Source organism: Danio aesculapii, chromosome 1 (assembly GCF_903798145.1).
Source record: "Danio aesculapii chromosome 1, fDanAes4.1, whole genome shotgun sequence".
In the NCBI taxonomy this organism is placed as follows: Eukaryota; Metazoa; Chordata; class Actinopteri; order Cypriniformes; family Danionidae; genus Danio; species Danio aesculapii.
This window is the reverse complement of record NC_079435.1, coordinates 52286074-52358162: the sequence shown is the minus strand read 5'-3', so window position 1 is coordinate 52358162 and position 72089 is coordinate 52286074. Positions and strand designations below refer to the sequence as shown.

At 35.4% G+C, this 72089-nt stretch overlaps 4 protein-coding genes across 4 annotated transcripts in view; 1 reads left to right on the top strand and 3 right to left on the bottom strand.

The window, feature by feature from the left end:
- Nucleotides 1-2180, bottom strand: part of grin2ab (glutamate receptor, ionotropic, N-methyl D-aspartate 2A, b) — a 157812-nt gene extending 155632 nt beyond the window's left edge. Inside the window, exons 1-2 of the mRNA XM_056462656.1 lie at nucleotides 1551-2180; nucleotides 805-992 (exon numbers count right to left, since the gene is read on the bottom strand). The gene's annotated coding sequence lies outside the window, so the exon portion shown is untranslated. The remainder of the gene's footprint in view (nucleotides 1-804; nucleotides 993-1550) is intronic.
- Nucleotides 2181-46968: 44788 nt separating this feature from the next.
- Nucleotides 46969-51534, bottom strand: socs1b (suppressor of cytokine signaling 1b). Its single transcript, XM_056452700.1, has 2 exons — nucleotides 51158-51534; nucleotides 46969-48874 (listed from the first exon to the last, which is right to left on the bottom strand). The coding sequence occupies exon 2, from the start codon at nucleotides 48825-48827 to the stop codon at nucleotides 48246-48248; it is 582 nt and encodes a 193-aa protein (XP_056308675.1). The 5' UTR covers nucleotides 48828-48874; nucleotides 51158-51534; the 3' UTR covers nucleotides 46969-48245.
- Nucleotides 51535-55855: 4321 nt separating this feature from the next.
- On the bottom strand, nucleotides 55856-60766 carry LOC130232667 (ATP synthase membrane subunit K, mitochondrial-like). Its single transcript, XM_056462646.1, has 3 exons — nucleotides 60515-60766; nucleotides 57281-57373; nucleotides 55856-57141 (listed from the first exon to the last, which is right to left on the bottom strand). Exons 1-3 carry the CDS (start codon nucleotides 60581-60583, stop codon nucleotides 57040-57042), a joined length of 264 nt encoding a protein of 87 aa, XP_056318621.1. The 5' UTR covers nucleotides 60584-60766; the 3' UTR covers nucleotides 55856-57039.
- A 4442-nt stretch (nucleotides 60767-65208) lies between these two features.
- Nucleotides 65209-67938, top strand: tlr2 (toll-like receptor 2). Its single transcript, XM_056452641.1, has one exon. The coding sequence runs from the start codon at nucleotides 65209-65211 to the stop codon at nucleotides 67573-67575; it is 2367 nt and encodes a 788-aa protein (XP_056308616.1). The 3' UTR covers nucleotides 67576-67938.
- The last annotated feature ends 4151 nt before the right edge of the window (nucleotides 67939-72089 follow it).

Sequence of the window (72089 nt, the reverse complement as noted above, 5' to 3'; positions counted from 1 at the left end):
AAGAATACCCTTTTTGTCGCATGTAGGTACCCATGTGCCGTGGGTAAAAAGTGTGTTTCAATCCGGCTACCAATGCAAGTATATTTTAAACCTGTGGGAAGCACTGTTTCTGTGCTCACAAACTTGTGTAAATTATGACTCTTGCTTAAAGGGAGAGCTCCCCCAAACAATGGATATTTACTCACACTCATTTCCACACATTTATGAGTTTCCTTTTTCTGTTTAGCAAAAAAGAGGACATTTTTAAAAATGTAATATAGCTGTAACCACTGACTTACATAGCAGTAAAAACACATGCTTTGGAAGTAGATGGTTACAGGTTTCCAACATCTTTCAAAAGAAGAAAGAAACTAAAACAGGTCTGTGGCAAGTGAAGGATGAGCAAATGATGACAACATTTTCAGTTTGGGCTGAACTAACCGTTTAAGCCGTCAATAGATTTGTCCAATGAAACAACTGTAAGAATACACTGCTGCATATCTGGGTGTTCGGTAAGGTCATCTCATCCAGACGTGCATAAGTGTCTCTATACATCTATGTGTGGGTAGGGAGGGGGCGGTTTTGAAATATTTTAGCTTCTAAAATTGAATCTTCCATAGCAGGAAGGACTATTTCAGGCCTGGTCCTGTAAGCAAGAGGAAAACATCAAAAATGTGCTTGGACAACGTGACTGCACCCAAATCTGCAAGTCCCTCATTCCCTGTTAAATCTGAAACCGCGAAACAACGGCGCCCCCTGTCGGATCTCCACCGTCATCCCCTTCACACCTATTAGCAGACGTTCAATATTTAAAACATCTCTTACCTTGCGTGTCACGAGGTGTCAGTGAAGAAGACTCGTCGGGGTTGAAATGTGCCATCTGTGAAACTGACCGATGTCTTCTGAATGTTATCCACCAAGATTTCCTCACAGAGAAGGAGCGTTTCCCGGCGCATTTTTCCCCCTCAGACCTTCGGCGAACCACCTTGACAGGAGCTTAAGTGTTCAGTGTTCTGTAAGAAAGTCAACGAAAATCCTTATAGCAGGTTGAGAAAAATGACAGAACTCATTATTTAGTAGATTTCTATAACTTCTCGCTGGTGTTCAGTGAGAAAAGCCACAGCAAAAGGCTTCGCGAGTGGGTTTGCAGTGCAAACTGATCTGCGTGGAAGCGCAACGGTTCCCCCGCACACAACCAAGTAACCTCTGAGACTGACACATAATGGTGTTTTAAAGAAGACACACGAGTGAGCTTCGAGAGTACTGTCAGTGATGGAAAGGTGTGTGAGAGAACCAGTGTGTTTAAATAGCGGCCGGTGTGGTGTATTCCCCTCACGCGCGCGCGGGTTTGTCTCTATGTAGGGCGCTCGCTCGCGCAGCAGGTGTTGCGCATCAAGGCGGCTGAAATTATTTCTCCCGTCACAAAAATAAGCCGACGATTTCGTCAACGAGAAGCTTCAACGACTCCCATTTGACTATGAGTGAACAAACCCTTACAATTGGCAAGGAAAATAATGTGAATAATACGTTCTTTGATGTTTTATTTAAAGTAAAAGAAGAGAACAACTCACCTAATACCCTCGCAATACATTTCCAAAATACAAGTCAAGAATTCCACCGTGTCCTCACTCTTCGTCGTATAACCTTGCTGTTTCTTTATAAACAAATCCGTCAAGTTCAGCGCTCTCAACGGCGTAATTCCACCAGTGCCCTTGTGTTTATTGTGTCCATTCCACACAGATTCACCAGAAAAAGGAAAAGGAAAATGCGTTCAGTCAATCAGTCGACACACACAGATTCTTCACCTCAATATTTCTGTTATTTATTTCTGAGTCTCGAGCGCTCTCCGCAGTGGAGCTTGTGGAACAGGTCCGCGTGCCTCCTCTAAGGGGGGATTCCGTCAATATCGCATCCTTTTGGAGAAAACAACAGCAGCACGCCGTATTCAGTCGTTTAAACGGCGATAACGGACATAGGATCTATTTTGGATGGAGATTCCTCTGCGACAGCATCGACTGAACTCGAGACATCATGGTAAACTGTCGAGCGCGTGTACGCTCCTTAACATCTCAGCGCGGAATTGAGACTGTACTTGCCAATGCCTCCCACGCGCTCCGCGCCAAATTCAACTCAATTCTCTTACCTTGCCGCTCCTAATAAAACATAAACATACATTTCAGAGTAGTAGATATGCTGATTGTCTGCCTGTCAAAGCAAACAGTGTAGTCTCGTCGCTTATCTATTTGAGGGGGAGAAAGTGGTTGTGAGGCGCGTTCATATTTCCACCCAACTTTACAGACCATTGCTCTCAGACGCACACTCCATGAGTCGAGTAGATATTAGATTGAGTCTCTCTCTCTTTCTCTCTCACTCTCTCTCCTTCTCTCTCCATCACACACATGAATACAGTCAAATGATAATGAGCGCCATTAACAGTCCCTGCGCACACGGGCGCGTCAAAACTGTGGAAAAATCTCAATCACACGACGCCTCAGTAAACAAGTCATTTTCCCCTTCGATGTTGCAAAACCATGTCCCATCCACTGCCACCTCCACGTGTTAAACAGAGCAAAACAGTTCAACGAAACGATCTTGTCTGTCTCAATGAAAACGGTGATTTTGGGCTTGCTCCGTTTGCGCCAAAATTGGAGGTTCGTTATGAGTCAGACTCTCCCAGCTGTGTAATTTCCCTGCAGGAAATCCACGGGAGCCGTTTTGATCCACAACTCGTGCAATTAAATCAAATGATTTTATGCTTTAAGATCATTCACTCGGTCAAAGGAAAACTGCCTGACAAGTGCACTCAGTCTTTAAACTTCAGATTATGACAGCGAGGCTAAGTAGATACACAGAAAGCACGTGCACCCTCACATATATGTGGATTTTAAATGCAAACATTTGTGTCCCTTTTAAAAAAGTATGTTTTCTGCTCATGTCTAAATCTGTGGCATCTCCACAGAAAGTTTTACTAGAATTGATCGAATTCAACACGTTCATCAGCCCTTCATTTCTTTATTTTGACTGATTCTTTATTCTGCATTTACTATAGACCATTTTGAGGGATGTAAACACAAACAAAGGTCCCAACGTGTTTACTGTTTTACATTTCTATAGCCTCTGAGAATCCAAAAAGAGTCACATATTGATACATAATGTTATGATGCTGTTTTAACATTAAGTTATGATTGAATTGCAGTTATGAAATAGTTAGATAACAAGTAGGAAATGTTCATGGGCCAATGACATGACCACATTGAAATGGTCTATAAGAGTACACCCGATTCGAATGTTATCACTCGATTGAATGTGTGTTATCAGTGGTTATCAGCTGATAAATATGGGCTAGTAGTGGCCTTCTAGTAGGCTCAGAAGGCTGTAATCATCCATTTACATGGTTAATCAGCTACACTAACAGAGAAAACTCCAGATCCAGATCTGTTTTTACATTACTGTAAAGGTTGGGTTAAGGGTTGGGGTAGATGTTAATAAAATACAATTAATAGGAAATTTAATTAATAATATAAACAATTCTCGTGGTTAATTAAATATACTAGTAGAGAAGACTCCAGATCTGTTTTTACATTACTGTGAAGGTTGGGTTTAGGGTTGGGGTAAGGGTAGACGTTAATAAAATACAATTATTGGGAAATTTAATTAATAATATAAATAATTCTCCTTATTAATCAAACATACTAATCGAAAAGTCTCCAGCCCCAGATCTGTTTTTACATTACTGTGATGGCTGGGTTTAGGGTTGGTGTAGGTGTAGACGTTAATAAAATACAACTAATGGGAAATTTAATACATAATATAAATAATTCTTGTTAACTTCCGACCGTATAATGCATGTGATCTATGGCTGATTAACCATGTGGATGGATGATTGCAGCCTTCTGAGCCTAGTGTGCACAGAAGGCCCCTACTGGCCCATATCTATCAGCTGATAATCCCTGATAACGCCCATTCAATCGAGTGATAACATTCGAATCAGAGAACTCAGCTATGTTTGTTAGCACATTTCAGCCACGTTGATGTTTGTTTTAAAGATCAATTTCCAAAAATAGAGCATGAAAGTACAACCAAAAAAAACTCAGTTTCCACCTAGGCATGAATCGCCTTGGGAAGGTGAGTCAAGACTGCCACTGGTGCCTTCTGAAAAAAAAAAAACAAGCATAACATCGCTATATTAGAATTATGATGCATTCATACTCTAAAAGAGATGGCCGAATGTCACAATCTTTGAAAGAATTTCTTCCACAGCCATTCACAACACAGAATAACCAGCTTCCTATTTTATGGTTACCAGGAAACTGCTGTATGTTTGATGTAACACTACAAAACCATTTAACGTACATATAATTTAACCACTGAATAAACACACATGCATCCATACACAAGCTGCCTTAGGAACAATCTCCATCTTACTGTTTCTCCTCATGGGCATTGCGATATGGTCAAAGTTTATATACTAATATTAGTATTTCGCAATGATCCATTTTGACAAGCTATATCCCACACATGCATGCAAACCTTTTAAAAGTAATTCTAATGTAACTTATAAAAAAGCATTCATATATCACGATGCATTGCTGTATATTTTTTTACCCCCACCATTTTTAGCAGCTCTTCAACTGTCCAATCATGTTGCAGAATGGGCTGGAAAGGGACGCTTTACAGTCCACTGAACAAATTCCAAGATGATAAACTTTACCATTTGTAACAGCAGGTCCATTGTGATTATCCATGTCTGTGGATCTAAGTTTGGAAACCTATGCCCATTATCTGCTTGCTTGAGCAAATAATGCAAATTCATGGCTCAAAGGGAACTCTGATTTGCTTTGGCAAGTAAGATTTTTCTTTTTTTCCCCACATCAAATAAGATCTCCTATACAAAACACATCAGAACAATTCAAATTATTAATAACCTTTATAGTAGCACAGCCTAAAATCTGCAACAAAAACAACACTAACAATACCAAGGTCATTTGTTCTAATTAAATCTAGTACATCCCGAAGGCAATGTCAATTAGGGCTGCACTATATTGGAAAAGTCTAACATTGAGATATTTTATTTATTTATATAAATAAAACTTGACCAGATTACTTCATATCTTTATTTGAAAAGAATTTATAATGTTAGATCAATTTCGATGATTCTGGAGTGGATTTTTCCTCCATAAAATCTAATAAACAATTTATTAAATTTTTGGGGTCCCCTGACACATTTAGTTGTTTTCTCTGCTATTTGCAGTGCATTTCTGTATTTGCATGTGTTGTATTTTCATGCACGTGTTTAGTCAGAAATTGATGAATTAATGTTTACTATTTGCATCTCCACAAAATCTAATAAACAATCTACAAACTTTTTGGGGTCCCCCAGCACATTTTCGATGTGCTATTTGCAGTGCATTTCTGTATTTGCATGTGTTGTGAGTATTTTCATGCATAACAATCTATAAATACAATCAAGAACAAGATGCAATTAAAATAAAGCGTTTTATCATGTCCCTAGTCTAACAGTACAGTAACTGAATGCTAAAAATAAAACTTATTCTATAAAAAGTTTTTATACCTGAATGTTTTTGAAATCATTATACAATTACAGGCATCAAAACACATACAAAGAATAAATTATAATACAAACTCAGCATTGCATATCCTGCAATGTGACTATTGCGAACGATCACATTGTGATATCAATGCTGCAACTAAATATTATGCAGCCCTTTGAATAAAAGTGTTTAATAAACACCTAACATTATTAGTTTTATAAAATCTATTTATGCTGGCTAAACAGTCTATTCATTAATTCATTGTCTAATTAGAAAACACAGGTTATGCGGTATTGGAAGCTCCAGAGTATCTGATGCAATTATTTAAAAAATCTTTTATATTGTGTGTGGATCGTTTAAAGACACAAGCACGTATCTGTGTGTATCAAATCAGCCCTAATGCGGAGTTAAACTGGGTCAAATTAGTAGTTGTTTACTTATTAAATTCAAGCCCAGAACTGACTTGAAAGGAGTCACAGGTAATTATCCAGAAAGCGTATAATGAAACAATTTTACCACTGAGAAGATCATAAATTTAGACACATTTTCTTTTAAGTAGATGGCTGTGCATAAACGACATGCTTTGGCAACAGAATCTCCCATTTTATTGAAATGTGAAGGCATTAAATGTAGGGCTGCACATTATATATCATTTCATCATCGATATCGCAATGTGATCATTCGCAATAGTCACATAGCAGGATCTGCAATGTTGAGTTTGTATTATAATTTATCATTTGCATGCCTTTTTAATGTCTGTAATTGTATAATGACTTTAAAAGCATTCGGGTATAAGACATTGTACCATTTGTGACCTTAACTATGATTAATTTTATCATTCAATTAGTGTACTTGAATACTGTTAGACTCGGGACATGATTCATTCATTCACTCATTTTCTTTTCAGCTTAGTCCCTTTATTAATCTGGGGTCGACACAGCAGAATGAACCACCAATTTATCCAGCATACCCTTCCAGCTGCATCCCATCACTGGGAAACATCCATACACACTCATTCACACACATACACTACAGACAATTTAGCTTACCAAATTCACCTATAGCGCATGTCTTTGGACTGTGGGGGAAACCGGAGCACCTGGAGGAAACCGATCACAGAGAGAACATGCAAACTCCACACAGAAATGCCAACTCACCTAGCCGAGGCTCGAACCAGCGACCTTCTTACTGTGAGGCTATCGTACTACCCACTGCGGCACCGTGACACCCTCGGGACATGATAAAACACTTTATTTCAATTGCATCTTGTTCTTTATTTTATTTATAGATTATTATGCATGAAAACACTCACAACATATGCAAATACAGAAATGCACTGCAAATAGCACAGACCACAATAAACACGTGTTGGGGGACCCCAAAAGTCTGTAGATTGTTTATTAGATTTTATGGAGATGCACATAGTAAACATTAATTTATCAATTTCTGACTAAACACGTGCATGAAAATACAACACATGCAAATACAGAAATGCACAGCAAATAGCACAGACAACAACGAAAATGTGTCGGGAGACCCCAAAAATTTTATAGATTGTTTATTAGATTTTATAGAGGTGCACTCCTGCTGCAGAATCATCCCAATTGATCTAACATTACGAATTCTTTCCAAATAGAGATTTTAAGTCATCTGGTGAAAATGTTTTCATATCGCAATATATCACAAATGTTAATTTTAATTCTACCTCTAATTACAGGTGTAGTTCACCCAAAAATAAACATTTTTGTTAATATTAACAGAAGATATACTATTTTTTATCAAGTATTTTCTCTATGGATGTCAGTTCCAATATTTTTTTGCATTTGTTCAACAGAAAAACAGAATTTAAACTGTTTAGGGTGAGTAAATGATGATAGAAATTTCTTTTTTGGGTGAACTATCCCAAACAATTTTGATAAAGTTTATATTTCAAATACTGCCTTTCTTGTCTGATGCCTGTACTATTGATATGGGGCATATGAAGTCATATTTGTCTATTTAGAGACTGTTTTTATCTGTTTTCATAAGTTCTACACTTATTTTTATATTGCTTAGTAGGGCTGCACAATATATCGTTTCAGCATCGATATCGCAATGTATGCATCTATAATAGTCACATCGCAAGATCTGCAATGTTGAGTCTGAATAGGGTTTATGCACACAAACTTTTCAGCCAGGCAGCCCAAGGGCTTTCGGTGACTTGTCTTTCCATTACAAAATCGTCATGTTTAAGATCTGATTTCTTTAAAAATCAGCGATCTTCACTGCCTGTTAGGTATATGATATGAAGTGGGTCTCAGATCGGACAAGAAGCCCTGCATTAAATTCCATTTCCCCACGCAATGTCTTTAAATATGACAGTGTTTTTTACCCTAGTATTTTCTATGGAATTTCTGCGCTAGCCTGTTGCTACTGACAGCGATAGTGGTTACAATGGTCTTTCGTCTTGTTTTACGCTTGAACAACTAAATAAATGCTTAAGTCTATTTAACTGAATGTATTGTAATTACATTACAACATCAATGCTGAAAAAACAACCTTGTGAAATTGAAGAGTCACATTAAGCGTTCACCAGAAGTTTATCATCAGCTTTAAAACTCTAGTTGTGCATAGAGCCCATTATAGATGACCAGGAGCAACAGAACATATGCGATTTGTAGAGTCACTGCTAAGTGTAACCATAATAGAGTGAAAGTTGACCATTTTCATGTTTTCAAGCCCTGTGACTGAGCATTTCAAGAGAGTTTAGAACATTTGGGCACAAAATATTGTGATGTTTGGAGGTGTAACAAAGATTAATTTGCATGTAATTATTTATACAGTAAAAATATTTTTCGTATTTAGATTTTTTGTCGTTATTCTAGTGCAAATATCAACATTTCAAAGCAAAAACAAGATTTTTTTACTTAACCCATTGGAAAGAAAAGGAAAAAGAGGAAGAATTCCTAATTTTGACTTATTTCTGAAGGTGAAAACAAATTTTTTTGACTTGGACTAGAAACGAGACAAAGCAAAGTAAGAAAAAAAAACATTTTTTTGCATTGTGATTATTCAATTTCTGTACCTGAATACTGTCAGACTCCTGTCAGAAACTGTTACATTGTCACAATCACCAGCGATCCAGGCTTGTAGATTGCTAGGAATCATTCACTTTCACTCAGAACTACAAATATGCTACCAAAAGAACTACAAACCCTGTCATGCACCACACACTCACACCCGTTCCTGTTTCACCTTGATTACACACACACGGAGGATTGTTATGAATTGATTACTTCGACTTTAAAAGCAGCACAGACACACACACATCAGTTGCTGAGTCTTGTTTATATGCGAGCATTATGACACAGTTTTCCTTGTTTAGCCTAGCCGTGTTTTGACCCTTGCCTTGTGTTATCGTTTTTATTCATTGCTGCCTGTACTGACCATTTGCCTGTTCTTTGACCACGACTTTGGATTGCTCTGTGTGTACCCGTTTGCTCCTGTAATTGACCTTTGCCTGCCTGACCATTCTTGTAATGAACTGTACGTGGATCCTCAACTCCGTTGTCAGCATCCCTCACATAACACAAATAGAGCTATTCAAATTATCATGTGAAACTGTATTCATATCGTAATATTTATCACAGAAAAATTAAATATTTCAATATCCGATTCTTCCAATATCGTGCAGCCCCATTGCTCAGTTACTTTTCATCCACCCTGTAAAATAGAAATTTCACACCCCAAAACAAACATCTGCTTACTGTACATAGTTGCATTTTAATCCCAGCCCAGACCAAGTTAGTGCACAACAGAAAAAATCTGCTTAACTTCATGAATAAATGAAGGAGGAATTAAGAAATAAAGGAGTTAAGAAGAAATAGAAGAGAGGTTTGCATGAGTCTGTCATGAGCACAAAAAAGTGGGAAAATTCTGTCTCCATGGTAACCCAATTTTCAGTGTCACCACTTTTGTTACCAAACAGACCATGCTACATTACATAAAACACACACTCACACCCCCCTCACACACACAGACAAATGTGCGCGCACACTCGCAAACATACATTCGCTCAGTAGAACAGCAGTGTTTTACTCTAATAATGTTTGCATGGCAGATTTGATGAACAGCTTTGATGATCTATGGTATTTTTAGAACACTGTCATCGTCTAATTGGATCTTTTTTATTAAAAGAGTCACAACATGAATTTTTAAAATGTATTTTAATGCTAATTCAGGATCACTTTTAATGCTTTTTTTTGCAAACCAAATTAATAAATAAATCACTTAAAATATAAATGCAAATCTGCAAAAACACATATATCGGTGAAGTTTCCAGGTAAAAGGAACATTTGGAAATAGTCAAATCAACTATTATTTAAACTCTGATTAATAATAATACTTTTATTTTAAGCTATGAAATTTGTAGGATGTTTTAATGGTGCACAAGCCTCTTATACAGTATGTCAACACATCAAGGCAGTTTGATTTCTCATGTCATGACAACTTTAAAAGTACTCCTAGAACTTTTTTCTTTTTTAGCACCACTATTCTGCAAATATCTAGTGTGTTAGAGAGTCATTTAAAACTAAGACAGTGTTTACCCTATAATAATTATGCAATTATGCAAATGAGCATTCGCAATCAGCAGAAATTAATCTCAGTCTTAGTCCTAATTCTTGCCTCTACATCTATCTTTGTACACAACATACAAAAACAAATGCGTGTGCATGAGCTGGGATGCACATGCATGGCCTCACGTGTAACATGCATGGTTTCACATTTATTATACAGTGAAAATCACATACTGCACATAAGCTAAAGATAGAGCGATGCTTTGTTTATAATGCCTGTTTATAAAGCCTTTAAATTAAAATGTGGACCCATCTTCATCTAAATCATAGCAATGAGTGCAAGAAAGAGAACCCTTTTTCATATCTTCCTCAAACTAAATAATCTGTTCACTCGAGAAGGCAAAAAAAGTCTTTTTGGGATGTCCAATTTAGTAGTTAACATTTTTGTTTCTCACACTGTATCCAATTTTACACACTCAGTGCAGCCGGATATTGAATGCAATGTGGAAGTGATGATAAATAACGAATGCAGTATTATTACATTGCAACAAACAAATAAAGCACTAAAATACTAATTCCGTAAACCCATCTCATACTGTACATTATAGATTACAAAACAATTAGATTTTCAGAGCTTCTATGTTTAAAGAGTCCCTATTATGGGTTTTTGAAAATTACCTTCCATGCTATGTGTGTCACAGCACTAAGTGAATGAAAACATTCAGCTGAGGTTTAAATCTGAAAGTGCACCGTGTTTAAAACTATTCATTCTTTAACGAAATAGTCGACTCAGAGTCAAATAAATGAATCTTGTTGGGTTTGGATCTTTTGCTTGAATGTGTTGACGTCAATATGGTACATCACCAACTATGAAGTGCCTTTCGTGAACGCTCCTTTCCCTTCAGACACTAGAGGAGCGCAGCCGATGACGGGACTGATCATGACATGAAGATGACGATCACAGATGAGATTCGGCTACGGGGAATAAAGGGTTAAAGTTCCTTTTCACGATAATACCACTGTAAAGCCAACCCTTTTCTGTGTTTGTGGCTGTCATTTTTCAGATTTTTGATACACTAACCTACACTCCAACGTGGGATTCGTCAGCCGTTTGATATTAAAGGAAGGAGCAGCAGAGTCTATTATGTTTAGGACTTTGTTATTAACTGTTACAGTTCAAATGGACCAGTTTCTTCTTCCTCCAGATCATAACATGTAAGTGTAATTGTAATTGTTGCCTCATTTTGTGTAGTTTGCAAATTATGTTTAATTGTGTGTTGTAACTTGTAATTGCTCTGCGCGACTTGTAATAACTTATCTACGGTATTATAGATTGGTGCTTGTACTGGATCTCTCAGGTTAAACCTTCATGGGGCTTTTCAAATATTGTGTCCAAAACCACGTTGAAAATGTGACGCGTGCTTCTTCCTTTACCAATTTAAATGCGTGTCTGAACTCGCGATCCTCTGCCATTTGCCTTTGCTATGGCCAACATCAGCTGTTCCTCACATGCGGCCCAGTCAATTTTCAAAATAGTTTAACTTTAGCCACTGGATTAATTCTGAATGTGTCTCGTTGTTATTACTTGGGGTTAGGGTTAAGAGTAGAGTAATATGCTGGTGTTTAACTGCATTGCTTCATTGCATTCCTGCATTGGGCTCTCACATACTTTGTGTGTTACTTCATAACTATAGTAGGCATTTCTCTCCATCTTGCGCTGAACCCAGTCGACCAATCACAACAGACTGGGTCATTGGACCAATCAACACAGATTAGCTTCGCGCTAAAGAGGGGTTTGGGAACAAATGAGTCGCTGAACAAATCATATGGGAGTCGTAATTAAGATAATAAGTAATTAATGGGATATTTAGGTAAAAATAATTGCATATAATAAGACAATGAAAGTTTTTTGACCTTGTATGCATATCAGCCTGTTGTTGGAGACCCCCAAAACCAAAATATGACCTTTTATAATGCAAAATCAGGGCTCTTTAATATCCAGCTTATGGTCATTACACACATTTGAATTATGATTTTGCATTCAAAATCCCAAGCTTTGAGCTGATTAGCTAATTAGAGAGTTTTAAATTGTCCTAATACAAACATAATGTATAGAGTGTACAGCAAAGCCAGATGTCCTGTCATCTGGGGGTCAGTGACATATTTGAGCCCCTTGTCACGCTTCCAGATTTGTCTGAAATTTGTCCCATACATAAAACACCTACTTTATGTTAGGCCAACTGTTCTGGCAAAAAGTGCAACATCTGGTCAACATACTTACAGGATAATTTCCTTTTTGATGGTGGTAATTTCAGTCAGATGATCCAATTAATGAGATGAATGGGGAGAGAATTTGAGGGCTCTTCTGAATACTAATGAGCAAGGTGTACAATATTGCAAGAGCTCATAAAGAGCCAGCTGGACAATGTTATGCTCATATTTTTCACTCACCACATAAACAAGAAAGCGAGGGACAAAATCACCACTAACCGAAATGACCTCAAAAACCATGGCTCCTAATGATGTTTTTTCCACTCAACATTGCTTCCAGAACACCTGTTTACAGTGAGTAAACTGTAAAACTGAGTTTACAGAACAATATAACAAGCGATGAATTTTTAGAGTTCTTAGAATAATTAAAATACATATCAACATCATTCTTAACATTAACAAAAAATAAAAACGTTTTTGCTAATAAAATGCAGTAATAATGAATACAAGTATATGAATACATGTAAAGATTTCAAAGTCACCAAAAAAAGAAAATTAGAAAAGGTCAATAAAAGCACCAATCATGACTAATTAAACTAATCTTTAAGCATCCAAACATCTATGTTTTCAATAAATGGTGCTAGTCATATCTATTCCAGTGACAAAGCGAAGAAAAATGAGAAAATTGAGGATTGAATTAGCAGAAGTTAAAGATTAAATCAGTAACAAACAATGTATGTTTACCAGTAAAGTTACTTTGGAAAGTAATGCATTACAATATTGAGTTATTCTCCTAAAAGGTCACTAGTTGCGTTAGAACTTAGTTATTTTTTATGGTAAGTAATGTGTTTCATTCCTTTTGAGTTACTTCTTTTTTTAAAATAAATGAGCTCTGCAATTAACAACACTGTGTAACCTACACCTTTATTTACCTTAAAAAACACATAAAAAAATAATGATGTAGGATGTTATCTTCTGAGAATTTTCTGAACCCAGAGCTCTACATGCTGTATATACATATTAAAGAAATTTTAAATCAATGTGTTTGCTACTTTTGTCTTATTAGTTAAGCCCTGCTGAAAAAAACAGCATACACCAGCCTAGGCTGGTTAGCTGGTTTTAGCTGGTTGACCAGGCTGGTTTTAGAGGGGTTTTGGCCATTTCCAGGCTGGTTTCCAGCTATTTCCAGCCTGGAAAATGACCAGCTAAAACCAGCTTGTCCAGCCAAACCAGGCTGGGAGCCCAGCCAAAACCAGCTATGTCCAGCTTAAACCAGGCTGGTCAAGGTGGTTTTAGCTGATCATTTTCCGGCCTGACCAGCTAAGACCATGCTGGAAATGGCTGGAAACCAGCTTAGGCTGGTTTAAGCTGGACTTTTCAGCAGGGAGTACAAACCATTATCAAGTACAATTCGTTGTCTTCCATATGTGTAAAATAATGAACACATTTTCTCATCTCAATTTTAATTCAGCAATTTACTTTTTAAAAGCGAAATAAACTAAAAGTAACCGGCGTTACATTTTTAAAAGTAACTCAAATATTATTACTTCATTTTTTAAAGTAATGCCTTACTTTAAAAAGTAGTATTCTTACGTTACGTAACTTGCTCTACTTATGAGTTACCGCGACACTCATGTTTACATTCATTAGGACAACAAACTTAATACACTTCATTGAACATGCACACATATACAGTAGACATCATCTATATAGGCTATACTATATAACTACAGGTTAACTATGTTTATATATAATAACTTTAATGTTAACTGTTAAAATATATTAGATAGCCTATAGATATTAGTTAATCAGTTAAAGTAGTAACTATAAACTTATGTTATAACTTTAACTTTTCTGAATTGTAATAATGTGCACCTTTATGAAGCTGTTTTGAAACAACAATTATTGTGAAAATCACTATACAAACAACACTTGAATAAACTTGAATGATATAAGGCCAGACACAGCCAAAACTAATCAGTTAAACAAGGCAAACAAATTCAAACAAAGCAAAAACATGACTAGCATGCAACAGAAAATCGTGTAATAATAATATCAAGACTTACCGACGATGTAAAGACCCCGGCCATTAAACAAACAAGCAGTAAACAATGCAGGAGCGTTCAATTACAACGTTGCCTCAATGATTAGAGAATGGCGAGACGTCTGATGGCTGGAGGAGGAACTACAGGATCTGAACACGCACACAGTCACACGCGCGCACACCTGGCCTATCGTTTAAAACTCTGTGGCGCTACAAAAACGCGGGAACTCCAGGTAGCTTACACAACGTACAGTAAAATATTTTTTTGCTCGTTCTGTAGGTATCTAATAATCTTACTCTGGCTCTTGAAAATCTGGGATATAATTAACTTGAGGTATCCAGTTTGAGATATTCCTGTGTTTTGTGCATATTGGAAACTATATCACATTAAAATGATTGCTGAAGAATCATGTGACACTAAATCCTGGAGTTAATGAAGCTGAAAATGCAACTTCATTCCATCACTGGAATAAATTACCGTTTAAATATGTATATACTGTAATAATAAAAAGAATTTTTTATTATTATTATTATTATTATTATTATTATTATTATTATTATTATTATAGAAATAGTTATTAATATTTTAGAATTAGAGTTACTGTAATATTATTTCACAATATTCCTTAATGAGCTATATGCACAGCTAGTGTTTTTCAGCCAATGAACATCCGGTGAAAGGTTTACGTGACAATTTCCAATTCCATAAGGTTCCTTTTGCAGCATCGATGTTGTAATGTAATTCAAATCAGTTAAATAAACTTAAGCACCCATTTGGTTGTTAAAGCATAAAAAGACACGAAAGACCTTGTAAACGTGCCGTCATTAGCAGCAGGCTAGCGCAGACACTCTATTGAAAATACTGGGATAAAATTAATTTCCATATTTTAAAGATATGGCGTGGAAAAGTTGAATTTAATGCAGTGCGTCTTGTTTGGTCTGATACACACTTTATATCGTACCTCATAACAAGGCAGTGAAGATCGCTGTTTTTTAAAAGAAATCACATCTTAAATTTTATATGGGATGACAATTCTCCGGAAGCTCTGGGGCTAGCTGACTGAAATTAAAAGTCCGTGTGCAGATACCCCATTGTACCTACTACTACTATGACTATCATGATTAATGTGCCATGTTTTCTATGTAAAAATATTAATTATTCTGAAAGACTGTAAGTATTGTGGTTTTATCACCAACTCAATTTATTTTACATTATTTATTCTAGTCTTTTCTTCAGCTAATCATTTAATAATAATAAAAAACTTTTTACAGCATTTATATAGGCAAAATAAGAATAATTAAGATTGTTTGACAGCGTTTGGCTCCCCAGCTTACTGCTATGTGTTATATGTTTTTTAATAACATTTACAAGGTCATTGAAAACCAGTACAACATATTTCAGCTCATGTCATGCAAAAGAAAGGACAGTTATAGTTGAAGCCTAAACGCACTGGGTGTAAATCACTGAAGTGTTTGACAGACTTAGTTCAGGGGTTACAGACGAGAATATACACAGAAAATGAGCTTCCTCTTGCTCTTTCGAACAAGGACATGTTTCAAAGAGCCACTATTATGCATTAAAAAGGGTCATATTTTGGTTTTAGGGGTTTCCAACAACAGGCTGATACGCATGCAAGGTCAAAAAACACCTTCATTGTTTTATAATATGCATTTATTTTTTCCCATTTTTCCCAGCAGTCTCCCAAATTTCAGGCCCATCTGCCGCCACCTTCCCGTTTTGTTATTTCTTCCGGAAAACTCCCGTAATTTCACCGCCAGTTTTAGATGCGATATACGATTATAAAGAGATAACCAGATACAATACAAGCGCTTACAAGTAACAAAATACAATTAAATACATAATTTGCAAGCTAGAGAAAACAAGGAGACAACCATTTTAATCACATTTAAGTTAATTACACTTGTGAAATGGAGGAAGGTACTGATTCATGAACTGTGTACTGTAAAGTTCCCGTCAAGCTCTACAAAGTCCCAAATAGTCTCTTCTGATACTTTTTTTAACAAACAGCTGACGAATCCCTCATTGTAAGCATGTAGATTGCTGTAGCGCTCGTCAGAAAAATGACGGGAATGCAGCACAAGGCTGGGGCTATAATGCTGAGGTATTTTCGCAAAAACAAACCTCAACAATTCATCCTTCACTGTCTCATATTTGGGTAGGGAAAGTAACAGTAACTTTCCCTCACACTTCAGAGCACAGCGTCTTTGCGACATGATTAAACCGGGGTCTGCTACAGTGTTCTGCTTCTTCTTTTTCTTGCTACAGTGTTTGTGGGCGGGGTCGAGGGGGGGGTTAAATTTTCCCGGGTTTGTGCATGCAACGAATGGGTGGGGCTTGAGTTCCATATCAACATCACGCCGGCACGCCTAAAGACTCGTTATCAAGACGATTCATTTGAAGCACAATGAGTTGACTCTATAGATGAATCAATAGTTTTAAACATGGCACACTTTCAGATTTAAGCCTTAACTGGATATTTAACTTCACTTATAGCTGTGTTACACACTACATGGTTGGTCATTTTCAAAAACCCATAATAGGGGCTCTTTAAGAAACTCAACATCCATTTATTTACTACAGTCCAAGCTTCAGGAATAGTTAATGCCAAACTAACAAGCAAAAAATCTACTACGACTATACAAGAAGTCTTATCTGGCTTCTCTATAATGCAAAAAAGAAAAGCACAATTAGTTCCCAAATAAAATCTACCTCACCCCAATGTTTCCAGTAATTTACATACAAACAAAACAAAAGTTTTCAAACTGGGTTATGAATATAAATGAAAGCATGCAGCTGATGTTTAACCGAAGTAATGGCGCAACAGCAACAAATGTGTTCAACAACTGTATCTGTAGTGGAGTTGAGGATTTTTGCATGTGCTTTTCTGGAATGATTAGAAAGCAGCACAGGCACAGTTGACGACAATTAAACAATCTTGACAATTTTCACACGCTGAGAGAAAGCAAAACCCAAATTATGCACAAAACTCCTCACGCTGATATGCAATAAAGAAAAGTCCCGCCAACAAAAATCCTACATAACAGCTCATGTTTCCACAAAATACACCATAATACCATAGAAAGAGAGTTAGGCGAGGGACAATAATGCTGCTAACTAAATAGACCACTTTATCGATTCAGTATTTTATTGTTTTAGTGACTTTAGTGACTGTTTGAGATCCTATCCCTGAAGACCCTTCATTACACCTCACCTTATTAGAAAATATTGATGTTTTAAAATAAATGCACTTACCTGTAAATTATGACACCTGCTCAATCCAGATTATTCAATTCAATTCAATTCACCTTTATTTGTATAGCGCTTATACAATGTAGATTGTGTCAAAGCAGCTTCACATAAAAGGTCACAGTAAATAGGAACAGTGTAGTTCAGTTTGTAGTGTTCAAGTTCAGTTCAGTTCAGCTCAGTTCAGTGTGGTTTAATAATCACTACTGAGAGTCCAAATACTGAAGAGCAAATCCAACGATGCGCAGCTCTATAGATCACGAACCATGCAAGCTAGTGGCGACAGCGGAGAGGGAAAAAAAACTTCACTAATTGGCGAAAGTGAAGAAAAAAAACCTTGAGAGAAACCAGGCTCAGTTGGGCACGACCATTTTAATTTCTCCGCTGGCCAAACGTCTTGTGCAGAGCTGCAGTCTCAGTGACGGAGGCTGGATTATATCAATCCAGATTATATTAGTCTTTTTTCACACAGCACTTAATTTCAGGTTTTTGGTTATATATAGGAGTATATAGAATTTATTTCTGCTTAGGGTTATGAAATCTGGAGCCAAACATGTGCACTGTGAAGCATTGCAGTGTTATAACTTACAAGGCTTTTACACAGCACCATTTAATATGCATTTTTTATTGGATCTGTGTGAATTAGATTGCTCTAATTACATTGGCTTTTGTTTATGAAACTTTTAAAAAAATATTTGAGTAGATGTGTTAGTATATTAAATATTATGCTACTTCGAGGTTGAAGGAAACATGTTAAATTCTGAAGAAAAATATGTCAATTGAGGTAAACAGCCATTCTGAAAAGTCCATTGTGTAAAAAGCTTGAAAGCAGTTGGCAATACACGATAAAGGCTTTATGTAAACAGGTTGCATGCTGCTTCCAGTCAATGGCACTGCAGAAATATGGATGTAAACTCAGGGTTTAAGATTATAGAGTGAGCTCTTTTCATTCCCACTTCACACCCTTCAGTATTGATGATGATGTATGTTGTTTTACTTTATATTATATTATGTTTTAAATGTTGTCTTAATGAATAATTACATTCTAAAAATAATAAGTTTTATACATATATATATATATATATATATATATATACAGTTGAAGTCAGAATTATTGGCCCCCCTGAATTATTAGCCCCCTGTTTATTTTTCCCCCCAATTTCTGCTTAACGGAGAGAAGATTCTTTCAACACATTTTTTTCTAAATATAATACTTTTAATAACTCATTTCTAATAACTGATTTATTTTATCTTTGTCATGATGACAGTAAATAATATTTGACTAGATACTAGATATTTTTCAAGACACTTTTATACAGCTTAAAGTTACATTTAAAGCCTTAACTAGGTTAATTAGGCAGGTTAGAGTAAATAGGCAAGTTTTTATATGGTTTGTTCTGTAGACTATCAAAAAAATAGCTTAAAGGGGCTAATAATTTTGACCTTAAATGGATTTTTACAAAATTAAAAACTGCTTTTATTCTTGCTGAAACAAAACAAAGAAGACTTTCTCCAGAAGGACAAATATTATCAGACATACTATGAAAATTTCCTTTTAAAAATATTTTAAAAAGAAAAAAAATTAAAAGGGAGGCTAATAATTCTGACTTCAATTATTATTATTATTATATTTATATGAAAAGGTTCAAATAAAAAATAAATAAAGAAAAGGTTGAAAACCTGTCACTGGGGTGGTCTCTATTTAAAAGATACACTTTTACCTTAAATGTGCACATTGGTACCTTAAAAGTACAATTTTGTATTTTTAAGATACTATGAGGTATACATTTGTACTGGTTGCAATGCAGGCTCATTGTGAAAACGTACTACTATATACATTTCTGGAGAGCGCGAATTATGTACCCAAAGATACATATGGATGCATATCGTCTTTAAAGGGCCACGAAACCCCCCTGGATAAAAATTGACATCGGTAATTGAATTATTTGCCAAATTATTAATTTGTCGACTTTAACTGCAGTTTGGTACTTTCACTTTCATTCAGAAACATTTTATGCATGCCCCCGTGACAAACAAGATATTGGATGTGAGTATGAACTGCTGGAAGAGTAGTTTTAATGGAATGTTTGATACAGAAGAAAAAAATATAGAAGTATAGAAGAAAAAAAACCTCAATAACTTAGATGCACTAGGTAGGTAGCGTCAGAAAGCTGTGTGTATCCTGTTACAAAATGCGCTGAAAATCCTACATGATGGTTATAGTTTGATTACAGTGTTTACATGTTTGATGAGCGGCAAAAACCAGATTTCAACATTTCCGGATGCGAAAAGCTCTCGAGTAAAAGTTTTTTCTTACAAGCGTATTTCTGACGCGTGTTGCGTACATTGTATTACACACGTGAGTGCAGCTGCGCTCTCATAGCGGGGAAATTAAAATAAAACCTTTGTTGCAGTACATTTATAAAGCAACACTGACGACCTGTGTCTCCAAACAATTCTTCTTCTTCCACTTGTCTTCTCAGCTATCATGCATATTAATGAAGTTGCACCTCATACACAAAAGAGCGCGCTGATTGGTTTGAACCAAGTCTTTCTCATGAATTAATGCTGACCTCACTCAAAGACGTCACAGTGTACTCACCAGTACAGAAAGCCATTCTACACACTGGAATGCATGCAAGGATCTAATCGCCATGACATGGTTTCAAAAATTCATTTCAAACCGGAAAAAACGAATTTATTTAAAATACATGCAAAAACAACCAGTTTTTCACTTTTTTTGTGAAATATATGTGTCGTAATAGTGTTTTTAGCAGCGTGGGACATATATATGACTGTAAACAGCTCAAAAAATGTGTTTTGGTGTTTCGTGACCCTTTGAAACAAATGCTAGGGGGCGGTATAACTTCTGTTTCTTTTCGTGCTACCAGTTGACCGCTTACCTCCGTGTGGATGGCTTTTCTACTGTTACCAGTTTACCCAGTAGCTCGCCCCATACGGTGTCAGACTTGAGATGCAGAGAGGAGTTTGTGGGGTTGATGATGAGGTTCAAGTCCAGCAAAGAACGGTTCCAGAAAGCAGGTAAAACAAAAACAAAAGGCAAAAACTAAAATAACGCAAAAAACAGGGTGAGAATGTGGTAAGATCTGAAAACATAGCAAAAAATCAAGCGGCCACGAAGGATTTTGTTTTTCAGGATTGTGTTTGAAAACACTATCGGTTGGGTTTGGGGGGTGGGTGGGGCCTGCAAAAAACATACCTCCTGGGACTTATTTCGCAATCTCCAGAAATGTATGTAGGGGTATGTATCAATAATGAGCGTTTTTAGGTAATAATATGTACCTTTAAAGGTACATACATAGCCCTGTAAGGTACAAAAGTGTATCATTTGAAAAGATGCCACCCTAGTGACAGGGTTTGTACCTTTAGTTTTGAGAGTGTATGGCAATACCTCCACAATAAAAGCAATAACTTGTTAAAAGCTTATAGTGGTCAAATTTATTTTTTAAATGTATGTTTTCTTTCCCAGACAGTCATTTTTGGATAGTTTGTGGTTAGGTCTTAGTGACTTAGATGTTCTCCTCACTCCTAACGCTTCACTGATTTAAGGAGCTAGCTTTACCACTAAAACACATACCACTGCACACATCCATTATTTTCCTCTAAATTAACAAGTTAAGAGCTACTTTTAGCTTTGAGATGTTTTTGGTAATACTGATTCATTTTTAAAATAAGAATATTTGTTCACAGCTTGTCTCTCTAACTTACTGTTAAATAACATCAACATTGCAAGCTACAGCTTCTTTATTAACTGTTACAAGGTCAGCCGATGCAACATATTTTAGCTCATGACATGCGACACAAAGGACGGTTTGTTAAAGCTTAAACGCACTTCACGTACGGGTGTAAATCACTGAAGTGTTCGACAGTAACTTGAATGATTTACAATCCCTCAACTCCAGTGTCACTGCACTTTAGCCATTAGGAGAGCGGATGTGCAGGAGGACATTTGTTAAAGTCAGCCGGTCATTAAGATGAGGAGGAGACACACTGTCCTGTCTGATAATGATTTATTAACAAGTGTTCGGATCTAATGGGGGTTTGTGGGATGGTTAAACTGTGTGTGTGTGTGTGTGTGTGTGTGTGTGTGTGTGTGTGTGTGTGTGTGTGTGTGTGTGTGTGTGTGTGCGCGTGTGTGCGCGTGTGTGCGCGTGTGTGTGTGTGTGTGTGTGTGTGCACTTGTTTATGGGGTTGACGAGGACACAAAATTGTATAATGACATTCAGTTGAAGTCTGAATTATTCCTGATTAATTTTTTTAAGATACTAATATTTAGCTTAAAGTGACATTTAAAAGCTTAACTAGGTTAATTAGGCAAGTTAGGGTAATTAGGCAATTCATTGTGTAACGATAGTTTGTTCTGTAGACAATCGAAAACAAATATTGCTTAAGGGTGCTAATAATATTGAGCTTAAAATGGTACTTTTAACTGCTTCATTCTAGCCGAAATAAAACAAATAAGACTTTCCTAGAAGAAAAAATATTGTAGGAAATACAGTGAAAAATTCCTTGCTCTCTTAAACATCAATTGGAAAATAAAAACTAATAACTAAAAACTAATAATTTTGACTTCAACTGTATGTTCTAGCTTTACTCAATTAAAGTGGTTTAAGGGGACATGCCTTGTGGCCTTATAATTCAAAACACTTAAAAATCATGGTATCACTTTATTTTGATGGTCCCTTAAACACATTTTGTTGAATTTAGGTTACATTGTAACTACATGCCAAATAATTCTAATTAAAGTTGGGGTTAGGCCAAAGAGCATATAGAATTACCAAGAGGTGACACTCTGTTGTTATTGGGAAATAGCCACAAGTGTCATGCGGCAGCCATTTTGGTATAAAAATACGACAACAGCAAGAATAACTAACATTAGAATGAATCAAATTATTGAGTTAAATATGAGTTAAAATATCATACTATATACAGTTGAAGTCAGAATTTTTAGCCCCCCTGTTTACTTTTTCCCCGATTTCTGTTTAACGGAGAGAAGATTTTGTCATCACATTTCTAAACATAATAGTTTTAATAACTCATTTCTAATCACTGATTTCAATTCAATTCACCTTTATTTGTATAGCGCTTATACAATGTAGATTGTGTCAAAGCAGCTTCACATAAAAGGTCATAGTAAATTGCAACAGTGTAGTTCAGTTTGTAGTGTTTAAGTTCAGTTCAGTTCAGTTCAGTTTAGCTCAGTTCAGTGATTTATTTTATCTTTGCCATGATGACAGTAAATAATATTTTACTAGATATTTTTCTTATAGATATTTTTTTATAGCTTAAAGTGACATTTAAAGGCTTAACTAGGTTAATTAGGTTAACTAGGCAGGTTAGGGTAATTAGGCAAGTTATTGTATAATGATGGTTTGTTCTGTAGACAGTCAAAAAAATATAGCTTAAAGGGGCTAATAATTTTGACCTTAAAATGGCTTTTAAAAAATTAAAAACTGCTTTTATTCTAGCTGAAATTAAACAATTAAGACTTTCTTATTTGAAGAAAAAATATTATCAGACATACTGTGAAAATTTCCTTGCTCTGTTAAACATCATTTGGGAAATATTTAAACATAAAAAAAGGGGGGCTAATAATTCTGACTTTAACTATATATATATACTGTATAGCTTGTATGGCCTCCATGATTTTTAATCACAGCAGCAAGACTTCTATGCATGGAATAAAAAAGTTGGCTACATTTTGCAACATCTTTCTTTTCTATTCTTCTTTTAGAGTTGCTCAAAGAGATGCTGAACTTAATGTCTTTTCAGAATTCCCCATATGTGTTTAACTGGATTCAGATCAGGAGACATATCTATAATAATATAAAAGCTTTATCAGTCTTTCTTTAACAGACAACAAAAAGTGCACTGTCAGTTATCAACATCTCTTTTTGAAAGGCATGTTAATTTAATCTAACATGTCAGTATTAATTTGAATGCCAGAGCATAATCTATTAAATTAAAGTAATGTCACCTAAAAGTCACAGTGACAAACTATTAAATATACTATTCATATAATACTTTTTTGGGGGGAGGGGGGCTCACCTTTAATTGATAGGACTGTAAAGAGTATAGACAGGAAAGCGTGAGGAGAGAGGGAAAGAATCGGCATAGGACTTTGAGGCGGGAATCAAACTTGGGTCACCGTGAACACCGGAATGCCATGTGTCACCACACTAACCACTACACCCTTGGCGCCAACAATATACTACATATTTTACACATCTAAAATGCTTTGGCAATACTGTATGACTGTATACCAATAAAGCAACCTGAACTTGAATGTGAGATAGAGAGAAGCAGATTTTACCTGTCAGTGGGTGCGCATTGCTCTTGAATATCATAAAAGTAAGAGAAATAGTGGACTACTTTTTTATTTCAGTATTTTTTAACTTTAACCCATTGAAAAGAAGCAGTTTATAATTTTCTTAACAAATAAAAAATATTGTTAAAAATCAAATTATGACGCATATAGTTAACTATTTATGTGATGTGGGTTAAAGTGTGTTTCAATCTGGCTACCACCGCAAGTATATTTTAAAGCTGTGGGAAGGTTTCCTCTGAGGGTTGTGTTCAGGGATGGGGTAAGGCCATATAATAAGCAGTTAAAATACATTAGGAGAGTCCTCGCGAGTCATATAAACAAGTATGCGTGTGTGTTTGTGTGTATTCATCCGCTAATTTAGAGTTGCATGGTTAGCTTGATCAAGCTGAATGGCTCAGTGTAGCGAGCATGTGCTTCGCTCCACAGTTTCTGTACTGACAGTTTTACTCTGAGCCAATATCTGGAGCAAGCGTGGGCCTAACACATACTCTGACGCAACACACACATGGTGTCCTGGATCCGCCACAGAGTCGACAACAGCCAGGAACCACACACATTCACACACACAGGCTATTAATCCATGATTTAACTTCATCTATCTTTTATGCCTTGACAAGAACGTTTTCTCGTAGCCTTTTTATCCGCATGAGTGTTGTAACTTTTACTGCTTTTTTTTCTTGTTTTGATGTAATGTTTTGATTTAGTACCTAGAAGTTCCCCAATGTGTCGGACACAGGTATATTAATGTGTTTAATGTTAAATGAATGGTCTGTGGGCGGCATGGTGGCTCAGTGGTTAGCACTGTCGCCTCACAGCAAGAAGGTTGCTGGTTCGAGTTCCAGCTGGGCCAATTGGTATTTCTATGTGGAGTTTGCATGTTCTCCCCCCGTGTTGGTGTGGGTTTCCTCCAGGTGCTCTGGTTTCCCCCACAAGTCCAAAAACATGCGCTATAGTTGAATTGGATTGACTAAATTGGCTGTAGTGTATGAGTGTGTGTGTGTGAATGAGTGTGTATGGGTGTTTCCCAGTACTGAATTGTGGCTGGAAGGGCATCCGCTGCGTAAAACATATGCTGGAATAGTTGGCGGTTCATTCCAGTGTGGCAACCTCTGAAATAGAGACTAAGCTGAAGGAAAATCAATGAATCAATGTGATTTTGCTAGCTTTTGTAGACAAAAGTTCAGCTAGTTTACAAGTGACAAATATCATTATCAAAATCAGCCAGTACTTGTTTAGTAAACTTGCTATATGCCAACAAAAAACACTTGTCAATGAATTCCTATTAATACCTTTTTTTACTTTTCAAATTATTGAACGGCGGCACTCGAGCTCACATGAGCTACTCTAAAAATGTATCATTGTGGTATTCGTTATGATCCGATATGCATTTTGTGCTTTGGATGCAAGACATGATGGTTGATTCCACATCTTAAAAAGTCTGTTTACATCCGAGTTAAAGGGGTCAAATATTCACAGATGCTTTTTTTACAAGCTTTAATATGTAACTCAGATGTCCCAAGAACATATCTGTGATGTTTCAGATCAAAATACCTCATGGATCATTTATTATACTATGCTGTAAATGTTCTTTCTAGTGCTTTCTGATATAGAGGATATCTTCCCCCTGGGGTGAATGTGTGCTGTGTAACATTCAGATCTTTCTCATGCTTAAACTGCAACATTACTAAAGGAAACTGAAAGTGTAAAGAGAAATTTGTGGCAGATTTCACGCAAAAAAAAAGGAAATTCTGCCATTCACTCTTCATGTGTTCAAAACCTATTTGGGTTTCTTTCTTTAACTGAACACAATAGATTATTTTTTGGAAATGTATTGACTTGCATGCTAACATTTTTTTTCCTACTACGGATGTCGATGACCAGCATTCTTCAAAATGGCTTTCAAAATAGCCGGTTGGACCCCTTTTGCCTTCAGAACAGCCTTAATCCTTCATGGCATTGATTCAACAAGGTACTGGAAATATTCCTCAGAGATTTTGGCCCATATTGAGATGATAGCATCACGCAGTTGCCGCAGATTTGTCGGCTGCACATCCATGATGTGAATCTCCCATTCCACCACGTCCCAAAGGTGCTCTATTGGATGGAAAGATGGTGACTGTGGAGGTCATTTCAGTACAGTGAACTCATTGTCATGTTCACCAGTATTGAGATAATTTGTGCTTTATGACACGGTGTGTTATCCTGCTGGAAGTAGCCATCAGAAGATGGGTACACTGTGGTCATAAAAGGATGGACATGGTCAGCAACAATACTCAAGTAGGCTGTGGCTATGTCGCAGCAGAAATCGAGACTCATCAGACCAGGCAATGTTTTTCCAATCTTCTATTGTCCATTTTTGGTGAGCCTGTGCAAATAGTAGCCTCAGTTTCCTGTTCTTAGCTGACAGAAGTGGCACCCGGTGTGGTCTTCTGCTGCTGTAGCACATCCGCCTCAAGGTTGAACGTGTTGTGTGTTCAGAGATGCTCTTCTGCATACGTCAGTTGTAACGAGTGCTTATTTGAGTTACTGTTGCCTTTCTATCAGCTGGAAACAGTCTGGCCATTCTCCTCTGTCCTCTGGCATCAACAAGGAATTTGTGCCCCCAGAACTGCCACTCATTGGATATTTTCTCTTTTCCAGACCATTCTTAGTAGACCCTAGAGATGTTTGTGCTTAAAAATCTCAGTATATCTGCAGTTTCTGAAATACTTAGACCAGCCCGTCTGGCACCAACAACCATGCCACGTTCAAAGTCACTTAAATCATCTTTCTTCCCCATTCTGATGCTCAGTTTGAACGGCTTTGAATGCCTAAATGCATTGAGTTGCTGTCATGTGATTGGCTGATTAAATTTGCGTTAACAAGCAATTGGGCAGGTGTACCTAATAAAGTGGCCGGTGAGTGTACAAGCTCAATTATAAAGTTAATATAATTGTTAACATATATACATATTTGTAATTCCAGTGGTCGAAAAAAATATATATAAATAGCCTTTTTTTTTTTTGCAATTTTTTTGAAATATTTGCTGCATATGACATACAGTCGAAGTCAGAATTATTAGCCCCCTTTAATTTTTTTCCTTTTTTAAATATTTCCCAAATGATGTTTAACAGAGCAAGAAAATTTTCACAGTATGTCTGATAATATTTTTTCTTCAAATAAGAAAGTCTTAATTGTTTAATTTCAGCTAGAATAAAAGCAGTTTTTAATTTTTGAAAGCCATTTTAAGGTCAAAATTATTAGCCCCTTTAAGCAATATGTTTTTTTGATAGTCTACAGAACAAACCATCGTTATACAATAACTTGCCTAATTATCCTAACCTGCCTAATTAACCTAGTAAAGCCTTTAAATATCACTTTAAGCTGTATAGAAGTGAAAATATCTAGTAAAATATTATTTACTGTCATCAAGGCAAAGATAAAGGAAATCAGTTATTAGAAATGAGTTATTAAACTATTATGTTTAAATATGTGTTGAAAAAATCAGCTCTCTGTTAAACAGAAATAAAGGAAAACATAAACAGTAGGGCTAATAATTCTGACTTCAACTGTATATTTTATATAAGTGAAATTCAAATATGAACTTATGTCATATATATCATTTCAACGTGTCAGATTTCTATATGGGTTTGACCTGAAGTATTGTATTGTCAAATCTTGTTTTACAGTGTAGTGGATCTCCGCATAGCTCTGCTTTGGGCTTCTTGTTTGTACTTTATAACCTACTTTGGATTTGTGAGCAGTACAGCTGTGTTCCCCAAAGTCCTGGGCTTTCTCTAGCTCTGATATCTGCAACAAAGTCCACATTTGTTGTGTTACACACGACAGAGTGCATTGAATATACTAAAATACACCAGAGGCTTTGCATTAAATTGACTTCTTAACATAACCACTCCACACTGCTAAAAAGTCACGTCTCAGAAATTGCTGGTGAACAGAGGATATGTGTGTGTTTTTCCCAGGGAGTTGACTCTTGATCTTGACATTGTGGTCTTGGGCCTCTGTAGACCACATAAACATAACATTAGTCTGGGTTTTATTGCTTGGTGTCTTGATCTGGATCTGGGTCGCTGCTTACAGTCTCAGACAACAGTCTATTTCCAGAGCTTTTGGAACAGCATTTTTTCATAACCCTACACTGGGGAAAGATGCTTTCAGTGCTCGTGTCCTCTTTGTGGACCTTAGATATGACAAAGCTGTTGTTTTTATTTTGTGTTTAGCAGGGAAATCTATTTTTGAGGTTTAAAGATGATGGTTTAAGTCATACTTAACCGATCATTACCAGTTTGTAAATATAACTGGATAGCTTTCACAAGTCAGGCCAGTGAAGTGTGGGGTGCCTCAAAGATCAGTTTTAGGCCCATCCTGTTTACTATAAATGCTACCCCTGGTAGACATTAATAGAAGGCACGGGATCAGCTTTCACTGCTATGCAGACGATACTTAAGTATGTATTTTAGCAAAACCTTATGAGACATCTGAACTGCCCATTCAATTAAATTCCTGTTTATTTCTATAGCGCTTTTACAATGTAGTTTGTCAAAGGAGCTTAACATAGAAGTTCTAGTAAATTGAGTCCAGTTTTCAGAGTTGAAGTTTAGTTTAGTTCAGTTCAGTGTTATTTAATTTTCACTGCTGAAAGTCCAAACACTGAAGAGAAAGCAAGCAAGCCAGTGGCGACAGTGGCAAGGAACAAACTTCACCAATTGACGAAAGTGTCTCCTTTGTCCAAACTTCTTGTGCAGAGCTGCAGTCTAGGCGCCGGAGGCTGAAGAACGCTGGAAGTTCATCGTGGAGAAGCTGCAGGTCTGAGTAAGTCATTGGCGGGTGTTCATGCTGGCCCACGGGATCAATGTGGAGACTTGTCTTTCTAAGCCAGGGGTCACCAATCTCGGTCCTGGAGGGCCGGTGTCCCTGCAGGGTTTAGCTCCAACATGCCTCAACACACCTGGCTGCGTATTTCAAGTATGCCTAGTAAGACCTTGATTAGCTCATTCAGGTGTGTTTGATTAGGGTTGGAGCTAAAATCTGCTGGACACCGGCCCTCCAGGAACAAGTTTGGTGATCCCTGGTCTAAGCTAACTGAGTGTATTAAAGATGTAAAAGACTGGGTGACCAACAATTTCTTTCTCTTAAATTCAGACAAAGCAGAAGTATTACTTATTGGGCCAAAATCCTGTACATGGCAGATCTCTCAACTCGACCTTTTATGACCTGCTCTGTTTCAATAAACTTGAATTTAATTATACTAAATTATTTAATTAAACTATAGTAGTCTAACACAATCTCTCGACAAATTGTGTCTTTTCAATTTACTGAATAATTCTTCCTAAAATAAAACCTTCAAAGAGGTGGGGTTTGGGCCGACACCTCCTTTGAAAATTTTTTCAAAGTTCAATAGTTCAAATTTGTACAAATTAGCCACTTTTCTGACTTTAATTAAAATAGTCTTGTTTCCTCTTGAGATCAGGTTGAGTAGTCACAGTGTGTAATTTGGAATTTGTGCGTTTGACTTTTTACATTAATTCATTCATTTTCTTTTAGGCTTAGTCTCTTTATTAATCAGGGGTCGTCACAGCAGAATGAACCGCCAACTTTTCCAGAATATGTTTTATGCAGCTGATGCCCTTCCAGCTGCAACCCATCACTGGGAAACACCCATACACTCTCATTCACACACATACACTATGGATAATTTAGCTTACCCAATTCACCTATGTCTTTGGACTGTGGGGGAAACGGAGCACCCAGAGGAAACCCACACAAACACAGGCAGAACATGCAAACTTCACACAGAAATGACAACTGCCCCAGCCGAGGCTCAAACCAGCGACCTTCTTGCTGTGTGACAACAGCGATACCCACTGCGCCACCACATTCTTTTTACATTCTTAAACAATTTTGATTTTATAAGACAAAATTGCGGTCAGAAAGTCAGAATTGCAAAATGTCAACTCACACAAGTATGTTTGATTTTTCGATGGTCAGTGGTTAGCACTGTCGCCTCACAGAAAAAAGGTTGCTGGTTCGAGTCCCGGCTAGACCAGTTGGCATTTCTGTGTGGAGTTTGCATGTTCTCCGGTTTTTCCCACATTCCAAAGACATGCACTATAGATGAATTGGAAAAAATAATTGGCCGTAGTGTATGTGTGTATGATTGCAAGAGTGTATGGGTGTTTCCCAGTACTGGGTTTTGGCTGGAAGGGCATCCACTGTGTAAAACATATACCAGAATAGTTGGTTGATAAACAAGGGACAAATCCAAAAGAAAATGAAAATGAGGGTCCAGTCTTGGTTCCAACTTGGTCCAAACACTGTAAAAATGGTTATATTTATAGTATTTACGGGTATTATATAATGTTATATTTCAAAATTGTTTCAGAGTATTTCAGAATTTGAAAAAATCTAAAGAAACCAAAAATATATCAAATTTAGTTCACTAAATTATACACCATTCACACACATACACTACCAATTTAGCTTAACCAATTTACCTATAGCGCATGTCTTTGTACTGTGTGGGAAAGCGGAGCACCCAGCGGAAATCCACGCCAACACGGCGAGAACATGCAAACTAAACAAAGAAATGCCAGCCGACCCAGCCGGGGCTCGAACCAGCAACCTTCTTGCTGTGAGGCGACAGCGCTAACCACTGAGCCACTGCGCTGCCCCTTCACATGACTTTAAATCTTTCTATTTCCAAAGATGTTCAGTGACAACAAATATTATTTAAATAAATATATCTGTTTAAAAGATCTGTTTTGTTCAAATGCACCAAAATATATGACCTGTATTTACTATATACCTATATGTGGACATTTATGCTGAGCAGTGTGCCAATAAATTACATATTTTATATGTGTGGAAATCAAATATGAACTTGTCTTGTATGTCATATATATTTATCTTTATAATCGATTAATTTATTAATATAATATCATTTTGTCAATATAATTTTATTAATACGAGTGGTGTGGAAATGTCTGCAAACATCCCTGTTTTTAACCATAAAGGATTTTTTACAAACCATCAATTCGGCAGTATTGTATCATAAAGTAAAATTACCACAACATAATCCGATTGACATGTGCTTGCCATAACATTTTATTTTTAGCAAAAATGACAAGAATCTTCATTAGTTTTTAAACTCAAGAGCTACGATGCAGCTGATTATTTTTTGCTGCAGGTTTTGTGGGCTGTAAAAAACTCAATGTTTAGTCTGTAAAGCTATGACTCACCTCAAGTCTCAGTCACAGATATTCTAATATTTGCCAAGGTATTGCAAATACTTGCAGGTCTTCAGAATCTGTTATTGGAGCCTCGGTCACGTGTCTCAATAATCCCTTAATGCAGACTTGGATATTAAGTCAAGTCTAAGGTTACATTCACTCAGTCTGCGGGATTGACAAGCACATTTTCTCTCTCCAATTCCCGTTTAGCTTGTGTGTTTGTTTAAATGTCAATAAAAAGGCCTCTAGAGCTGCCAGCTTCCATCAACAATGCTGTATGCATGAGCACCTTATTGTCAGTTCTTTTTTTTAATAAAAGTGAGGAGTGAGGAGAGCGTTTTTCTGACATTGTCAAACCCGCATTACTAACGCTGACGTCTTTTTCACTATTAGAGTATACAGCCATTTCACCTGGTCAATGTCTCTGTCTCTAGGAGAGAGATTGACCAAGATCATTATCCACATAAACTCTATGGTGGCAAACACTCACATGCTGCAGAGACAGAGAGAGAGAGAGGGGAAATGGTGAAAATACAGACTTATAAGTAGACATAACAGCAGAATTTTGGGGGATTTTTTTAACAGACGGACCAATCAGAATGATGCAAAGATACCAAGGCAAGGATATCTTGGTTATAGAGAACATTCGGAAGTAGGCCAAAGGAAGTCAGGTAGGAATACTCATTCATTCATTTTCCTTCAGCTTAGTCTCTTATTTATCAGTGGTTACAACAGCGGAATGAACCACCAAATATTCCGACATATGTTTTATGCAGCGGATGCCCTTCCAGCCGCAACCCAGTACTGGAAATCACCCATACACTCTTACATTCACACACACTCATACACTATGGCCAGTTTTTTTACCTATTTCACCTATAGCGCATGTGTTCGGACTGTGGGGGAAACCGAAGCACCCGCAGGAAACCCTTGCCAACACGGGGAGAACATGCAAACACCACACAGAAATGCCAACTGGCCCAGCTGAGACTCGAACCAGTGACCTTGATGTGAGGCGACAGTGCTAACCACTGAGCCACGGTAGGAATACTCAACATAATAAAGGTATTTATTGGAAATATTTCCATATAGAATAGTTTTAACAAAAAAAGTTTTTGATAGTTTTAACAAAGTAGGATGCATATTTTGCAGCCAGAAATGAAATGGATTAATGTAATACTAAAAAAACCGTAATTATTCTGATAATTTTTTTTCATGCAATAGATTCATGTATTTATCACCAATACTTTCATGTGGATGAAATACTTCCATAATAACTAATGAATGTAATACTAATAAATGGAATATGATGCATGTTTGACTTACATAAATCAGACTCACTTTAAATCAAGTGTCCTTAACTAATATGTACTTACACTGAAGTTAATAGTTTGTTACAATGTACTTATTGTGTAAATACATGCTTTTACATTGTACTTATGCTTGATTAAATACCTGCATGTAATTACTTCTGTAATTAGATCTTTAACTACACTGTTGACCATATTACACCTTAACCCACCCTTAAACCTACCCATACCACCAAACCTCTCCCTAACCCTTCATGTTTACCACCTCAAGAGCATCAGAAATGTTCTGCAAGACATTATGAACACATTAAATACATTGTATTTATATTTTAACATAGTACATAGTAATTAATGACACTTAATATAAAGTAGGACCCATAAATCTAACAATAAACATTTAAAAGTATTAATAAACTTTATTTTTGTGAGTGTTTGTGTGTGATTACCTGTATTTATCACCAATAACTTCAACATGTTTCAATCTCAATAATTAGCTCCATAGCCATATTACTAATTTAATAATGGACTATTAAAAAATAGTTGAAAAACAGAAATAGCATTTACTTTTAAAACTCATTTGAAAATTACATTAAGATTAGATTAGATTTAATTGGCATTACACATGTACAAGTACAAGGCAATGAAATACAGTTTAGGTCTAACCAGGAGTGCAATAGCAGCAAGTGCAGGATATAGGTATAAGTTATAAAGTGCACTTATAGAAAAACTATGGTGATATTTACAGATGCATGTACTACCAACATTATATACAGGTACTATTAACAATGAACAGAGATTTACAATGGATAAATGTATGTACAGGTTGCTATTAATAATCAGATGCAGATAGATATGAACATAATTACATAGGTATGTGCAGTGGATATGTGCAATTCAGTGCAACATTGAAAAGCTATTTCAAGAAACATGTGGATTTAATAAGGATTATTTAAATAAAATCAAATAGATGGTGCTTAATAATACTGAAAATGCTGACATGATCACTTTCATGACCATAATAACAAAACTTGAAAGCTGCAGATGTAATTTTCTTCATTCATTCGTTCATTCGTTCATTCATTCATTCATTCATTCATTCATTCATTCATTCATTCATTCATTCATGTTTCCTTTGGCTTAATCCCATTATTCATCATTGTTCGCCACAGTGGATTGAACCGACAACTATTCCAGCATATGTTTTACACAGTGGATGCCCAACCTAGTACTGGGAAAATCCACACACACACTCATACACTACAGCCAATTCAGTTTGCTCAATTCATCTATAGCACGTCTTTGGACTGTGGGGGGAAACAGCCCAGGTAGCAGAGAATTCTGGCCCAGATTTGGCATAAAGCTGGCACAGCAGGAATTCATCTGGCACTGCCATATAGCATGTGGGCCAAACATGGCTCGGGTTTGGCAGATGTGGCACCAAGGCGGCACACAAGATTTGGGCCATGTAAATTGTGGTATTTCTTTCTTCAATGGAAGGGTACCAACAATTCTGTTTACGTCTGTATAGTCAGAAGATTTGTTGAACTTGACGGAAAGGAACAATCAACAATAATAAAATAAAAACAATAATAAAATAAAAGAATGAAAATAGATATGAACTGCCTCAATTAGAAATGTATACAGAGCTATTAAAAATTAAATGAGCATGATGATCAATATTTAGTTTTGCTTTAGTCCAGACTATCTTAAAAGTAAAGGAAAATAAATGTACATGGTATAGATCAGGTGTCAAACTCAGTTAAGAATTGAAATGTGGGCCACGTACTTTTGGCCTATCTTGACCCACATTTAAAATAAATTTTTTTAAATTAGTTAAGAAAAAAATCTACCAATCAGGTCACTTTGAAAAAAAAGCATGCCGATAGTGCGCTTTAAGCATGATGCTTCATGGTTTATCAATTTCAATTGCAATTGTGACACACCAACCTATCTGGCCCAGTTCAGGCCCAGTTATGAGTTATAATCTTGGCTGAGACTTGGCCCAGATATGGTCCATGTTTGGCTCTTGTCTGGAAGCCAGACTTGGTTCAGTCATGTACTGTAATTCACTGCAGCATGTGGGCCAAGCACAACCTGATTGTGTGGGCCAGAGAAATTTTGCTACATGGAAGGTGTTGTGCCCAGAAATGCCATAAAATGCACCCCTTCTGAAATGTGCATCTATTAACTGAAATTGATTAAAAATATATATTTAATAATAGAGTTATGACACTAATGAGAGTGACTGAGGTGAATTTCATGAATGGAATCCTTCCGTTACAGAAGATATCAATAAATAAATAAATGAATAAATATATAAATTAATTAATTAATTAATTAATTAATTGGCTTTAAATACAATATGAATGAGATTAAGTGAATTGTTTATTATGTGGTTTAGTTTAAAACAGCAACAACAATTTTATGTGTTTCATGTAGCCTAAATGTCTGTTTAAAACCCACCAAAAAGCCCAATTTTAGGCTACATTACAGTCAATATTATCATTTTACATTTATTTGTAAACGAAGTGCATTTTAAAATGCGTTTCACTTCTTGACCTTGCTTTTTTCATCAAAATAATATTTTTTTTACATTTTAATCAACTAATTTTTACGGCATTTTCCAGCAGGGGTGCGTTTCTCAGCACAACACCGGAGAAGATTGTAATATCAAACTTAAAAATAATTTGAAATCAATACTGAGGAAATCCTATTTATTTTTCTCTTAAATAGTGTGAAATGCTCATTAAACGCAATATGGATTTGGGAATCTTCTAAGAAAGAACAAGAATCCCTAAAATGGTCCAGCAGAGGGCATCAGATAACCTTATCAGAAGAGGGCATCTTTTTGGGTTTAAAGTCTACTGATTTGTTCTCAACATGACTCATCTGGGTCAAATCCAACAAAGAGACTTTCTCTGTGTACAAAACAATCCTTTTGGGTTCGGTGAAACATTATTTGGTCACAAATTGTCCAGTTTTCCAGAACATTAGCAATCACAACAAAGCTAAAATTAAATATATATATATATTGAGACTTTCTTTCTCTCTAGCCTAGAAAACAACAGACATTAAAGTAAAAAAAAGAAGCAATTATACAGTATGTAATGAAAACCTGCAGACTGAAGATATGCTTGACTGTTAAAGCGCTTAGCACAAGACTATTCAGATATGTTTATTTGAGCTAATCGCATAGAGTTCCTGTAGCTGGACTTTTATTCATTCATTCATTTTCCTTCGGCTTAGTCCCTTATTCATCAGGGGTCGCCACAGCTAAATGACCGCCAACTATTCCAGGATATGTTTTATTCCAGCCACAACCCAGTACTGGGAAACACCCATACACTCTTATATTCATACACACACTCTTACGCTATGGCCAACTTAGTTCATCCAGTTCACTTTTCCCGCATGTCTTTTGGACTGTGGGGAAAACCGGAGCACCCGGAGGAAACCAACACAAACACGGGGAGAACATGTAAACTCCACACAGATATGCCAACTGGTCAAGCCGGGACTCGAACCAGCGACCTTCTTGCTGAGAGGCAACAGTGCTAACCGCTGAGCCAACGTGCCGCCTGGAAGTTTATTTGTATAGAGAAATATGGAAATATTTTGATGTTTATGCAAATGGAATAATGTGGGAAAGCCCTGAGGTGTCTTTCAAAAAGATACAGTCACCGCCTCAAGCAACCACACTTGCCAAGTGAAAATGCTAATAATTTACCACAAAATCTGAGTGTTTGTTTCGTTTACTTCGGTGACCGCAAAACGAAAGCAGTCAGCTGTAGTTCATTTAATTGCTATTGACTTGATATTTTTGAAAATCCGTCTGGTTAAATTACCATCAATGATGTGCAGGAACCCAAAACAGTGGTAATTCAGTTATGAAACAAAACCAACTTCTTGTTGCAAATCGATATCGCTCTGTGCTTTCTAGGAAATCTCTGTAGTGGAACCAGTTCAGCCCAGTTATCTTTCTGGTTTGCATGGGCTATTTGTTTTAAGTAGCCATCATTGATCATTATCATTGTAAAATATGCAGACATACACACGGGTATTAACAGAAGTTGTACCTGTAAATATGATCGTTTTGTTTTTATGTTGGTGGATTTTTCCGATTTTTTTTTTTCCCTTTAGTGTCCACTTTGAATCAAGCATCTGTGTGTGCACATGCTCCAAACTAAATAAATATGCCTATGTCCTAGTATTCATGTGTTTGAACTCAGTGTACAGAAGTGTATTATTAAAATCGCACTACAACCAGTGTTGGGGAAATTAACTTTGGAAAGTAATGCATTACAATATTGAGTTACTCCCCAAAAAAAGGAACTGGTAGTTGGCTGAGGCTTGATCTCTTCCAGAACTTGTTTTTTTCCTTTCTTTTTTAACCCTTTACCTGCACCACCAAGAAAAAAATAACTCCTAATGTCGCTAGTTAACACAATCAATGCATTTTTTCTTCCACACATCCCATAGTTTCTAAAATATCAACTTCTAACAAATGGTTGATATGTCAGTTTTTGGTAAAAGTACCAGAATTGACACATAAAATTTTAAGTGTAAGACCAATTTATTATTCTTATTTAATAATCAAAATAAAACATTTTTGAATACTAAACCATCTTTATTTTTTGAAGTATGCCATAAAATATTTCAGATTCTCATTTAACATGTTTTCTTCTTTTCTTTTTTTTTTTACAATAAAACCAAAATCAAGAGTAGCGCAAAAAAAACCCAACAATGCTATGTCATTCATTCATTCATTCATTCATTTTCTTTTCGGCTTAGTCCCTTTATTAATTTGGTGTCGCCACAGCGGAATGAACCGCCAACTTATCCAGCATTTGTTCTATGCAGCAGATGCCCTTCCAGCTGCAACCCTTCACTGGGATACTCACTTATTAACACACACATACACTATGGACAATTTAGCCTACCCAATTCACCTGTACCGCATGTCTTTGGACTGTGGGGGAAACTGGAGCACCCAGAGGAAACCCACGCGAATGCAGGGAGAACATGCAAACTCCACACAGAAACCCAAACTGACCCAGCCGAGGCTCGAACCAGCGACCTTCTTGCTGTGAGGCGACAGCACTACCTACTGCACCACTGCATCGCCCCAACAATGCTGTGTGTAATCCATTATTTAAAACAGTCAAAATATGGTTAACTATTTGGTAAAGCAGGCAGTTAAAAGGTTAATAAAGGAGCTCTGTAATTAAGAACGCGCAGTATGTCCTTTATTTACCTTTAAAAAAAAACCCATAAAAATCATATTTTAGGATAATGTTATCTGAGAACTTCCAGACCCCAGAGCTGTACATGCCGTATATACAGATTATTGAAGGATTAAAGCAATGTGTTTGCTCTTGTATTTGTCCCCTTTTCCTTTTCTTCGATGCATTCAAAATAATGAACACATTCTCTCTTGATTGCGTGATTCATTGTGACTACTTTAATTTTAATTCAGGGATTCATTTTTTAAAAGCTCAATAATTAAACTAAAAAAGTAACTTGCGTCAAATATTATTACTTATTTTTTAAAGTAATGCATTATTTTACTCGTTACTTAGAACAGTAATGTTATTATGTTACTTGTAATGTGTTCAACCACAACACTGACTACAACAGTTCATCTGTTTATTTATACCAGGGGTGTCAGACTCAATTCCTGGAGGGCCGCAAGCCTGCAGAGTTTTGTTCCAGCCCTGCTTCAACACACCTATCTGAAGGTATCAAACAAGCCTAAAGCACTTAATTAGTTTGATCAAGTGTGCAACTGTGCAGAGCTGCGGCCCTCCAGGAACTGAGTTTGACACCTGATCTATACCATGTACATTTATTTTACTTTACTTTTAAGATAGTCTGGACTAAAGCAAAACTAAATGTTGATCATCATGCTCTTTTTAATTTTTAATAACTCTGTATACATTTCTAATTGAGGCAGTTCATATCTATTTTCATTCTTTTATTTTATTATTGTTTTTATTTTATTATTGTTGATTGTTCCTTTCCGTCATGTCCAACAAATCTTCTGACTATACACAGACGTAAACAGAATTGTTGGTACCCTTCCATTGAAGCAAGAAATACTGCAGTGGTCACTGAAATAACTTGAAACTTAAAAAAAGTAATGAGCAATCAAAAATTACTAAAAACTTAATGAAAATCAGATATTGCTTTCAAATTATGGCTCAACAGAAGCATTAAAAAGACAAACTAATGAAACTGGCCTGGGCAAAATTTAAGGATGCCAACAATTTTGTCCACGTCTGTGTTAGCTGCAGTCATTAGTAGCCCTATCCTGTGAATTTTGTATTCTTTTTAAGGGAGCAAGGACATTTTCATAGTATTTTCTAAACTTTTTTTTCTTATTTGTTTTAGTTGGGCTGGAATAAAAGCAGGAAAATTATATAGGCTACTTTTGAGTGTGTAACAGAAGAGTATGCAAGCTTTGGGACATTCCTTGTTAACAGATCGCTATGTTAATCATCTCGACACATCATACACATTTTCATATTTAATTACCTAAAGTTACCTTATTGGAGAAGCAGCAGCAGGGTAATCTGCCATTCGCGAGTGTTTCATGCAGAGATATCTCCTTAGGTCTTTGGATAAGCATTCAGAAATTAATGTACAAACATATCTTGATATAATTTCACATCGTTGTTGCAGATTCGCGGAAAATGCGTTTTAAATATGTTCCAGTTGGCGAGATATAGATTAACAGTCATTCAAACAACTTTCCGAAGCCTCTACTTGACGGTTGTTCTCGCGTGTCCGCCATGTTTGTAGTTTGTTTACACTTTTCACCCGCGTTTGTAGTTCTAATCAAAGTCACGTCAAATTAACGTGCAATGTATCGTGGGCAATATTAACGACTGGAACCATCATGGAACCTTTGGCATACTCTTTTCAACATATTATGGTTTGGGACATGCTATTTTCGAATACGTAATAATATGTGAATTGGGATGCAGCGGTTCCAATCCCAATCAGACACACCTGGGCTAGCTAATCAAGCTTTTACTAAAGTTAAAGCTACGGTCACACCGGGCTTTGTGTGTGCGAAATTCTGTCGTGCGGCGCTGCGAAAATGGGCGGGATTAAACAAGATGATTAGACATTAAAAAAGCGAGCGATTGCTCCATGTTTTAAATTTCTGTCCAGAGAGGTCCTGTTTTGATCCTCGATGGGTCTCACGCAGTCAAATGATGCGATTTCGCAGGTCAGAGTTCACCAAGCTTGAACTTTGCACCGCAGCAACCTGCGAAACTTAACGCATGACCCCGCGTTTCCGGTCTGACGCATTCGCGTGCGTATGAATGGAAGTCTATGGAAGGAAAAGTCAAGTGTGACCGCACCTTTAGGCTTTCTTGAAACATCCGTGCAGGTGTATTGAGGCAAGTTGGAGCTAAAATCTGCAGGACTCTGTCCCTCCAGGACCAAGTTTTGGGCACCTGCCTTGGTCTTTAAATGTCCCTTAAAACTGAATTCTGCAAAATAACAAAAATTATTTTGGACTGGCATGGGCAAGACAAATTAAATTAATGATTAGAAATTAGTAATTAAAACAAAATTTTTAAATGTGTTGAAAATCATTATTGTCTCTGTTAAACAGCAATCAAAAATATTTTTAAAAGAATAAAATTTGTACAGGAGGGCTAATAATTATGACTTTGACTATATGTTGCAATCAGAATTATTAACCGCTTCTTTTTTAAATATTTCCCAACTGATGTTTAACAGAGCAAGGAAATTTTCACAGTATGTCTGGATAATGTTTTTTGTTCTGGAGAAAGTCTTTTTTGTTTTATTTTGGCTAGAATAAAAGCAGTTTTTATTAAAAAAAAAAAAAAAAAAAAAAAAAAACACATTTTAAGGTCAAAATTATTAGCCCTTTTAAGCTATATTTTTTTCGACTGTCTACGGAACAAACCACCATTATACAGTGACTTGCCTAATTACCCTAAGCTGGCTAATTAACCTAGTTAAGCCTTTAAATGTCTCTTTAAGCTGTATAAAAGTGTCTTGAAAAATATATTTTTAAAATATTATTTATTGTCATCATGGCAAAGAGAAAATAAATCAGTTATTAGAGATGAGTTATTAAAACTATTATGTTTAGAAATGTGTTGAAAAAATCTTCTCTATGTTAAACAAAAAAATGGGGAAAAAATAAACAAACAGGGGGTTTAATAGTTCTGATTGCAACTGTATATATTATAATTGTATTGTGAGTATGTATTCTCTCACTACACCTGATTGTTTTTATAGAGCACAAGATTAAATGTGTACCTCATCCACTCGCCTCTCTAAAACTATGGTTTATGTTTTTGCTCCTATAGATGAGCTGTTTTTATGTTTATTCCTCTCCTTCAGGCTTGCACTTAGTACTTTGAGTTCTTGAGTTGATCCCATTGTAATAAAACAATGATTTGTGCAATAAAAAGGCTCGATGTAAACATAATAGCTAAACTTGAGAGTTTATAATCTGCAGTTTGGCGCTACCTTTTAAGATCCATATTATATTTCTCAATCACTTCCCAACAAAATAAAAAAGTAAATAACAAGCTAGTAAATTTTAACTTGATAGATCAGAGTTGTAGAGGGAAGCAATGCCCCCTTGTGGTAAATGTACAAATCAAAGGCGGGAGAGACATTCTATCTACACAATATTAACAAAGGTAAATTAATTGTGTAGCATATATTATATTTAGTGCTGGGCAAAAACTAGTCTCGATAAATCGCATCCAAATTAAAAGTTTGTTTTGACCTTAAACCGTGTGTGTGTGCTGTGTAAATATATTATAGATATAAATACATATAGTTGAGAAAATATATTATATAAATGCATGTCTTAAAAAAAATGTTTTTTATATTTAGATATAAAAATGTATGTGCATACGATACTAATTTATGTACAAATTTAAATATGTAGCAAAATAGTTTTGTATCTTTTTGTTTTTAATGTGTGTGAGTATCACAAATAGCACACACACACATATATTGTCAAAACAAACTTTTATTTTGGATGCGTTTAGTCTTTGCTAACTCTAATTATATTAGAGATCCCAGCTAAGTCCTAGAAGTTATGCTGACAGGAGTAAAAGAGCAGTTTTCCTACATATTAGTGGTATATATTTGTGCTATAGTAAATCCTATAGTGTTTTTGAACCGAACAGGGCTTGAATTAACGTGTCATTGATTAGTCGCTAATGCAACAACTATATAAATATATAAATTGCAGAATACTGTAGTTTCCTACAGCTATAATGTATACAATACACCACTGTAGTAAAATGTAAAGTCTACTACAGTATTTATTACAGTTTATCAGTTCGGTAGTTCGAATGCTGTAGCAATCCTTAAGAAAGAGTTGTAAATTTGATAATATTATAATATATACAGTAAAATATACTTATGGTACTACAGTATGGTTTAAAAAGCACATAGTATTTATTTTAGCTTACTACAGTATTTAATTATTTGGTTTATAGTTCACCCCAAAATGAAAATTCTGTCTAACATCACTAGCCCAGCCTCTTCACCCTTGTGTATTACTCCGCCCACATACAGCAACAAGCAGAGGACGCTCTACAGTTTGACAAATATTGCTGCTGTTGGAAAACATAATGTACTTTTGAGGCTTTATATTCGAGAATGTAGTTGCTTTGATTGCAACTATGCAGTTTATTTATAAGGATAGTGCCTATTTTGTAAATATTTATCATATCTGAGAGATAGCCGGCCATTAACCTGTCATACTGAGCAAAGACGGTTGACGTTGTCTATCCACAAGATGGCGACAGAGACCGCATAATAAGCCCTAAGAGGAGGAAAAAAACCAGCGGAATTTTAAATTACAGCCGATCAAATTATTATAAAACTGGTATGTGACTTTATAACTGGATCTTTCTCTTTTGTATGTTGTAGTGCTGTACTTATACCATAGTAATTGTAGTGTGTTGAGAGTGATATGGGACTCATATTAGGAATGTGTGTTATTTTTTGGTTGGCCATCTGTTTCTAATGAGTCTAAAGAAATAAAATGTATTCATGAAAACAAAAATCACTTTAGACATTACGCTAGAGAATCATTCAAATATAGCTCTAAAGTGACGTTGGTGAAGCAGCGACGGTTTCTGCTGTTCTGACCGTCAGCTGCAGATTTGAATAAATGTGAAGAAAATACGGTATAGATAATTCTTTGAACTTTCTTGAACAACCCCAAAAACTATCAGTATATACTATCAGTATATGTGGCCAATACGTCTTGTTTTCTTTTCCCATAGGGATTACAGGCGGGGGAAAGGCAAGATAATACAAAGAGATATAACAGGTTTTATCAGTGTCTCTTTAGCAGTGATTGTGGGAGGTATAAATCAAAGATATTTCATCATTCATTGGCAACTGTCTGAAAGAGCTGAGAAAATGTAAGCAACTCCCTTTTACATGCTTCTGATTAAAAATATAATGTGCAACCCACGTGGGCATTTGTTTGAACACACTCCCACTTACAATAAACACATTTATATTTATGCATTTTGCAGACACTTTTATCTAAAGCAACTTGTAAAAAAGAAATGGAAATTACTCAAAGAGCCAACAATACTTTTATTAGACCAGCTAAGATTACTGGTCTGCTTTCATTTTGCAGTCACCGAAGTAAACTAAACAAACACTCTTTTTGTGGTAAATTATTAGCTTTTTCACTTGGCATTTTAAATTGAATATTCAAAATAATATTATTTATTGTTTTTATTAATTAAAAATATTAATAGATATTGCATTTCTGGATATTCAGTTAGCAAAGATTACGAGTTATAAGAAAAAAGACACCCTAGTGAAAAGCTGTGCATGCTCCTTAAAGTCCTGTGTTTGATAATAAAGCAGTTTTTTTTTTCATTTAATGTTTGTGTTTTGTTAATGTGTAATGTTATGCTCATTTGTGTTTTGTTCAGTTTTGTTTCCTTATATTTTATTATATGATTGAGATATACTGAGGGACCCCCTCAAATACAAGATGGTACATCTCAAGGGTTTGATCCTAATGAATAAATTCTACACTACCTGACAAAAGTCTTGTCGCCTATCCAAGTTCTAGGAGCAACAAATACTAACTTGACTTCTAGTTGATCATTTGGTATCAGAAGTGGCTTATATGAAAGGCAAAGGCCTCTAGATTATGCTTATTTTTACCAAAATAAAATATGATCATGCCTTGATTTTTAATTATTTATTTAGGACAGTAAGGTCTGACTTTGCTAAGACAAAAGTCTTGTCACTTAACAGAAATAATGTACAGTATAGAATATAAAGTCATGGTGCAGTGGAAACAGAATGAATATTGTGTATGACTCCCATGAGCTTGGAGGACTGCATCCATACATCTCTGTAATGACTCAAATAACTTATTAATTAACTCATCTGGAATGGCAAAGAAAGCGTTCTTGCAGCACTCCAAGAGTTCATTAAGATTCTTTGGATTCATCTTCAATGTCTCCTCCATTTTACCCCAGACACGCTTAATAATGTTCATGTCTGGAGACTGGGCTGGCCAATCCTGGACCACCTTGACCTTCTTTGCTTTCAGGAACTTTGATGTTGAGGCTGAAGTATGAGAAGGAGCGCTCTCCTGCTGAAGAATTTTCCCTCTCCTGTGGTTTGTAATGTAATGGGCAGCATGCTGAATATAACCCCAAACCATGATTTCCTTCACCATACTTGACTGATTTCTATGAGAATCTTGAGGCCATGCGGGTTCCAGTAGGTCTGCGGTATTTGTGATGATTGGTATGCAGTTCAACAGATGATTCATCTGAAAAATCTACCTTCTGCCACTTTTCCAAATGATCAACTAGAAGTCTAGTTATTATTGTTGCTCTTAAAATTAGGATCGACAACAAGACTTGTGTCAGGTAGTGTAAATCATATGAAATAAAATAAAATGTGTCTTCAAATTCAGTTTTTTTTTTCTTCTACATTACTTCCCTTTCACAGATCACTTTTACTTTTTTATTCTCTTCCCTCCAGTCATCTGACTTCACATACCTGTATGTGATGTTCTCCTGTCATGGTTCAGTCAGTGGATAAAATCAACCCTCTGCATTTTTTTTCTCAGTAAATATCTTTGTTTCACGTGTAAAAACAACAACAGATTACACCGTTTCAGTGCTACATGATGATTTGAAAGTAAAAAGAAGAGACGGACCATGTCAAGAATTAAAATTGAAATATGAATGTTGACAGTCATTTTTTTAAATATGACAAAAGTGTGTTTTTATGCATGACGGAAATGCTATTTTAAGCATTCAAGAGTTAATCTTGCTCTCTCTCTGTCTTTCAGGTTTAATAAGCGCTGAAAAAACACACTACACAAAGGCAGTTTTGTCAAAGGACTTACTGATTAATGGATCTGAATGGAAAAGTGATGCCAAGGCATGCAGAAATAAAATACATTGGCCAGCGACAGTTGTTCCAGTCAACACAAAGGTAAAGCTCATTGAAATGCCCGGCCTGGCCTGTTGTAAAATTGCTGTTCAGTAAATTGGTTTTTGATGAGTGACGGGTTTCCGATGGTCAGATGCTGGAAGAATCTTGAGAGACTTTTTTTTCTTCAGGAGGAGGGAATATTTAAGTTCAGATTCAATTATACTGGAAATAGCAATTTTTAAAAACCTTTGATATTTCAAAATATAACATCAATTGTGAAATTATAACATCAAAATATTGGGGAATTCATTTTATATTGTCTTTCTGTGCAGGGCCAACAGAATCTGTGGACATTTTTTGTTATTTCTGTGCAGAATTTTGTAAAAAAAATAAAAATAAAAATCTGCAATTTATGCAGAATGATTTTGGGAGTATCTAAAAACTTAATATATGAAATAAAAGTAATACCTTTTTAACTTGTATTGAATGTTTACAATGCAAATCCAATTCGATCCACTTATTTGGTAAACAAAGCAAGTCTCTCTTATAATATCTCTACTAAAAGACGGAAAATATTACTTCACAAACTGTATTGTAAATAAATCAAATGAACATTTTCATATTAGTCAATAATATTACTGACATTAATTTAAAAACAGAATAAATTTACATTTACACAAGTAAATAGACTCAATGATGGGCTAAAAATCTGCGGAATTCTGCGTGCACAGATATATATATATATAGAACTAGATTTTATCCACTAAGAACAGGAAACAGGCTACTATTCGCACAGACTCAGCAAAATTGGACAAAGCGTCACCTGGTCTGATGAGTCTTGATTTCTCCTGTGACATTCAGAGGGTAGGGTCAGAATTTGGTGTCAACACCATGAAAGTTAAGAGTGAGTAAATGACAGAATTTTCAGTTTTGGGTGAACTATCCCTTTAAAGCAACCCAAGTACAATTGTGCTAACCTTCCTGCGTATGTCGTATAAAATTGTTTTGTAGTGCTTTCATGTGTTAAATCATAGAATAGTCCAAACAATCATGACGGACATAAATACATGTTTTGTTTTTTCAGAAAGTAAAACTGTACACAGTTTCCTGTGAGGGTTGGGTGTAGGGGTAGGATGGGGTTAGGGCAAGAGTAAATTATGTACAGCATAAAAACAATGGAAAACTATTGAATGTCCTCAAATTTCTCAAAAACAAACGTGTGTGTGTGTGTGTGTGTGTGTGTGTGTGTGTGCGCGTGTGTGTGTGTGTGTGTGTGTGCGTGTGTGTCGTTTAATGTTTTTACTATAGTTAATTACACACTTTTAAAAAATGATTGCTGTCTTAATTGTTTTAGTTGAAATTTCTATTCTAGTCATCTCAACTTAAACTCATTAAAATATTAAGTTAAACTTTACATAACTTAAAAATGTCATACCATCTTTTACAGTGCATGTTACATGCAACAAAATGCTGAGATATGTGAGGTATTCTGTACAGTACAGTTACAATGGATGTCTTTGTTTCAGGTTTTTCTGCACTGCAGAGAGATCATCTTTCATGTTCTTTTCCTTTTTTTAACCATTAACATCTTGAAAAGCAAGAACAGAACACACCTTCCTGTTTTATTTGACCATATAATTGTCAGAGGAATAGACTAATGTGGAGGAAGAGAAACATTTTCCTGTCTTTGTACCAGCGGATGTGATTTCTATAGGTTCAGTGGTGTGTTTACAGTACAGATGTGAGGTTTGTGACCAACATAGAGTTAAAACGGGAATTCTTACAGGAACGGTCAGATTTAAAATGTAAAATCCATCCGCTTCATTATTATTATCAAGTAAAAAGATAAAGAGTTCAAATATGTATGAGTAAAAGAATGTTGCATGCATCTCATATCTTCCCCTAGATGGGGCCGTTTGTGTGAAGTTATGAAAATTTCTTTCTTTTTTTGGGTTGGGTTACATTATAAGATAATGAAATGAAAGAGAAATCAAGAGCGGAGACAGCTTATCAACTCTATATCACATAAAATAATTTATTTTTATTAATAAAAAGCAACTGTGAACAAAAACATTTTAAGTCTAACACTCTGAAATGCATATTTTTGCTAAGTACATTGACATCTGTATATAATACATCCTATGCAGCCTACATACCACAACGTACCACTATATAAAAATAACTCAAAAGTTGATACTGATATCAACAACAGCAGTACCATGTGGACAGTGGTTTACATTCAGAAAGACAGACAACACCATTTAAATGTAACCAAGATGTTAGATCCATCATAAAATCTAAAAAGTACCAGCATGACTCTATTAAAGGGATAGTTCACTCAAAAATGAACATTTTGTCATCATTTACTCAAACTCAAGTAGTCTCATTTGCATTTAGTCATTTAGTTTGACTTTGAGTTACAACTAAGTTTCAAACCAGCTTGACTTTGAGTTACATGAGAGTTTCAAACCAGCTTGACTTTGAGTTACAATCCAATTTCAAACCAGCTTGACTTTGCGTTACATGAGAGTTTCAAACCAGCTTGACTTTGAGTTACAATTCAATTTCAAACCAGCTTGACTTTGCGTTACATGAGAGTATCAAACCAGCTTGACTTTGAGTTACAATCCAATTTCAAACCAGCTTGACTTTGAGTTATAACTAAGTTTCAAACCAGCTTAACTTTAAGTTACAATCCAGTTTCAAACTAGCTTGACTTTGAGTTACAATCCAGTTTCAAACCAGCTTAACTTTAAGTTACAACCGAGTTTCAAACCAGTTTAACTTGGAGATACAATCCAGTTTCAAACCAGCTTAAGTTTAAGTTACAATTGAGTTTCAAACAAGCTTGACTTTGAGTTACAGCCAAGTTTCAAACCAGCTTGACTTTGAGTTTCCAAAATGCAGATAACCATGCTGTAAAATGCTGTAACCATTGACTTTGGTATTTGTTTTTCCTTTTATGGATGTCAATGGTTACAGGTTTCCAACATTTTTCAATATATCTTAATTTTGTTATTCAGAATAAAAAAACAGGGTTAGAACAACTTGAGAGTGAGTAAATGACAGAATTTTCAGTTTTGGGTGAACTATCCCTTTAAAGCAACCAAAGTCCAATTGTGCTAACCTTCCTGCGTATGTCATATCAAACTGTTTTGTAGTGCTTTCATGTGTTAAATCATAGAATAGTCCAAACAATCATGACGGACATAAATACATGTTTTTATTTCATTTCAGAATCCTATGAAATGATCGAGGGCTGCAAGTAACTTCAGCATCTTCATACTGCATAAACAACACACTCATTCATATGCTAAAAGGGTACAACCATATAAATTCCTTAAGTTTTTTGCTCACAGGCAGTTGTGAAATACTATCTTTTCCAAAACTCTGCACTACAGCCCGTCTTGCAAGTTCCTGTAGGGTTTGTGGGACATCCCCTCGATACGGCCTGCTCAAACTTTTTTTCGGAGATGCAATGTAGTATCCCAGCAGTCCAAAAATGCATGAAAAAGTGTGTTTGCTACCTGCTAAACTGAAGCTTTCGTTCTTCAGCAGTACTCGAACACTGGTCGGGCCTTCAGGAGCCCGATAGCTGAGCGTGAAGAATACGTTGGCCTGCATGCTGTCCCGTATCAGGAACGTCCCAAGGGGAAGTTTTGCCAATCTCGCATGAGCTTCGTCCACATCCAAAGGGCCCCAGTAAAATCCACTGTGAGTCAAGTAAACCACAGCCTGTTTGATGAGATTGCATTCCTGCTGGTCCCGGAAAGGGTGAAAGTGTGTTGGTGGGACGGAGCAGGGTTTCGGAGGCTCTGCGGGTTTGGGTGGTGCATTTGTATGGTCGTTGTCATTGTGATGGACCATTCTGAACTGAAGCCCACTCATGACACTCCTCCATGATCTCAAAGCATAGACGAATGATTCTGTGCAGACTGTACAAAAAGGACAATGAGTTTAAAACATCAGATAAAAGCTTCGGTCGAAGACAGTACAGATGAGTCAATTTTTATAGCAGAAATAGTCTATTTATATGGAGATGATGATCAAAAAAGGGTAGTATTATTAATAACTATTACTATTAATTCATTAAAATAATTAATACATTAAACTAATAATTTATTATTAATAATGTTTGTTATTATTAAAAACAGTAAACAGATTTTTTTATGCAAAAAGTATTCTTTTCTACACTGTAAATAATGTCTGTTAATTAACAGTTCCCGTATGTTGTGTTTCACAAGTGTTTTCTGTTTATTTACAATTGTAAATTGCATTAAGGGATGCTGATCTCTGCTCTGTCGACTTTTGATGTTGAAAATTCAACTTTACAGTTTAACAAAGTGACTTTTATTGACATTTTAGTAGTTTGAAATATTTTAAATGTATAAGAAATAATACTGAAATAAGTAAAATAACAGAAAATGTTCTGTACCGTAATATACAACACCAACCCAGACAGTATATCACCTTAAATTATTAAAAATGTTGATAAAAGTCACTTTTTTCACTTTTCAGAAAGGTTAAGATCCCGTAATGCAATTTAAAAGCATAAATAAACAGGGAAAAATAAAAACATGAATCACAAAATACGGAAAAGTGATAATGTACGGATGTTTTTTAGAGTGTATGAAGATGACAGTCAAAAAATGAAAAAGAAAAAAGGTTGTTTTTCTATTATAATGAATATTAATACAAATAACAACAGCAGAAATACTAGTAATACTGCTAATATTAGTAGTATATACAATAACAAAAAATAACAAAAATAATTTGTCCATTCATATGAAGATTATTCATATATTTACACTACCGGTCAAAAGTTTGGGGTCAGTTCGATTATTAAATGGTTTAAAATAAGCTTATCCTGCTTACCAAGACTGCATTTATTTAATCAGAAAATACTGTACAAACTGTAAGATTGTGAAATGTTATCACACTATAAAATAACTATTCAAATATTTTAATTTAATAATTTATTCCAGTGATTTTAAAGATTAATTTTCAGCTTCATTTGTCTTCAGAGTGACATTATCCTTCAGAAATCACTCTATTATTAATATTATCATTATTATTGTTGTCGTCATTAATGGTAATAGTAATAAAATTAATAATGACTGGAGTAATAATTTCATCAAACCGCCTTGATGAACAGAATAATTTTCTTTAAAAAAACATTAAAAAACTGACACCAAACTTTTGACTGGTAGTGTATATTAATAATAATAATAATAATAATAATAATAATAATAATAATAATAATAACAACATATTATTATTATATATTTTTGCCCATGTTGTAAAAGTGAGAATAATGGAAATCTGGTCTGTCCATGTAATGGAAGTCAACATTCATCAAGAAACTTATGTTTAATGTTAAAATAATATCATAAACATGTTTTGAAAATATATATTTTACACAGGTTATTGTTATAAAATGAAAATTCTATTTCACAGATACAATCTTTTTTTAAATAATTAAAACACTGACAACTGATTACATAGCCGGATCAAAGTGAAAGCATTTCTCACTTTTTATTAGATGCTCTTTTGTTGAACTATTTTTTATAAAGAAATAAATTGGAACAAACTATTTATAATATAATTTTAGTAAAGAAACATTAGGAAACTATGAGGTTATGAAACCTCATATAGCCTATAGCTACATGTTGCTTTGGGCTGATTTGTAAGTCGATTTGTATAAAAGTGTCTGCTAAGTGGTTGAATGTACCATGCAAATGTAAAACTCAATGTTATTTAGAATAACTTAGCGCGAGTTTTACGAGCATTTTTCAGCTTTAAAAATAACAGAGTGTGTTTTTAAAACATCCAACGCATAAAAAAAACTTTTACCCATGAAGTTCGCTGGCTCTAAAATTAATTGAAAGGTTTAACTAAGATTAAACCTTGGATTAAACTGTTAGCAGACGAAAACGAAGCCCCGTTGCATTCCCTCAAATGGATCAGCACGTATGTTTACACGAAAACAGCATGACACACATCAAATGAAATGAAATTGTTTTTCATGTTTAATAACCAAAACTATTTTAATATTCGATGTCTGTCAAACTCTCGTTTCAATATAAGCCTTGGGGCTCCAGTGAGACGGCTATCATCATAAAGCGGTGTCTGATACTGGAATAACGTCACGGTGAAATTAAAGGTGACAGAAACACCTCCAGTCTGGTCTCAGATCAAAAAAGCACTCGCCAACTTACCGCAAATGTAGTTTGATGTTGACTAAGCCAAACTTCTCCACGACTGTCACAAGAGTTCCTGCGATGCTTCATTTTTGGTAGCGAGGCTGACCATTATAACAGAAAGCGAAAGTTCGGAATAAAAGGCGGTATGCATGTGGAATCAGTGTTTTCCAAGAACTGTCAAGAGTCTGGATGGAGGAAGCTTGTCTCCCTTATCCATAAACGCGACGTGCATCTTATTTACCGTATATCCACCGTTCATCCAATGCGAAACGCGTCAAGTGAAATCCTAGATTTGGGAATGAATGTGGATTTTGGCTCTCAGTCCTCTCTTCATGTGCAACTGTAAATTTCAAAATGTCGTGGATCTAAATAAAAATCTAAACACATCTAAACCCTTGTTATAAGCAAGCGGTTTACCCGCTAGAATGCACTCCAGATGTTGATTATTATTATTATTTAGCATGACGGTTTGTGAACACAATAGTTTCGCTTTCGCTTTGGAGCGCTTTTACTTTAAATCACGTGATCTTTCTCAACTCATCTCGTATTGCAAAGGTTAACGATTAACAGGGTTTTATATTTAATGATAAAAGATGGATTAAAATAAGCTACAAATCTATGAAACACAAAGGTATGTTAACAGACTTGGAAAACTTGAATCTTGAATGAAAAAATATCTTGAATATTGAAAACTGCACAAACAAAAAACATAAATATAACAACCGATCATCATATATGTTCCTGTAAGATTTAAATAAGAATAATTATAAATAATTTGTTCTTATTTTAGTAACTTGCATGTTAAATTCTACGAATCAGCCTTTGAAAATATTTGAATGAAGAAAACAAGCTTTAAATGATGGTTGCAGTCATGATGAAAGCATCCATATATACAATCCTGAAGTAAAAATTATAATAATAATAATAAATAAATAAACATTATCGTCAATTATGCATACAGTTGTGACTGTAAACAGATGCTGCGAGGTAATATTTAATTCCTTAGATGCTTTTAATATCATTAATCTGACCATCTCTAAAAAGCTCAAGTAAGGTTTTTGCATCAGAAAATTCACATATATTTTCCAAATACACGTTCACTTTAAATATTATTAATAATTAATCAAATACTACTAATTATAATTTAAACTAGAGATGATATGACTTTCATGGAAAAATACCTTGCACTTTATTGCAGAATTCAAAGATGAATTTTCACTTGGAGGAGATTCAAGTTTGGGATGAGCCTCAAAATCCACAAGACACTGAAATCAACAGGCTGTTGCAGCAAAGCAGCTGCACATCCACCTAAAGAGAATCCACTATGGTGTACTAGAGACCTGTCTTTTCATGAAAAAGCACACCACAAACCACCACAGACCTGTATACAGGTGCTTTTTCATTTCAGTTTCACTTATAGTTGACCCCATGTACAAGGATGCATCACATTCGTGTGCAAATACTTTCAAATGTACCCTGAAAGATTTGTGCATCACTCTAAAATGCAAATTTTCCTGCCAATTTGAATCAAATGTGGACCATTGGGTAACATTTAAACAATTAAAAATAAAACTTCAACAGAGTATTTATCCAAATATTCCACCAAATTTGGGTGGAAACAACCCAAGATTTCTTATAGAGTTTATCATTAAAAGAGTTTTGAAGAAATTGGGATTGTTAAAGGAAAAGGGTAGTCAAGAGTCATGTGTTGATTGGCATAATAATGGACACTTATAAATAATGGCTCTAATTTAACCTTCAGTTTCAGAATGATGCGATTGTGATAAACCAATTAGCCTGAAACAAAAAGCAGAATAACATACAGTATTACAACAGCACCATTATTTCTGAAATCATTTCTGAGCATTTCGATTTACAGGAAAACTTCCCGTCTGCACTGCGATAGTTTCACTAACCTAAAACCTACAGCTGTTAAAAGAACCACCTAATTTGCCTTATAAAACAAAGCTCTTCCAAGAAATGGACTTCACGTTAAGCTCACACTGCACTCTACTGGCTAATTTCTACAAGGAGTTAAAACAACAACCATTCAAAACAATGTCCTCTAAAACATATGCATTTTATAAATCTTTATCCATGTGCGTTTCATATTTTAAAAGTGACATCATGAATTTTAATCACAATGTCAAAACTGGACCTTCTAGTTTGTCATTGTGTTCATCCACAATCATATCTCAACATCCAATCAACAATAATGTGCAGTTTCCCACAATATTTGTCTACTGTTTCATCATGACTTTTGGTTACACTTTATTTTGATGGTGATTTCATGATATAACACACAATCAACAATGTTGTGCAGTTAACACCAACATTTTGCTATTGTTTCATCACAACATTTGGTTACACTTTATTTTGATGGTGATTTCATGATATTTAATCCGAATGTCAAAACTGGACCTTCTAGTTTGTCACTCTGTTCATCCACAAACATATCACAACACACAATCAACAATAATGTGCAGTTAACACCAACGTTTTGCTACCGTTTCATCACAACATTTGGTTACACTTTATTTTGATGGTGATTTCATGATATTTAAGCAGAATGTGAAAACTTGATCTTCTAGTTTGTCACTCTGTTCATCCACAACCATATTTAATCATACAATCAACAATAATGTGCAGTTAACACCAAAGTTTTGCTACCGTTTCATCACAACATTTAGTTTACACTTTATTTTGATGGCGATTTCATGACATTTAAGCAAAATGTCAAAACTGAACCTTCTAGTTTGTCACTCTGTTCATCCACAACCATATATTAACATACAATCAACAATAATGTGCAGTTTACTCAAATATTTTGCTACCGTTTCAATACGACTTTTGGTTACACTTTATTTTTGATGGTCCTCTTTAGAAAGGTGATTTCATGCTAGCTAAACAGAATGTCAAAACTTTATCTTGCATTAAAAACGCTTTACTCATGTAAGCAAGACTACATATTTAAAAACTACTTATTTAAAATGAGCTGAATCAACACAATTCTTGAGTTTTTGATGAGACAACTTAATTGTTTTATGTTCAATCCACTTACATTTGTTAAAACAATTAAGTTAACTTAATTTGTGCTGGGACAACATGAAGGAATTGTGTGGGTTCACACATGCTGGGTTGGTTCACACCCATATCACAACATCCAATCAAAACCAGTGCATATTTCTTGCTCAGCTGTTGCTAGTACTCATTCATCACAGCTTGTTTCATTTGGTAACACTGCGTTTTGAAGGTCACCTTTAGACATTCTATTATGTAAAATCTGCAATTGCCTGTGAAGTAGCAGTCATAGGAGAATTACTGGATTTTCTGCTTAATATTTACTAAAGTTTTATCAAGATAGTGCCACAGCAGACACTCTCTACTGACTATAAGTGGTTTGCAAGTACATTAGTGAATTTTAGCTACATTTGACAAGCAAAAAGGCCATTTAGGCAAAAAAAGTGTGGTGAATTTGTGTAATAACTATTTTAATTGTAAAATTTCACAGAGCAGTAATTATAACGATCCCTTAATGCAGTGTTTCTTAACCACATTCCTGGTGGACCACCAGCACTGCATGTTTTGGATGTCTCCTTTGTCTGTCACACCCATTACAGGTCTTTCAGTGTCTGCTAATGAGCTGATGATCTGAATCAGGTGTGTTTGATTAAGGGGACAAGGTATATGTGCAGAGCTGGTGGTCCTCCAGGAATGTGGTTGAGAAACACTGACTTAAAGGGATGGTTCACATTCTTCAAATATTTTTTTTGTTCAATAGAAAAAAAGAATTTCATAGAGGGTTTGAATCCACTTGAGAGTAAGTAAATAGTGAGTAATGTTGAGCAATATCCCTTTAATCCTAATTTTTAACATCTACTAATACTCCACTAATACTCTAATGAGTGTTAGTTGACAGATTAAGTACAAGTGAAATTTCTGTAATGAACTGTTGACCCTAATGTGAAACTCCAGATCACACAAGTGTGTGTTGAAATGTCAGGATTTCACTCTCAAAATTGCACAGACCAACCGTAAACGTGACCACATTTTAACCCCAACCTTAAAACTCTAAAAAGAGTTTGATGACAGACTCGCAAATTTGCATGTCGGAAGTAAACATAGCCTGGTGAACTTCTGATTACACAAATTCATATTTGAAAAACATGTTTGCACATTCTGCAGAATATGATGTCACACATAAAGTATCCTGTTATAAAACAAAACCAAAACAAGTTATAACCAATGCAATCTCACAGCCGTTTGTAACTCTTTCTAATTCATATTAACACTAGGCATGGGACAATAACTGTTTTCAAGGTTTACAGTGGTTTGAAAAAATAAATGTTATACCGTTTCTAAGGTATAGGTAAGGGTTTGAAACATTTGAGAAACAAATTGCTTATAAACCAACATCCTATGCTGCTATGTGCATGCTATGTGCTTTGCACATGAACAGTGCAGCAGCTTACTTACTTTATATCCAAAGAAATGAAAGATATCCAAGGACGCATTTTCAAGTTGTAAAGAAATCTGTTTTGTAAACTAATTAAGATAGCAGGTCAATGATTTAGTTTCATTATTTAGCCTGACATGTTTACTGTTCCAAAATATTTAAAATGTTTCTTAAAATGTAATGTCTTGTGTTCAATAGGGAAAAAAGCTTTTGTTTTTTAGTATCCAGAAGAACATATCTGACAGCAGCAATCACAATACCGTCATACCGTGACATTTTTATTCAAGGTTTTCATATGTCAGAATATTTTACTGGCCAGACTTTGCCGCAATTTTACAGTTATTTACTGCAAAAACAGCCAGTTCAGTACAGTTTAGTACTGCCATATGCACTGCATTGTGGGTCATTTTAAAACTTTTACAGTAACTTACTGCATATTAGGAATTTGCTGTATTCTGCTGTAATCAAAATAATCAAGTACTGTAGTTTAAGACAAAACTTGTCACTTGTTGAATTTATTAAATTTAATAGCAAATACTACAAATACTACAAATAAAAGTTTTGTCTGCTAGTGTAAAATATAAATAAGAGTAAAATAGAAATGTGTAATTTTAATGCATAAAAATTACATTTGACCATAAAAAGAAGTTGCAGTTAGGCTATTTTACTGTAAAATGTAATTGCGGTAGAGCCCTGCTACTGTAAAACACATTTACAGGTAAGTTACAATAAAGAGGCAGTTGCCGTAACTTGCTGGCAACAGTGCTGCCAGTATAAGTTGCAGCAAAAATACAATAAAATAGCTAACAGTGAATTTGCACAATCTCATTCGCACATTTTAGTATGATTTGCTCATCCCTCAATGAGGGGTAGGATAAAGGGTTCCTTTTTAAAATCTTATATTTTCATACTAATTAAATTGCATGAATTTATGGTAAGACTTTATTTTGATTGTCCCTATTGCACATTTTGTTGACTAGAAGTAGCATTGCAACTATATGCCAATTAATTCTCATTTATTAGTAGACTGCCTGCTTAATGTATATACTAATACTGCTCCTTCAACAGACATTTAACCGACTATAAGAAACTTTGCAAGTACATGTCAACTTACACTAACCCCAACCCCAACCTAACAGTCTACTTAAAAGCTAATGAAAATTAGTTGGCATGCAGATGCAATGTAACTAAAATTCATCAAAATGCGTTAAAGGGACCATCAAATTAGTGATACCAATTTAAATAGTCAACAGGATGTCAAAATAGGGCCACAAAATTAAAGCCTAACCAATCTATGTATAAATTAAAAGAGTGTGCATAACAAAGAAATGCACATCTGGTGCATATGTAGAAACATAAGCTTCATTAAACATGGTCCGCACATGTAGCGATCATAAATAATTTACTGTATTTTTAACCCTCAAAACTTTCCATTTGCAGTTTATGAGGAGGCAGATGCTGTTTCATGCTCCTTCTTCCTGCTGCGTCTCAGCATGAAGGCAGCAGCTGTGAGTGCAAGAACGCCATATGTGGCAAGAACAAACTGGAAAAGGGAATAAGTGGGAGAAAAAAAATGTCATATTATGATACATAGTGATGTGAGCAGAAGACATGGTCTACTGTTGTCTTTGATCATACGGCAGTCTGACATGCTCTTAAGAATGTCAAAAATGTGATCATACATTTCTGCGCCCTTGTAAGGTGTAGCTGTTAAAATGTTTCCTCCATCCTGTCAGTTCCTTCAGGGTTGGCGAATCAATCCCAAAGAGCTGTCTCTGTCATGAAAACACACTTTTCTAAATATAAGAATATTACTGTTACACCACGTCAACAAAGCTGAGAATAGTATATGTGTCGAAAATTATTTCATTTCTATTTCTTTTAATACATCAGAATATGTCCAGTCAGAAATAACGACAACACAACCTAATCTAAAATGATTATCAGACTAACAATAGTTTATATAACCAAAAATATTTAGATCACAAAAATATTTAGGATCACAGTCTAACCCTACACTCTCCGAAATAAAGGTACGCCACTGGGGTGGTACCATTTCAAAATAAACAAATTTGTACCTTAAAGGTCCATATTAATACCACAAGGGTACATATTAGTACCTAAAAACTAAAAAAGTGTTCTTCTTAAAATGTTTATGTACTAATATATACTTTTGAGGTAACAATATGGACTCTTTAAGGACAAATGTGTACCTTTTGAAAAGGTACTACGCCAATGACAGCCCTTGTACCTTTATTTCTGAGAGTGTAAAATACTAATTAATTGACACTATAACCCAAAGTTTTACCCATTTGCACACAATCAGCAGTGGATGTTAACTTAATAACTTAGCATTTACAGTTGAAGTCAGAATTATTACCTCCCCTGTTAATTTTCCCCCCAATTTCGGTTTAACAGAGAGAAGATTTTTTTCAACATTTCTAAATAGTTTTAATAACTCATTTCTAATCACTGATTTATTTTATCTTTGCCATGATGACAGTAAATAATATTTTACTTCATATTTTAAGACACTTCTATACAGCTTAAAGTGACGCTTAAAGGCTTAACTAGGTTTAATTAGGTTAACTAGGCAGGTTAGGATAATTAGGCAAGTTATTGTATAATGATGGTTTGTTCTGTAGACTTTAGGTTCTGTTAGTTCTGTTGACCTTAAAATGGATTAAAAAAAATTTAAAACTGCTTTTATTCTAGCCGAAATAAAACAAATAAGACTTTCTCCAGAAGAAAAAATATTATCAGACATACTGTGAAAATTTCCTTGCTCTGTTAAACATCATTTGGGAAATATATAAAAAAAAAAAAGAAAAAAAAAAAAAGGGGGGGGGGGGGGGGGGCTAATAATTCTGACTTCAATGTACATTAACTTAGCAACTTAAAATTAACTTAGTTTTAGTTTTCTTTCCAAGTATCCACATTTTACTGGAGAACTTTCATTTCGGGGAAACTTTCACATCACTGAAATTCAAAGAAAAGTACTGTAAACTGCATTTCTGTTCCTCATTACAGTGAAATGTAGAAACCGTAATCATCCACTCAGACACTGATGCTCGTAATTGACGCCACAAAAAGTAGACTTCACTACACCGAATTTTAGGACTTATTATAAAATGAAAAAATACATTTAATTAAATGATGTCAAAAACACATATTCAGGTCACGTCTGTAAGTTAACTGAACTCAATCGGCTGTAAAAGGTTGAGCTATTTTAAACAACAATTTTTTGAGCCCATATTAGTTTATTACCGTCTAAATGGGGGTTAAGATTATAAGGCTTATTTGAAATTCAACAATGTAAAAATAACACTAAGTAATGACAAATGACTATAAATCTTGCTCACTTCTGTAGCACAATTTATAAAACAATGTGTCTGCATGTTCCTTTTTTAAATGTTAAAGGGCACCTATTTTACCCCTTTTACAAGACGTAAGATACAACTTTGGTATCTCCAGAATGTGTCTGTGAAGTTTTAGCTTAAAATACCCAGCAAATTATTCATTATGTAATATTATGTACTATGTAGAATTCTGCACATTTTTGTGTTTGAATACATTGTAGATGTTTTTGTAGCCTGTGGCTTTAAATGCAAATGAGCTGCTTCTCCCCACCCACCATTCCCACATGCGTGTCTGCTTCTCATGCATTACATTAGATAAACAGCAGTCAGAGACAGAAACGGATGAAGCTGAAATATAGCTAATTAGTCAAAAATACCAAGTAAGTTTATTATTGGAGTTTATTCAAGCCTTTCTGAAATGATAAGTCACACACAAACATACACACATACATATATACACACACACACACACACATACATATACACACACATATATATATATATATATATATATATATATATATATATATATATATATATATATATATATATATATATATATATATATATATATTAAATTATTAAGTTATTAAAGAGCAGCTGATCATGGAGACTTGTAAAGTGTGTTTTAATCCAATAGCTTCTTTGCAAAAAATGTTCTGTGGACATGTGTATACACGTTATTATAGAAACATGGCACCTATCAATCAATTTGATGGGCGGAGAAACCGCACTCCTACGTTACGTTGGGGTGGGCCTGAAAATTAATGGGATTTGGATCCTATTTTAATGTCAAGAAATAAAAAAAAGAAAAAAAAAAGAGACTTGTTGTGTTTATATCACCTCAATATGACAGTGGACACACTATACCTACACACAGTTCTGTCCAATCAGCTTACAAAAGCGGATTTTCATCATAGGTGCCCTTTAACACATTTTGCCCTATGGGAAAACTGTTTTACATTGTACGCATTTACACTTACATTCACTTAGTTTTAATATTGTTTATATAAAAGGGTGTGATATTCATTTGTTTATTTTTATTATTTTCAATAGTTTTATACTTTAATTGTCATTATCTTAAGTGCTTATTGATGTGTACTTGGACCACAAGTGAACATAACAAGCAAAGGTACATGTAGCAATTTTATCGTGCATTGCATTTATTTGTAAAAAATCAGTTTAATACATTGATACATCCAAATAGCCTGATAATAGTAGGTTAATAGTAATACTACAACTACTGTTAAATAATAATGAATATGAAATTAATTAATTTAAAAATAAATAAATATAAAATGAAGGCATCACCAGTTTTTTGATACAGACTAAGAAAGTGAAAAGTTCTTATGGTTTTAAGGGCAGGAGAATATATTTTGTTTAAAAAACGTACATCTTATATCACATATATATATATATATATATATATATATATATATATATATATATATATATATATATATATATATATATATATATATATATATATATATATATATATGCGCTTAAATTTGATGTAATTGATTGTAACAGCACGTTATGTTATGATTTGTTTACCTTTACTTCGGTTACAAGATGGCCAAAACTTGACAGCGGTATCCGTGTCTTCACCGGGGAGGTCGGCATGTCTGCACTAGCACAGAAATATACACGATAGGTCTGATTTAAAACGTTTTCTTCTGCATATCAATAACAAGGACCACGAGTTATCTTATTATGCCAGTATAGAAATGTATGTATTCCCTCAACACTCGATGTGATACTACACCATGTTTACAAACGCTATGCGGCTAGCTCTGCAGCTGTGTTTGGTTTCAGTAATTGTCAGCTCACCATCCAATTAAAACCCGCGTACAGAGACACTGAGCCAATGGCTGCAGGTCTGGAGGCGGGACTTAGATGTTGGTTACGCAAACTACTTAAAGCGCATGCGTTTGAAGGGTAAAGTGTGGTAGGTTCAAAATTAATCAGATGATATGACCGCTGCTCGCTGCTTTCATCTGTTTTAACTTTCCATGCGGGTTTTGACAAGCTTTATAGCCTACTGTTGTTTTGCCCTCTCTGTATGCATCCACTTTGTTTACACAAAACATGACTTGCAATAATTGTCGTCTTATTAAAATTGCAACAACACTGAAAGGCTGTTGTGCTGTAAACAGTTCAAATCAAGTGAAGCAGAATGGAAAGTAGCCAGCGTGTGTCCTGAGTGAATTGAGGAAGTTGTTCATATCTAACCTCATCATGCCTATTTTCACCTGTCACTTACTGGAGACACAGGGGAGGAGATGTTCTCTCACAGTTTAAATTGTCTTTCACTGCTGAGGTCAAAATGGGGTTGTTGACATTTAATATTCTGCCATAAAAAAACACTATTGTCAAGATATTTTATTTTGCATTCAAGTAAGCAACCTGTTTTCATAAATATGATAACTTTCAGTCAGACTTTATGAAACCCATAATAACCCAAAGCAAGACTTTATGAAACCCACAACAAAGTTTCATTAATTGATGTTAGTTAAGGGGTTGCATGTAAGAAATATACAGTGTCTATAGAAAATCACAACACGCCTTTTAAATAAATACGTTATTTGTCAAAAAGCCTAAAGTCAAATCATACAAATAACTTGAAGTTAGGGCTGCATGATATTGGGGAAAAAATGGCATTGCGATATTGTGTTTTTCTGCAATGCATGTTGCAATATTGGCTATATTTCAGATGACTTTAATAGTTCTGTTTTAAAAGAATTTGAAGATTGATTGGAATGATTTTGTAGACCAGTACATCTGCATGAAATATAATTAATCAATCACAAGCATTGATATATATATACAGTAGCAAAGATACAAATAAAATAAACAGAATTTTACAGTTTTCTGGTCATCTAAAAGTATTCAGGCACATAAAATGGAGTTATAAAATATAAAATAGCACTGTAAGTCGTTATTAATTTTTCTTTAATTTACAAGCATTATAAATGCTTGTGCAAACCCTCAAACTGGCTTGGAATGCTTACACAGTCACAGACCTCTAAAACACATGCAAATTATAACATTTTTGATAAATTTGTGGAGTTAGTTCTGAAGACAAAAGGGGTTCCAACCCACTACTAGTAAGGTGTACCTAATAAAGTGGCCGGTGAGTGTGTGTGTGTGTGTGTGTATATATATATATATATATATATATATATATATATATATATATATATATATATATATATATATATATATATATATAATTCATTCATTCATTTTCTTTTCAGCTTAGTCCCTTTATTAATCCAGGGTCACCACAGAGCACCCGGATGAAACCCATGCAGGGAGAACATGCAAACTCCACACAGAAACGCCAACTGACCCAGCCGAGGCTCAAACCAGTGACCTTCTTGCTGTGAGGCGACAGCACTACCTACTGCGCCACTGCGTCACCACATATATATATATCATTATATCATTATTTGTTGGTTACATGCATCATACGTATATATATATATATATATATATATATATATATATATATATATATATATATATATATATATACGTATGATGCATGTAACCAACATATAATGATATGTATATTATAAACATAAATTATAATAGAATTTTCATAATGCTTCTAATTATCGTCATTTGTTCATCACTTTGGAGAAATGCATCATTATCCTGACAAGAGTTGCTTTTAGTTCTAAAAGAGATTCTTGTCTTTGTCATCTGACTTTTGCTGGAACATTGCAAACGGTCTGTCTAGAATTAGTGTTGGCTGTGTGTAACACTGGGTGTGTCCTCTAATAACCACAGGACGTGAAGTGATGGTTTATTGTGGTGAAGCTAAATTCAAGCCTTACTTTAAGGCCAACTTCCTCTTTTTAAATCCCTAATTGTAATGCATTGTTTGGTGAAGTGGATATAAGCATGTATCTAAAATAGTTCTACCCAAAAAATATTTGCATAAATGCTGTGTAAAAACAAAAAGGATTACCCAACTGCAGTGCAGCATGTAAATATAAAACACACATAATACACATACACATACTCATATTCAAACATTGAGCATTAAGGATAGTTCCCTAAAATGTACTGTGCTGGAAAAAAGGAACATAACACATGTTTTTAATCAGGCTATCAGTCAAGCTATTTAGTTTCACTACCTCCTGTGACTCACCATGTTTGCATGTTTGTTTTCCTTTATTATGTCTACAGCTAAACTGCAGTTTACGCACAGAAGAGGAGTAGACACAGTAATGGCAGTCAGGTAATCAAATTTATTTTTTTGTATCTTAAAACCATAGAAATAGAAGTACTTTAAAGAGATAATTCACCCAGAACTAAAATATCTGTCATCATTTATTCACCCTTCACTTGTTTCAAACATGGTTGAGTATCTCTCTCTTCAAAACACAATAGAAGATATTTTGAAGGAAGCTTAAAACAGTAAGTGTTGAATTTTATAGTATTTGTTTTTCCTAAAATGGAAGTAAATGGTTGGTTTTCAGTTTTCTTCAACATAATAAAGAAACTCAAAATGTTTTGGAGGCACTTGAGGGGTTTTGGGTGAACTTATATTGAACTAATATTCAACATAAGACTGTAAATGAAAGCTTACGATTGGACAGAAGGTGGTTTAGAGGTTATTTACAGTAGGTATAAAGGGAGCATATTGATTTGACTGACTAAGCATTTTAGATCAGAAATATAGAAACTGTTTCATGTGTTAATTCCTGTGTGTCTATTACATTTTTTCATGTGATGGCAAGGCTGAATTTTCACTATTTTTACAGCAGTCTTCCGTGTCACATGGTGCTTTATAAATTACATATAATATAATATATTAATTTGATGCTTAAGCAACATTTCTTATTAACTTTGACAGCTGAGAAATATTTTTGTGGAAATTAATACATTCTGTGGCAACACGGTGACTCAGTGGTTAGCACTGTCACCTCACATCAAGAAAGTCACTGGCTGTATCAGTTTGCATTTCTGTGTGATGTTTGCATGTTCTCCCCTCGTTTGCATGGGTTTCCTCCAGGTGCTCTGGTTTCCGCCATGGTTCAATGACTATGCGCTATAGGTTAATTGAAAACTAAATTGTCTGTAGTGTAAATATGTGAGTGAGTGTGTATGGGTGTTTCCCAGTACTGGGTTGCAGCTGGAAGAGCATCCACTGTGTAAAACATGCTGGATAAGTTGGTGATTCATTCCGCTGTGGCAACTCCTGATGAATAAAGGGACTAAGTCAAAGGAAAATGAATGAATGATTAATTACATTCTTAATCAGGACTCTTTGTGTAATGATTTAAATGCCTTTACTATTCATTTTGATCAGTTTAATGTACGATTTAGCTCAAAGAGCACTTACAAATGCAAATCAATGCAGACAATAATTCGAATAGCTTTTTTCCAACATTTTGCACCCTAATAAACGCCAGTTCAGCATTTTTGGCAAAAACAGCCTGTGACAGATGCCAACAGTCACCAACATACCCTTGAACAATCATACAGATCTATGAAAACAACAAATGCTGTCACATGCACGCCATGCCAGGCAATGCCACTTCATAAAGAAAAACATTGTTCTGTTGTCTGCCATTGTTTTAGTTTCTCAAACACTTGCCTATTTGACACTGGACCACAAAACCAGTCTTTTATGTTACAGTGTATGGGTTACAATTGTTGATTTATATTTTATAATATTATAATATTGGATTTTCCCCGTGTTTGCTGGGGTTTCCTCTGGGTGCTCTGGTTTCCACCACAAGTCCAAAGACATGTTCTATAGGTGAATTAGGTAAGCTAAATTGGCCGTAGTGTATGTGTGTGAATGAAAATGTGTGGGTGTGTTCAAGTGATGGGTTGCAGCTGGAATGGCATCCGCTGCGTAAAACATATGTTGGCGGTTGGCGGTTGGCGGTTCATTCCGCTGTGGCGACCCCTGATTAATAAAGGGACTAAGCCGAAAAGAAAATATTGTGTCCCAGACAAATATTGTGCTATCCTAGCAAACATACATCAATAGAAAAAACTGAAATTCTGATGATTTTAGAAGATTGACCTATAACACCATTTTCATGGTCATGGACATTTTAATACCTACAGACTGAATGTGGAGTATGTAGTTACTGTTTTGGTGTTTACATGGCAAAATAATAGTATAGTATACCATTGTAGTATTATTGTTAAAAGTTTTACCATTTTTAGTTAAACATACTATAAAAATATTTTAATAAAGAAAGTCTATCTCTTTTTGCAGAATGAGACTCATAGGAACAATGACTGCCATAATCCTAATTGTGTTCATTCTGGCTCAAGGCTTCGAGTGCTCCCAGACATGTAATTGTGATCAGATGTATTTCTGCAACTGTTCCTCAAACAACCTCCATCAGGTTCCAACAGTTTCATCAGATGTGCTTGGCCTTGACCTGTCTTTCAATCAAATTGAGTCAATCAACATGACTGATCTCAGCTCTTATAGTGAACTGAAAATTCTCAACTTACATAAGAACAAACTCAAGTTTATACACAGGGACGCATTCAAATCCCAACACAACCTGGAGGTTCTCGATCTCTCCTTAAACAACCTGAAATATCTTTCTCCATCTTGGTTCTACAAGTTAAAATCTCTCCAGCAACTTAACCTTGTAGGAAACCTGTACTCCATTTTGGGACCTGCTCCAATCTTCAAGTCTCTCGTAAACTTGAGGACGCTTTACTTAGGTAGTCCTTCACTGAGAGAGCTACACAAGAATGGCCTAGATGTGCTCACTCATCTGGACGAGATTACATTTTTTGGCAGTAACCTGAGGTCATATGAGAACGGGAGCTTAAAAGCAGCCCGTCCCATCGGTTCAGTCACTTTGAGTCTACAGAATCAGTTTGAGAGGGATCCAGAACTAGTCTCCAAGGTCCTTCAAGATGTCTCCCACCCTGAAACTCTGCTGATAATCAAAGATGTCACGATGAAAACAAACACCTCTACAGTACCCTTCAAAGTGGTGAAGGAGGGTGGCACTAAGAGCTTGACTTTCCAAAACTCCTCCACGACCGATCAAGCCTTGACCTCTTTTTTAGAGTTCATGGATGGCTCTCCTTTGTCTTTTATTGGTCTTGAAGATATACAGTTAGTTGGGATAGGAAAGTGGCAGAAAGCTAAATACACACACCATGAAAGCCTACGCACAGCCTACTTGCGTAATATTGAAATAGAAGGTTTCTTTGGGTTTAGCAGCATGATAGAGTTGGGATTTCTTCTGAACCACTTCCACAACGTGTCTGTGATCAATGCCACGGTGTTTGTGATTCCTAAAGAAACCACTTGTCTGTTGAAAAATCTGGAATACATGGACCTCAGCCAGAATCTCCTGTCAGACTTGACTATTCAACCAACATTGTATACTGGATCAGGCGCATATCAAAACCTCAACATGCTCAATGTGAGCCAGAATGTTTTAAAATCTCTCGGGCTGATGTCTCAGTTGGTCACCAATCTTAAAAAGCTCATATATTTAGACTTAAGTTATAACAGTTTTGTTTTAATGCCAGAAAAGTGTAGCTGGCCAGTGACTCTGAGGTTTCTGAACCTTTCAAGCACAAAGTTACGCACATTGACTCCTTGCCTGCCTTCAAGTTTGACAGTTCTGGATCTCAGCGAAAATGATCTTACGGCGTTCAAACAAAAATTTCCTCAGCTCACTACTCTTATACTGACAGGCAATCGATTAATGAAACTGCCAGATGGGAAATTATTCCCAAGGCTCAATACGCTGCTCATCCAAAGGAACGCCTTAAGGATGTTCAACCAAAGCTCTTTGAGGAGTTTTAAAACTCTGCGTAACTTGGAGGCAGGTGACAACAATTTTGTGTGCTCCTGCGAGTTCGTTTCTTTCTTTAAAAAGGACATTGAGGATTTGATCACCCTACAGGACGGCCGTCAAAATTATGTGTGCGATACTCCCTTCACTCTCAGAGGTGATGCCATTGACAGTGTCAGACTGTCTGTGTTTGAGTGCTATATGATCCCTGCTGTCTCAGTGCTTTGTTCTGGGATTATCACAGCAATTGGCCTTGTTGTTTTAACCTGCCACAAGCTTCACATCATATGGTACCTGCAGATGACTAAAGCGTGGATACAAGCCAAGCGGAAACCTGCAGTCAGTCGATTAACCGAAGAGCTCCGTTATGATGCTTTTGTGTCCTACAGCCAACATGATGCTGAATGGGTCGAAGAGATCCTTGTTGCTGAGCTCGAAAACACTCAACCTTCTTTTTCCCTGTGTTTGCACAAACGGGACTTCAGGCCGGGCCGCTGGATCGTGGACAACATCATCGACTCAATTGAAAAGAGCTATCGGACTCTGTTTGTTCTGTCGGAGCACTTTGTGAGCAGTGAATGGTGCCGTTACGAGCTGGACTTCTCACATTTCCGCATCATGGATGAACACAATGACTCCGCTGTCCTGGTGCTTCTGGAGCCAATAAAGAAGGAGACGATCCCCAAACGCTTCTGCAAGCTGAGAAAGATAATGAACTCCAGGACGTATCTGGAGTGGCCCGAGGATGAGGACAAGCGAGATGAGTTTTGGAGCAATCTGAGAGCCGCCTTACAGAGAGACGAGTGTTAAGCTGTTTTGGAAAGATGGCCGGTGGCCTGACATTTCATCCTACCCATCAGATTATGCTACCAACACTGTATTTGAATGGTTCTGAGATTGGGGTTAGGGATTAGGTAGGTCGGGACGAGATTAGAGCTTCTGATCACACTACTCCACATTAAAATTTACGCTGGTAGCAAAATCTGATGGGTAGCATATTACGTCATCAAAATGTGCTTCCTACTTTTTTTTTTAAATGGGAGGTAGGACAATCTGACAAGGTAGGACAAATCGACAGAACACCGGGTTTGACTGACAAATGCATCCCAAAAAATATGGACATTATCCATAAATTTCACTGACATTTCCATTAAAAATGCACCGTGCAAAGTTCAAAATACTGGTAAAATACCTGTACAAACATCTGTATTAAAAATCATCCATATTAATAGATTTTGCATCATTTTTCAGACAGAATTTTCCCAAAGGCCAGTGAAACTGCACTGGGTTTACAAATTTTTTTTAAGGTAAGTGGTTGCAAACTATGTATATGGGCTGAATTTAAATAAACAAATTAAATTTAGTAACGTTCAACATAATTTGTTTGTTTAAATTTAGCCCACATAAATAGTTTGCTACCAGTTACCTTAAAAAAATTGAGTAAACCCAATGAATCAATTTTTTTTCAGTGTGGTACACGACCAAACATTTATTTACAAATTTTCAGGCTATTAAAAACCAAAATGAAACGACTGAAAGCTGAAATAAAGCTGAAATTGTCACAATCGTAGGGGTATTGCAAAAAAGGGGAATCAAGAAAGCTAGGATAACAAAAAGTGCTGTTTTGGGTACTTCTAGCTCAGTTCGTGGCACGTTTGCTGATCCAGCATGAGAACGAGCCGCTATGTCAAGCCTGATGTTGATAGCCAGGATAAGCAGGGGCGGATTTAACCAATAAGCAAAGTAAGCAGCCGCTTAAGGCCTCAAAAATTTTAGGGACCCCCAATAAAAACTTAGAAGTATAAATTATACACTTAACATTTTTACATCATAACATCATATTTTGTATGGTGAGGGTCTAACTAATTAAATTTGAATGTAATTATAACACCTACGCAAATTTGTCTTACAACCCTCAATCATGGAGCAGTCCAGCAGTCAAGTCAAACATAAAACATATGCTGGACAAGTTGGCAGTTCATTCCGCTGTGGCGACCCCAGATTAATAAAGAGACTAAGCAGAGAAAAAATGAATAAATTAATGAAAACAAATAACTTAAAATGTAGAAATGTCATTAAGATAAAACATGAAAAATGAGATTCAGTGATATAAGAAAAAAAATGGCAAAATAAATAATGTATAAAAATACAAAGGGTGCATTTTAGGACTGTTAGGGCTCATGGCTGGAACTTCTTAGGACCCCCAATTCACTAAATCTGCCCCTGAGGATAAGTGCACAAAAAAATAAATCTTAGCCTGGTTGTCAGCCTGCTCTGGAGTAGGCTAGCTGCAAAGAATACATCTCCATAGTAACTTCATCTAGCTTGCTTTCATGCAACTGAGTCAAGGCCTCAAAATCTCTGCTTAGGGCGTACTCACACTATGTACAGTTGCCTTGAACCGGGCCAAAGCACGTTTGTCCCCCCTCCCGTCTCCCCCAACGGCCCGCACTCACATTACATTCGGTTCTGGGCACACTTGCCATCGATAATGCGCTGGTCAGAAGCGCTCTCGCTCAGTACAGTGGAGATCTCTTTAGTTATATCGTCGTAAGTCATTTACTATGCAGTGACACGCAGTCAAATATTTCGCCCAACAGATCAGCCACTTTTGACACTCATAAACAATAAACAAGTCCTCATGCTGCAGGAATTAGGAAGTTTGCTGAAGGTGCGGAGCTTTCGAGCAGTGAGAGGTTTGTGTCTTTAATAAACTACGACATTTTGCGTTCATTGAACAGTAAGAATGATTAATAAACACATATGAAACAGTCACGTCTCGCTTTTAGTTTCAGGCTTTGGCGCCTTTTGCACTTACACACAAGCGTACCGTGCCAAAGCCCAAGTGAACCGGGCTCAGGCACACCTTTTCCAACTGGGTCAGGGCCGGCCAAGTGAACCGTGCCTGAGCCCGATTCAGAGCACTCACACTTCTCAAACTATCCGGGAAACTGGCCTGGGGACGGTTTGGATAGCATAGTGTGAGTACACCCTTAATCTCTTATCTAACGTTTGTGCAATACCCCTCTGGTGTGTTCGTTGTGTTGTGTGCCATGTATTTGTTTGGTCATGTGTTGTGTTCCATGTGCTCTCTGTTATTGTCATGTGATTCCTTTGTTCAGTTTTCCCGCCATTCATTAGTTCCAGCTGTGTTTCTCCCCTGTTTGTTATCAGTTCAATCATGTCTTGGGTATTTATATCTCTGAGCGTGTTTACTTCAGGGTCCAGGATTGTATTTTTATGCTCCATGTCCTGACTGTGTTTGATGTTCTAGTTCCTGTTGTAAGTGCTTTTTGTAAATAAATGTGTGTTTGTGTTTTGATAATTCCCATGCATCTGTGAGTAAGTTACCTGTGACGGAAGTAATATATTACATCTAAACATTATTTTAGTAGGCTGTTAGGTAAGCTATAAAAGGTAAAAATAAATAAATAAAAAACATTAATTAAAGCTAAATTTGATTATTTAATTATAAAATATTTTATTTTTATATATATATATATATATATATATATATATATATATATATATATATATATATATATATATATATATATATATATATATATATATATATATATATATATATTTATTATTTTTTTTTTTTATTAAAAAAATGAAATTAAATGTTATCTGCACCAAACAAAATTGCTAAAACTTCTACTTACTGTATGTAGTTTTCTCCTACATTACACCTTTTTGTGAAATTGCATTAAAATGTACATTAAGTTCCTATGCAAGGTAGGCTATATAATAAAAGCATAACAAAATTTGTAATAACAAACTTCAGCATTAGTGAATATTAAAATTAAGAAATTATGATAATATTATTAACAATAATAATCAAAGGGAAGCACGGTGGCTCAGTGGTTAGTACTGTTGCCTCACATCAAGAAGATCACTGGCTCCTGTCTCGGCTGGGCCAGTTGGCATTTCTCTGTGGAGTTTGCCTGTTCTCCCCATGTTGACGTGGGTTTCCCCCACAGTCCAAAGACATGCACTATAGGTGAATTGGATTAATTAAATTGGCCGTAGTGAGTGTGTGAATTAGAGTGTATGGGTGTTTCCCAGTACTGGGTTGCAGCTGGAAGTAAAACATATGCTGGATAAGTCGCCAGTTCATTCCGCTGTGGTAACCCCAGATGAATAGAAGAACTAAGCTGAAGGACAATGAATAAATGATTTGTTTTTAAGAGAGCAGCATATTTTTAAATCATTTAATGTAAACAGAACACTACGGAAGTCCTTAGAGGTCATGCATTATTATATTTTTCTTTCTTGTTTTCTCGTGATCATCAAGTTACATGGGGAAGATTCTCTTTTAAAGGCCGGAGTGCAGGCTACATCTAAAAAAATGTTCGGGCCAGTCATACATTATTTATAATAATAATTAATACATAAATAAAAGCAAAAAAATTAAGTCGTGATCACGAGAAACAAAAGAGAAAAAGTATATTTTAATGCATGGCCTCTTAGGACATCTGTACAAGTTTGGCGGTTCATTCCGCTGTGTCAACCCCTGATAAATAAAGTGACTAAGCTGAAGGAAAATTAATGAATGAATATTAATATTAATAATAATCAGCTAAAAAAATTAAGTCTGTATTATTATTATAATACTCCAAAAACCTGTACTTACAAATATTTAGCAATTAAAAATAAGAAAGCAACATACAATTAAACATGTAATAAACATTAAAACATATTACTGAGATTGCACTGTACCATAAGGCACAAAATAAAGAGTTTGCCAACAAATTCAGTATCAGATATCATATATTCAAATTCAATATCAAAACAGTGTTTGTGTAATAAGAGCTACAACAATGGCAGCTTATCTCAATTTTATTTAATGCACTGTAATAAAATCTGATCTTTATTATGGTTTCAGTTAATTCATTCAGCTGTTTTCTGTTGCTTAAGATTGAATACACTAATATACATCTTCTTAAGCTTTTACCATGGAACATGTCGCTATAAACACTGTTATAAAATCTATTTTCTTTTCTATTGACTTCCTTTCAGTGACATCCTGTTATTTTCAGACCTATTTAGAAGCTCTTTCGTTTTCACCATGTTTTCATTGAAACCACCATAAATAAAGCTGTAAGGGCTCAAACAGTAATAATGATCATTTAAAATAAATATATAGTTAAATATGTTAATCAGCATTCCTTTAAATTGTTGTGGATGGATAAAACTTTTCTTATTAATTTCTTCAAGATGATTCTGCAGTCTATGTATTTTGTATTTACAATAAAAAAGCAAGTAAAATTGGATAAATATATATAAATAGAGTGTTTGTTTTAGATATATTTTGGTGT

Coding starts and splice junctions, on each gene's coding strand:
- tlr2 (XM_056452641.1), top strand. CDS start 65,209: ATGAGACTCATAGGAACAATGACTGCCATAATCCTAATTGTGTTCATT.
- LOC130232667 (XM_056462646.1), bottom strand. CDS start 60,583: ATGCCGACCTCCCCGGTGAAGACACGGATACCGCTGTCAAGTTTTGGC. Junction 57,374..60,514: donor ATCTTGTAACCGAAGTAAAG/GTAAACAAATCA, acceptor TTTTCATGACAG/AGACAGCTCTTTGGGATTGA. Junction 57,142..57,280: donor CCTTACAAGGGCGCAGAAAT/GTATGATCACAT, acceptor TCCCTTTTCCAG/TTTGTTCTTGCCACATATGG.
- socs1b (XM_056452700.1), bottom strand. CDS start 48,827: ATGAGTGGGCTTCAGTTCAGAATGGTCCATCACAATGACAACGACCAT.